This window comes from Ovis aries, chromosome 14 (genome assembly GCF_016772045.2).
Source record: "Ovis aries strain OAR_USU_Benz2616 breed Rambouillet chromosome 14, ARS-UI_Ramb_v3.0, whole genome shotgun sequence".
In the NCBI taxonomy this organism is placed as follows: domain Eukaryota; kingdom Metazoa; phylum Chordata; class Mammalia; order Artiodactyla; family Bovidae; genus Ovis; species Ovis aries.
Window position 1 is genome coordinate 50602146 of NC_056067.1, and position 68189 is coordinate 50670334.

Sequence of the window (68189 nt, forward strand, 5' to 3'; positions counted from 1 at the left end):
GGGGCGGCAAGTCGCGGATCCTGAGGACTTAAAGTTATCTTCAGACTTGGAGCCTCAGAGAAAGGTCATGACCCCCAGGACCCCATCCTATCCCAGTCTCTCCTTCTCTCCTCCCCCGTCGCGCGGCCCCTTTAAGCCTAGCGCCGGCCGGTCCTCAGTGGCAGCGCGCCGGCGAGTGTGTGTGTGTGTGTGTGTATGTGTGTGTGTGTGTGTGCGTGCGCGCGCGTGTGTATGTATGTGTGCCTGTGTGTGTCTGTGTGAGTGCGCTGGGAGGGGGCGGGCACAGTGTCTCCATGGCGACGCGGCGGTGACGTCGCCGGCCGGGGGGCGTGGGCGTCCCGGCCCCGGAGTGCGATATTAACCCGGGAGGCGGCGGCGGGGAGGGGAGAGGCTCTGAGAGGCGAGGCCGGGTGAATCGGCGAGGGCGGCCCGACGTGCTCGGGACGGGACGGGGCAGCGCGGGCGCTGGGAGCTGCGGCCCGGAGTCGGGGCGCCTAGCCCCGGGCCCCCCAGCATGAAGACCCCGGCGGACACAGGTGGGGGCGGGGGCAGCACGTGTGGGGGAGACTTGTTGCCCCGGGAAACCAGGCGGAGAAACTTTGGGGGGGCTGAAGGGTTCTGGGGGAGCCCGAGTGTTCCCCAGTTGCGGGGGACCCCCCAAGCACTCGAGACCTGTTGCTTCTTGCGGTGCGAGCGGGGGTGTGCACCGGGCCCCCAATTCCTGGTTCTGGGCGCAGTGGTTGGGTGCTGCGAGTCCTGGTTCTTTCCTTGCCTGGACCCCAAAACCTGGGCTCTCCCTGACACCCGGGATCACGGGGGTGGCTGGGTTCCTCCCAGCCTCTCTGTCACGTTGCACTCCGGGGGCCGGGACGTGTGCGGGGTGTGTGTGGGGGGGCGCTATCCACAGGGCCCGCTATTCCCGGTTCCGCGCTGCACGGTCCGGCCCTTGACCTTCACCGCGATGCGTGCCCCGCACCGGCTTAGAGGGGGATACGGGATGGCCTCTAGGAGGAGGGCGTGAGTGGGGAGCCCGGGACTCGGGGTCCGGGCTGCGCCGCCCCTCCCCCGCCCGTCTCCGCCGGCTCCTCGCTCCCCCGCCCGCGCCGAGTCGCAAAGTTCCAAAGCGCAGCCCGAACGTTCGAAAAAGGAACTTTTTGTTTCCGACCTTAGAACGCGCGGCTTTAAGGTCGCTCCGGAGAGACCTGGGATCCCTCCTCCCTCGCCGCGGGGGACCTGGGGTTGAGGAGGGTGGGGAAGGTGGGGGGGACGCGGAGGCTCCCCCCCCTCGTTCCCCCTCCCTCATCCAGCTCTTCTCTTTCAACCGGCCGTCTCTTCCCTCCGCCCCCCTCTTCCCCGCCAACTTGCTCCTCCTTAAGGGACCAAGGTTCCCCTCCCCCCCCCTTCGGTCGGCGGGCGGGGGGCAGCAGGATTAACCCCCCCTCCCACTCGGACTTTCCCCCTTCCCCTCCCCCGCCGCCCCCGGGCTCTCCAAGGCTGGACTTTGCGCCCGGGCGCGCTGGGGGAGGGGTCCCAGCCGCCCCCTGCCCGTCTACCCCGTCGGAATCCGGCCCGGGGCGGGGACGGGGGAGGGGGAAGGGGGCCGGGCGCCGCTGTTCAAACTTGTTTCCTTCCCCCGGCGGCGGCCGCGGCTACGGCTCCTGTGTGCGGGTGTGTGCCCCGACCGGCCCACCCACCCCGCCCCCCCTCGCTGGGCGGGTGGGGGCGGCTCTTAAAGGGCTCCGAGCCGGGCTCGGGCGCCTGGGGATTGGGGGCCGAGGAGGGGGCTGGGTGTGGGCAGGGGCTCGGAGTGCAGTAGGGTCAGTCACGTGCGTCCCACATACTCTCTGGCTCCTGAAGGCTCCAGGGCCGCTGGGCCTCGGGGGCAGCCGGAGCCTCCCTTCGCCGGAGGAGGGGGCCGAGGGACCGAGACAACCCCGCCTCGTCTTCGCTCCCTGCTATGGGCCTTCGCCTGGTGGGACCGGCTGGGCCGCTCCCCCATCCCAGTCTTGGGGCCGCGCCGTGTGTGGGTTCTCTGGCTGGGGGAAGGGGCGGGAGCCTCTTCTGGCCTCCCGGTGGGTCCATGGGTCCATCTGCCTCCTGGCTGGCCGCTGCGCGCCCCTCCATCCGATCCTCTATCCCGGCCCCACTCTCCTCTGCCGCGGCTGTTTCCCACTTCCTGTTTTCTTCCCGGCCCTGGCGCCACCGAGGGCTGCCTGGAGTGGGGGAGGTGGTGGGGCCCCCCAGGAGGCCGGCGTGTTCTTCCTCTACCACTGCTCCTCCCTTCCGACCCCCATAGTCCTTTTGAAAAAAGTTTGGGCAGTTAAGGTGAATTTGAGGGGTGCCCGAGAATTCTGCACCCCGCGCCCGCCCCCCCACGCCCAGGTTTCCACAGTCTGTCTGGGAGATTCCCTACCCCGCCTGTGTGGGATCCAGGTGTGTCTTCTGGGGCCCCGCCATCCCAGCCCTTCCTGTCTGCTGCCTCTTCTCCACCCTGTCTGGCAGTGTCCTCAGTTTTTCTGTCAGCTGCTCTGTCTCTGCCTCACTGTCCCCCCCGTGCCCCGGAGGTCCTGCATCCCCAGGCTTTCTTGGTGTAGGCCGGGTGGTTCCCTGTTTTAAGCACGTGGACTCATACACAACATACACTCACACATGCTCCCCTTGCCCGTGCCTGGCTCCTGGCTCCAAAGCCTGGGGAACAGAGCCCCATTGAGACACCCTGACGTCACCCCCCATCTTCCTTCTCCCCCCAAAGCTGGGAACAGGCCCTCATGTATGCCGTGTCCGATGAGGAAAGCTGGCTTTGGGGTTGGCCTGGGAAGGCGGAGGGTCCCTGCCATGAGTGGGAGCCAGGGTCCTGGCCCCGGGGTGAGGTTGTTCAGGGAGGGGGCTTAACTAAGGGGGCCTGGGTCAACCCCCAGAATGCAGCCTGAGGCCTTTCCAGAGCCCCCCACCTCCCTTCTGAGTTCCCTTTGTGTTGCATGTAGTCTCTCTCACTCCTTCTCTTCTGCAAAGTTTATTTTTAGCCTCCTGCTCCCCCGCTCCCAGGACTGTCGCTGCACACACGTTGCCTGGTTACCGGGACAAGGAGGCTGGGGCGGGTGGGCTGGGAAGGGTGGCTTTAATTTTGGGGGGAGGGTGGAAATCAGTACACCCTCCCAACCCTAGACTGATGTCTCAGGGGCTTCGGCCCCCGCCCTGAGTCCAAGAGCCAGATTGGGGCTTGTTGGGGGTGGGGGCGGGGGCGTGAAGCTTGGTGCCATGAAGGGAGACAGGAGTTTTTTGGAGAAGGTTGGCGGGTACATGAAGTAGGCGGTCTCTTGGGTTCCCAAGAGCCTCTGGGCCCTGAACAAGACTGTTGGACCTGGTTCTCTAGCAGGGTGAGGATCAAGGGGTGAACACCTGGATTCCCAAGAGAGGGATGGGGCTGTGGATGTTGGGGTCCGTGGAAGGTGCTGTCAGGGGCTGTCACTTGTGAATGGAGCAGGAACTGCTGGTACAGGACCCTGGGTCTGTGACCAGCTGAGGTCATGTGGTCATATCCCTGGAGCCCTGAGGGACTGACTGGAGGCTGGGATTTTTGAATGGGGCAGGGACCAGGTGGGGAATGCTGGCCATCCCAGTCTGCCCAAGGCCAGGGGTCAGGGTTTAGAGTCAGCTCTGATTTAGAGGGAGTGGTCCCTTTGGGACCAGGAGCTGCTGATCCCCAGCGTCCCCATCGGGAAGGCTCCCCTGTTGGATTCCAGACTTGGGTGGGGGCTTTCAGGGAGATTCCATGTTGCCTCAGGTTGGGGTGGTGCTGTCTTCAGCTGGGGTTTGAGCCAGGGCCATGGAAGAAGGCTGGCCCTTGCAGCCTGACTGGGACTTGGGGACCCACCCATCCTTAGCTGTCCACCTTGGCCTTCTCCCTCTAGTGGCACCAGGGCTCCTGTCCTGCCTCCCCCCTTCTTCTCTTCCTCCCTTTTCCCTCCTCCCACCCCTCCATTACCGGCTGCCTTGTGCTGAATTATTGATGGCCCCTGATTACCCGGGGGTTTGGGAAATGACAACAACCGCAGCCCCCCCAACTCCCCCCACTCAGGCTGCCCACCCCCTCTAGGGACATACCAGCCCACCACCAACCTCTACCCAAGGTTAATGCTGGGGGCGGGTAGGTAGGTGGGCAGGGAAAAAGCTGAAGATGAGAAGGCAGAAGGGGGAATGGGTTGCAGCGAGCGATGCCTGTTCAGTGTTGAGGCCCTCCAGCCAGGTTGGGTCCATGTGCCCGGGTCTGGGTAGGGCAGTGCAGCACAGAGGGTCCCGGGCTTGATGGGGGGGCGCTCTCTCAGACAGTCTGGGTTTCACTCTCCAGGGAAGACAGAAGCCTCTGTGTGTGCAAGCGCTGACCTCATCGTCAACCAGCCACCGCACCCCTCCTGGTCCTTTTAAGAAAAAAAAAAAAAAAAACCTTCTCCTCTTGGGGGCCTAGGGTGGGAGTAAGGGCTCCGGTAGGTCTTGGGAGGGAGACAGTGTATGTTCCTAGGAGGGGAACAGAGGAGGTTGGGGGGGGCAGGGGCGTGGTAATGACTGACCCTGAATGGGAGTCAGGGTGGGCTGGGGGTGGCTAGCCCCAGCCTGCCTGGCCACGTGTGCCCCTTCCTGCCCCTCCCCCACTGGCAGCCCTGCCCGTCGGCCTGGCCTGGTGCCTGGCCCCCTGGCACTGGCCCCGGGACCCGCCGCCGACGGTTTCCTGTTTCTCCCGGTGTCGCTGGAGCAGGCTCCAGCTTCCCCTCCCCCCAGCTCCTGTCTAGCCCCCCTCACACACACAGACACGCACTGTCTCCCTCTAACCAGGTCTTGGCTTGGCAGAGGGGAGACGGGTTTCCCCATGGTAAGGGCGGGGATAGGAGGTGGACCCTGGGATGGGCCCCAGGGCCCAGACTCGGCGCCCTGACCCGGGGCTGCTCTCCTGCCTCCTGTCCCCAGGCTTTGCCTTCCCGGACTGGGCCTACAAGCCGGAGTCGTCCCCTGGCTCCAGGCAGATCCAGCTGTGGCACTTTATCCTGGAGCTGCTGCGGAAGGAGGAATACCAGGGCGTCATCGCCTGGCAGGGGGACTACGGGGAGTTCGTCATCAAGGACCCGGACGAGGTGGCTCGGCTCTGGGGGGTCCGCAAGTGCAAGCCCCAGATGAACTATGACAAGCTGAGCCGGGCTCTGCGGTGAGGAGGACAGAGGCCCTGGGGCAGACGTGGACAGCCCCCCCAACACACCAGTTGGGAGCCCCCTGGCCCGTGGGGGTAGGCACTGGGTTTGACTTCTGGCTGTGCCACATGGTAGCTGTGTGACCTCGGGCCAAGTTCTAACCCCTCTGAGCCCACGTGTCACACCAAAGCGAGAACGTGGTCATGGATGTGGCCTGTAGTCTGGCCCCAGAACTAAGGGGAGAGCTGGTCCCCACCCTCTGGACCTTGATTCCTCCCATGTGGCCCACGTTTCTCAGTCACCCTTTGCAAGTAACACTAATACAGGTCAAGGTTTGGGTTCTAGATTCGGGTCCCCTGTGACTGACCCTCTGGTGAACGGTGTTTCTGCACCCCCAGCTATTACTACAACAAACGCATTCTGCACAAGACCAAGGGGAAACGGTTCACCTACAAGTTCAACTTCAACAAACTGGTGCTGGTTAATTACCCTTTCATCGACGTGGGCTTGGCTGGTGAGTACCAGGGCTGGCGGGTACGGCCTTGGAGAGCAGGGTCTACCCGAATGTCCAGGCGAGGCGGAGCGGGTGGGGGGGGGCTTGACATCACGTCTTCCCTCTCCCGTCAGGGGGTGCGGTGCCCCAGAGCGCCCCGCCAGTGCCGACAGGCGGCAGCCACTTCCGCTTTCCTCCGTCGACGCCCTCCGAGGTGCTGTCTCCCACCGAGGACCCCCGCTCACCGCCGGCCTGCTCTTCGTCATCGTCATCCCTCTTCTCGGCCGTGGTGGCCCGGCGCCTGGGCCGGGGCTCGGTCAGTGACTGTAGTGATGGCACGTCAGAGCTCGAAGAGCCCCTGGGAGAGGACCCCCGGGCCCGACCGCCCGGCCCCCCAGAGCTGGGTGCTTTTCGTGGGCCCCCACTGGCCCGCCTGCCCCATGACCCTGGTGTCTTCCGTGTCTACCCCCGGCCCCGGGGTGGCCCTGAGCCCCTCAGCCCTTTCCCCGTGTCGCCTCTAGCCGGGCCTGGCTCCCTGCTGCCCCCGCAGCTCTCCCCGGCTCTACCCATGACCCCGACCCACCTGGCCTACACCCCATCCCCCACGCTGAGCCCCATGTACCCCGGTGGTGGCGGGGGCCCCAGCGGCTCGGGGGGAGGCTCCCACTTCTCCTTCAGCCCCGAGGACATGAAACGGTACCTGCAGGCCCACACCCAAAGCGTCTACAACTACCACCTCAGCCCCCGCGCCTTCCTGCACTACCCCGGGCTGGTGGTGCCACAGCCCCAGCGCCCCGACAAGTGCCCGCTGCCGCCCATGGCCCCCGAGACCCCACCGGTCCCCTCCTCGGCCTCGTCCTCCTCTTCCTCCTCTCCATTCAAGTTTAAGCTCCAGCCGCCCCCCCTGGGACGCCGGCAGCGGGCTGCTGGGGAGAAGGCCCCGGCGGGCGCTGATAAGGGCGGCAGCCTGGCCCTCGGCGGTGCAGGCGGGTTGGCCGAGGGTGCCGGGGTGCTGGCCCCGCCACCGCCACCGCCACCGCAGATCAAGGTGGAACCGATCTCCGAAGGCGAGTCGGAGGAGGTGGAGGTGACTGACATCAGCGACGAGGATGAAGAAGATGGGGAGGTGTTCAAGACGCCTCGTGTGCCGCCTGCACCCCCAAAGCCCGACCCGGGCGAGGTGCCCGGGGTTGCCCAGTGCATGCCTCTCAAGCTGCGCTTTAAACGCCGCTGGAGTGAAGACTGTCGCCTCGAAGGGGGTGGGGGCCCCGCTGGGGGCCTTGAGGATGAGGGTGAGGACAAGAAGGTGCGTGGGGAGGGGCCTGGGGAGGCTGGGGGGCCCCTCACCCCAAGGCGGGTGAGTTCTGACCTCCAGCACGCCACAGCCCAGCTCTCTCTGGAGCATCGAGATTCCTGAGGGCTGTGGGCAGGGGACCCCCATTCCCCCCACCCCCATGCCTCTTTTGCTGCCTTAACCCCCCCATTACCTGGAGGTGAGGGCAGCTTTTTAGGCTCGCTCTGCCTCCTCCTCTTTCCCGTCCCCCATGTTTTGTATAAAACTTTTAATTTTTTTTTTTTTTAATGATGAGGGTGGGTGGGTGCCCAGGGTGGGGGGCCATCCCCTTTCCCTGTGGGTTTCTAAGCTCCGGGCAAAGTGGTGGGGGTGGGAGGGAGGGGGGAGTTAAGGGGGCCACCTCCATTCTGGGGAATTTATATTTGAACTGAGGCTCCGGCCTCAAAGCCCAGGAACTTTTTTATCACAATCGTTTAGGAAGTAAAGCCTGTCTCCCTCCCTGTCCTCTGCCTCTGGTACTTCTCTCCCTGTCTATCCCCGGCTGTCCTCAGCCCCAGTCCTGCCTTCCCCGCCCCTCCAGGGGCCGTGAGTGCCTGGGTTTCTCATAGCCCCACAGGGTTGCAGCAGAGGAGGGAGGGACATTTTATGATGAACCAAAAATTCCGTGTTGGGGGGGGTTGGGGGCGGAGGAGGGTGAGGGGTGCCGCCCATAGGCCACAAATCTCTACAAGTGCCTGCTATCCCTCTCCTGGTCCCCACCCCAGTGCCAGTCCAACCCCTTCACCCCCGAGCTGCTCCTAGGACTTGCCCCATAGGCAGGCGGGTGGGGAAAGGGGTGCCCTGAAACCAAACTGGAAGCCCCCTCTGTCTCCCAGCTGGAGCCCCTGGGGTGGGGGTCTGTGGTCAAGCCTTATTCTGTATTGGGGATGGAGGGTGGGTGGGGAGGGAAGTCGGGGGCTGCTGGAGAATGTATTCAAAACAATAAAAACTTTGGACCTTTGGACGCAGTGATCTGAGTGTTGCACGCAGCCACCTCAGGGCCACATCCTTGGCCCTGAGTGGATCCATGGCCAGAGGGCCTAAGCCCATCTGAATGGGTCAAGTCCAGGCCTGGAAATGAACTGACCTTGGGGGGCACTAAACCTCTGGGCCTGGTGGTGAAGGTCTTGGGCATTCTCTGGCCCTCCTCTGGGGATCCACTCTTCCTGGGAGCACTTTTCGGCTCTTCAGTGCCAGGCCATGGCCCTTGTTCTTCTGCCTGAAATGCCTCTCTTCTCTGTGAAGTACTGTTCATTCCTCCAGGCTCTGGTGAAGGCCTGGTGCTCCTTCTGCACTACCTTTGGTGTCCTCTCACATATCAACTCTTAGAGGTGCTTATGAGTTCATCTGGTAGTCCTTTGGTGACAGGCTTGCAGTGTCTTGCAATGTAGATCTTTCAAGGCACTTTAGTGATCTTCCCATCAACCCATGGGAGCACTCTACTAGTAAATTAAGAAGAGACTGGCTTAATTGCAGTTGCTGTTCACCTACTGTGTGCCAGGTACTTAGGAGCTGGAGTTCTTTATCTCCAAGGTGGGAGCTAGCGGCTCACTTAAATGACTTGCCTAAGGCCTTAAGCCCAGCTGGGACTTTAATGAAGTCTGTCTCTGAAATACATGTTCTTTCAACAACTTAGTTCTAAAGCCAGGATGGTTGATTCTAGACCAGGATCTCAAGTTCCTAAGATCTGAGAGGAGAGGTCATAAAGCCAGAAGCCCAAGTTGGAGAGCTTGAATCAGAGATGAAAGAATCAGGAGGAGGTATCCAAGCTGGAGGTGCTTTGAGACAGCACAAGCCATCCAGTGCAGGTGAGGTGCCTGAGGCCCAGAGAGGGAAAGGAATTTTCCAAAGGCCACACAGCTGCTAAGATAATTGAGGGCCCTGGTCTTGCATGGCTTCACCATGAAACCCCACCCTATGCAACTCGGGGGGAAGGAACTGGAAAATCCTACCCACTCATTTCATCCTCATTTCAAGCCAGCCCTGGGTGGGTGGTCCCTGATGATGCCCGTTGGCAGTGAAGAAAGGATCCAGGGCTGGGGTACTGTGAGGCTCCCGTGGAGGCCTGCAGGCAACTGCTCCCTCTCCTGGGTGATGTAAGTCACTCCCTTGGGGTGGGGGCCACTGGGCTATTTCTGGAAGTAGGGATGAGGCGTGTCTCCTGGCAACATGGATGCAGCTAAGTTGGTGGTGGTGTGATGGAGAGAGGGGGATGTCATCACTGAGGTAGGAGGGAGGACCCTGACTAGTGGTCTCAGCACCTGATTCTAGTGCCTTCAGAGCACCTCTAAACCGGATCTACCATGGAGTCAAAGGTGCTCAGCTCCAGAACCCCTCTCCAGATCAGATCACAGCGCAGCCAGATTTCTTTCCCCAAATTCTGGCTGAGTGGGATGTCACACGTGGCCTCTGGTCTTGAAAACTCCAGCAGCTCCTCTCATCTTTAAAGTGGCCCATCTAAATCTATTCAGTTTCTGCAAGATCATACCCTTGCTCCCTTCCACATCTTTCAGGATCTCTGATACCAAGTAAAAGCTCTTTATAGATCTCAAGACACTTCCATCAATTAATTCATATTGTCAGAGACCCTCTCCTTACCTATAATCCCCAGCACTCCCTCAGTCCCCAGAAATTCCTTTCTTAGGCTTCTCAACCATCCCTCACTTCTTCAGGTCCCTCAGAAATACCCTCAGTCACCATCAGTTTCTCACAGTCTCCCACAGATCTTTTACAGACACCTCAAGTCCTTTCTGACTTCACTCCTCTCCAGGAAGACCATTTTACCTCTTCACACCTCTGAGCATCTCTAGACACCCAGAGGTCCCTCATAGCCACTTACAAACCGCTCTAGCACCCCTCAACAAACGTTCTCATCTCGTACAGACATTCGGATAAGATTCCTTCAGACTGACTCCCTCAGACTCCCACGGACCCCCATATCCTCTGGCGGTTGCACACGTGCGGCCCACTCCGCACTTCCCACGGGTTCTGGCCGTTAAGTAACCGCCACTATTCCGCCCTGTTCTCCTGCCCTTGTAAGCCTTCTTGGTCCAGGTTAGAATTCCCCAGGATTTGGGGTTTGAGTCAGATTTTTGCTTTTGGACTCCGAGCCGCCGTCAGAGGGCAGCAGGAACTGTTTGACTGAGGGATTACTACAACTCCCAGAAGCACCCGCTCTGGACTATGCAGTGATGTAGCCGAATTCATTGCGAAGAGAGCGGAAGTGTGACTGTGCTTTGCCTTCTGGTTAATGTAGTACGAAAGGCTTCAGAGTTACTATCCGTCCTGCCCCAGGAGTCCGCTGGGAATTGCACTCAACTACAGCTTGGACGAGACTTTTTTCAAAGGGCAGGGCAATTAGAGTGATCACAGGATCTGATTAAAGTGAAGCCTAGAACTCCATTTCCCGTCATTCCACGAGGCAGGAGAAGAGGGTGACTTCATTTCAGTTACAAATACTTCCGGAACACACAGACGACACATTCACATGAACTCTTATTTCCCAGCACACACTCACACGAGCTCTGTATACACACACACACACACACTCAAACGAACTCCGTTTCCCAGCGCGCTTTGGACTGCCGTCCTTCCGGGTATTAATCGATAAGTGGTGGCAACATAATGCGAGCACAAAACGCGAGGCTACTCCTAGCAGCTGGCTTCCTTCTTTTGGGCCTTCCAGCATCCTGTAATTTAGGAAGCCTGCGGATTCAAAGAGCTTAATGGGATGTTCAAGATAAATTGTGTTTTCATTTTTTTCAACCTTCAGTTCAGCCTCCAGGTGCAACGTACATTGTTAGGAAAAGCTAGACAATATCCGAAGACTGTATTGTCTTGAAAATCCACCGGAAACTTTGTTTCCTAAATCGTTGGCGGGGAGGGTTTTCCTTCCGGATTTGTGGAAACTTGGGAGTGTTTGCACTCCATTTTCCAGTAGTCCCTGATTGACTTCGGCTCTTTCTTGGGACCTGGCATCAGGAGAGGAGGCGTTGAAACTTTCCGCAGTCTCTTTTAGGCGACTGCCTTTCCCCTTTCGCTCACGCTCTTTCCGGCAAACCTCAGCTGTCTTCTCACAAAGGGTCGGGATCCGGTCTGGACTATTCCCCAGCATGCTTCAGGATTACGGTGGACCCCGCCCCCTCAGTCAATGGTAAGGCCGCCTTGAACTCCATTTCCCAGAAGACACAAGGCTCGCTGTAGCAACTACCCTGAAGCCTCGGTGTTGACTACATTTCCCAGCAGGGATTGCGGCCTAGCGAACGAGGGTGGAGGAATGCTCTGCCTCTCCATTTCCTAGCCTATCTCCGGAACTGCAATATCCACTTGGAGCTTAGGAATCACATGGGACTCCATTTCCCGGCGTGCTTTGGAAGTAGCTTTATACCCGCAATGCGGTGAGGGCGTGGCGACGACTACATTTCCCGGCTTGCCTCACAGCCCGATAGCGGCGGGTCCACCGACTCCGACTCAATTTCCCAGAGTGCACTTGGCACCAGTCGACATACAACCAATAAATTAAGTGAGCGATTGGACTCCGTTTCCCGGAGTGCATCGGACCTATACAGCTCACTGACGGAGTTGCCTGAGACTACATTTCTGAGGCACACCTAGGGACGCGCGGTTGCCGCAATGGAGTGAGTGTGCGACTCTGACTCTGCTTCAGAAAGTGCTTCAGAGTCCGTTGTGGGCAATTGTCCAACTTATTGCCCGGGACTCTATTTTCCGAGGTGCAGCGAGACTCATCATCGCCGCAGCCATCTCTGAGGTCTTTGTGGACTCCATTTCCCAGCGTGCCACGCGGCTCTCTGTGAGGGCCTAGAGCGGCGACGGCGTCGCGTAGGGCCGGCGGACTGCATCTCCCAGCGTGCCCCGCGGCGGGCGCTGGGCCGGAGCCGGAGCCCGAGCGGCGCGGCCTGGAAGAGGCCGGAGCCCGGGGGAGGCGGCGGCGGCGGCAGCGGCGGGGGCAGCCCGGGCAGCCCGAGCCCCGCGGCCTGGGCCTGCGCTCGGCGCCATGAGCGGTGGCGCGCCTTCGGGCGGCGGCCCTGGGGGCTCGGGCCGGGCGCGGACCAGCTCGTTCGCGGAGCCAGGCGGCGGAGGCGGCGGCGGCGGCGGCGGCCCGGGGGGTTCGGCCTCTGGCCCAGGCGGCAGCGGCGGCGGGAAGACGTCAGTCGGAGCCATGGGCGGAGGCGTGGGGGCCTCGAGCTCCGGGGGTGGCCCCAGCGGCAGCGGCGGAGGAGGCAGCGGCGGCCCCGGCGCGGGCACCAGCTTCCCGCCGCCCGGAGTGAAGCTGGGCCGTGAGTACTAGCGGTGCCCGTGGCGGGTGGAGATCGGATCCCTGAAGCCACTCAGACGTCGATCAGGTTCTTCTTTATGCTCAGGGAGGAGCTCGAGGTCACTGTGCCTTCCCAAACTGGGATCTGAGATCTACCCCCTCCCGGAGAGAGGGATTCGGGGGGGTTGCCATCACTTGGAGTGTAGAATTAGAATTAGTAATCCTCCAAAAGACAGGGTCACAGGTTCTTGTTCTTCCAGTCCCGAAGTCTTGGGTCCGTGAACCTTAAAAACAGGAATCTGATGTTGCTATCCATTCGAGAACAGATCAGGGGTCATTGTCGCTTGCAAATGGGGCTCAAGGGTTATTGTTTCTCAAGAGAACACGAATAAGATCACCACCACCCAGAGAAGGGATCTGAATTTGCTCCCCTTTAGAGCATGGGGATTTGAGTATCACTTAGAAGCAGGGATTTGGGCTTGCTGTGGCCTCAAAGCCAGGGCTTTCCAAATCTGATATCCAGATTCCCTTTTAAAACACTATCTGCCCATAATATGTAGAATTGTACACCCAATGGTGGAAATTAATGATTCCTGCTTCTTGAGGACAGATTGGAAGTCAGCATACCTTTCAGACCAAGTTCATAGTCACTAATATTCAAGAAAAGATGTCTTTCTTGAAGGGTTTCCTTTCACAGAAAACGCAATGGGGGCAGGGGCGGTTACCAGTCCCTCCCCTAGAATAAGGATGTGAAGTTATACCCATTTCATTATTCTGATGTATGATGTCATTGACTCTGGATAAATAGCTATATAGGATCCTCTCCCTCACTGGCCCCTCTGAATGGATCTGATTCATCACTGACTTCTTTTCTTTGGGGAACCTTTCACCAGTTACCGCAAGAAGAGGGATCCCTGTCCTCCAAGAATGCCACCAACTTTTGCTGCCATCGCAGAATGTTTTGGGAATTTCCTTTAAAGGACTGAGGCTAGGATAAACCCTTGATGATAGAGATCAGGTTCACCATTCTCACTATTAAGTGTTCGTCCATTAGGGACCAGTTACATACACGATGGGGTCTGGGGCTCTGAACCTCACAGGTGAGGTCAGGCCAGTGCTTTTTTCTAGCCCCAGAGTATTTGGGTAAGAGCTAATTGTCTCCCAAAAGTGAGAGTTAGGGCGCTGGCACTCCCTACGGGAAGAGTCATCCTTTTCTGTCACCAGAAACCAGTGGTGAAGTTACCAGCTGCACTTAGGGAGGACTTAAGAGATCACTGTCCCCCAAGTTGTGGGAAAGGTTAGGGCTTTACTGACATAGAAGTACCTCAGGGTTCCTGCTCTCAAGTGGAAGAGGTTAGGTCAGGCTCTCCCTAGAGAGGAGGGAGCAGAAGGCAGTTAGCTCTCATCATGGATGGATTCAACATCTGGGAGTGGTGGTGCCTCCTCACATCAGGAGGGACCAGTAATTTGCTGCTCACCAGAAGTGGAAATTAGAGGTTACCAACCCTGGCACAGCAAGAGGTTTTATGTGTCAGTATTCTCCCCTGTGGAGGAGTCAGGATTTGGGGTTCCCTGAAGGGAAGAGGGGGAAAGGAGACATCTAGGAGCCACCTTTGAAGATGGGGGAGGGACAAAGACCGTCCCCCGCCCATAAGCTTCCTGTAGAGACTCCCTGCCCTCTCACAGCCCCAGGATGGGGTGGTGGCCCGAGGGAAAAGGTCAGTAGATTGTGTGTTCCCTTTGCTCCCCAGGTGACAGTGGGAAGGTAACCACAGTGGTAGCCACTCTAGGCCAAGGCCCGGAGCGCTCCCAGGAGGTGGCTTACACAGACATCAAAGTGATTGGCAGTGGCTCATTTGGGGTCGTGTACCAGGCACGGCTGGCAGACACCAGGGAATTGGTGGCCATCAAGAAGGTTCTCCAGGACAAGAGGTTCAAGGTAGCTTGCGGGGAACGGGGATCAGGAGGTTTGACTGCACATGACTGGTGGGGGAACTCCAGCAAGAGTGCTGGACTTGGGTTTGTACAGGGGGTCTGAGCATGGGCCAGAGGAGAAGAGAGTGAGCTGTGTGGGGATGTGGATTCCAGGAGAACCCAGAGCTGACTTTTATTGGGCTCTTGTTCTTCGTAAGTGCTTTGTAGGCGAGTTTAACAGCGCAAAGATTCTCTGAGGGTAGGTGCTGTTGTTACTCCTATTCTAAGCAAGCAGAAGCTGGAAACTGAGATTCAGATAAGAGAATTGCACAAGGTCAAGTCTAGAATCTGATTCCCAAGCACTTCACCTTAACCACTGAGTTACTCTGCTACCCAGAAGAGAAAGGAAGCTGGTGGGGCTAATTCTGTCTGCGAAGGTCAGGCTCTGCCCCCAGGGTCTGGCACTTGCTGGGAGAAATCCCGCCTGTGCTGCAGATGCCTGGGTGTGGGGCCCAGGCACCCCTGAGGAAGGGGTCCTTTTCCTCATTCATATATAGTGCCCTGTGAGCTGGTAGAGGCCCTTTGGATCCTGTATAGTCGGGACGTAGGAGAAACTGAGCCTGGGCTGAAGAAACCAGGTCAGAGTTTAGGTCTCGGGCAGTGAGGACTCTCAGGGGCAGGTCTTCCTCCAGGGCGCCGGTCAGAATTTGATTATAGGTAAGTCCCGAAAGTGAGAGGAGTCTGAGGATGGGGGCCTCTGAGGCCCCAGGGGGGAACAGGAGAGGCAAGAGCGCTAAGACTGGTCTTGTGGGAAGAGGCTGAGGCTGGATCTCTACTGGGAAGGTGAGGATGAGAAGCCTGGAGGCCAGGACTCGGGATCCGAGCGCCCAGATGCCTTCCGTGAAAGCATGGAGCGGCGTGGGGACTAGGGGCATCTGGATGACCCCTCCCTGTCTAGTGTTGCTCTTGCCAGGCAGGGAAGTGGGCCTCATGTGGCCACATCATGTGATTTTCAAGAGAAGCTGAAAAACTTAGATTTACATGTGAAGTCATTTGCTTTGTAAATCTGAGCAAAAAATCAAACATTTTTAAGAAGTAGGCTGCAAGAAGCACATGTAAGTGATCTGACTTTAGTTGTGTGTGAGGGGAGCTAGGGGTGAGGAATTAGGGGCTGCTCCATATGGGGCCTTGGAGCTAACGCACGGAGTGGCTGCTTGGCCCTGCCGGCAGGAATGGGAGTAGAGCTGTGGTGAGGGGTGCTCGGGAGGGGAGGCGGGGAGAGTGGCTTGTCTACTGAGGCTCTCTTCCCTTGCCCCCCAAGAACCGAGAGCTGCAGATTATGCGTAAGCTGGACCACTGCAATATCGTGAGGCTGAGATACTTTTTCTACTCCAGTGGGGAGAAGGTGAGACCTGGGTGTGGGGATTCCTCCTCCGCTTGGGCTCCACCCATCTGCCTGCCTTTCTCATGGCTGCTCGTCTCTTCCCTTGTTATTCCCCACACCTTCCTCCCCCTCTTCCTTGCCCATTTCTCATGATGCCTCACACCTCTCCTTTGCTCTCTGCAGAAAGATGAGCTTTACCTAAACCTGGTGCTGGAATACGTGCCCGAGACAGTGTACCGGGTGGCCCGCCATTTTACCAAGGCCAAGTTGAACATCCCTATCATCTATGTCAAGGTAGGCAGGCTGGCGGGCTGCGGGGGTCCCACCCACCAAGTCAGGCGCTCCAGACAGACTCTCCCGTCATTTCCAAGTTTACGTTGGTCTCTAGAGGCCTCACGTGCCTTGCCCTTGTCCCTACATCCCCAGAGATGGAGCTCCCCAAAGGCAGGGCATCCCAGGCCGAGGCCTGATGCAGTCAGGGAGGCAGGCTGACCAGGGCTGGGGAGGCTGCACGTTACCGGCTCGTGTCCACCCCAGGAGCCCACCGGCACCAAGCGATGTTGGTGCGGTCAGCTCAGAATCGAGGTGGGGACTTAGAATGCAGAGGCACAATGAGGTCAGAGGCCTGGCCCGTGGAGCCCTGGCAGAGGGGGATGGGAAGGAGGCAGGGTTGGAGGAAACTTAGTGTCCATGGCACCAGGGACTCAGGCATCTTCATGGCCTGCGGAGGCTCATTCCCCTGGTGCTGTGCCCTGTGTGTTACTGTCCCTAAGGACGGATTTGAGTGAGTGACTGGGTGAGTGGGCGGGCTTCGGGATGCTGTGGAGGACAGGACCCGAGCAGCCAGCTGCACGGCGGGAGGAGGGTGGGCTCGCATTTGCGGAGGTTGCATGGGCCGACTTTCCTCCCATTGACTTTAAGGATCCCAGGCCTAGGGGGGTGCTGTGGGACTGCACCTTCTGGGGGGGGCGGGTGGTGGTGATCTGGTCTGTGGACTGTGTCCTGGACCCAGCACTGAGCAGCTCTAGGGGTCCCACTGACTGCGACGCAGACTGCTCCAGAAGAGCTCTCAGTTTAGCAGGGTAGACAGGCGTCATCACAGAGAACTATAAAACTACCAACATTGGCTGACCCGGAAGAAGCACAGGGATTCTGCAAAGAGGAGGCCCCTAGCCCTGCCTGCTTTGGGAGTGAGAAGGATTGAGGAAGGCTTCTGGGAGGAGACTGGGCACAGGGCAAGAAGTTGGCATCTCTGGCCACAGGCACTGGGAACAGAGGAGGCGGTGCCCAGGAGGCGGGCCTGAGCAGTTACACATGCCGGGCAATGGACGAAGCCCTGGGGCCCCAGGGCCCCAGGAGCAATGGAAACACTGAGATCCCTGCTCTTGGCACTTAACGTCCTAGTCAGTAGGAAAGAGAATAGCAGAAAAATCCAGGTGGAGAGGGGCTGGCCTGAGGGTGGTTTTGACTGCTGAGTGAAGGAGGCTGAGCCCTTCCTACAGCCAGTGGGTTCCTTGGTGAGGCTCCCCAGCCTGCTTTAAAACAAGGCCTTCCTGATGTACCTGTCTTGTCCATCAGGCTTCTGCCGAAGTGTGTGTTTGAAGCAGTGGTTTCCAAAGTGTGGACCGGCACCAGCACTACGGGGCTGGTTGCAGAGCTTTATCCTGATCTACCGAATCAGAACCTCTGGGAGTGGGCCCTGCAGTCCTTGTTTTAACATGGCCTCCACGTGATTCTGGTGCTCACCAAAGCTTGAGAACCAAGGGGCAGCGGAAGTGTTTTCAAGACAGGGAGAGTGGGCCCGGAAGGGCTCTGCAGGCCGAGATGGTGGAGCAGGGGTGTGCTCTGCGGGGAGAGCTGGGCTGGAGTTCTGCTATCCCCTGCCCACCCCAGGTGTACATGTACCAGCTCTTCCGGAGCTTGGCCTACATCCACTCCCAGGGCGTGTGTCACCGCGACATCAAGCCCCAGAACCTGCTGGTGGATCCCGACACTGCTGTCCTCAAGCTCTGCGATTTTGGCAGGTGAGCCTCACCTGGGGTGGGCTGGGTGGCTGAAGGGGCGAGGAGGGATCCCGACCCTTGGCCTGTGTTGACTCCTGCCCATATCTTCCTACAGCGCAAAACAGTTGGTCCGCGGGGAGCCCAATGTCTCCTACATCTGTTCTCGCTACTACCGGGCCCCAGAGCTGATCTTCGGAGCCACCGATTACACCTCATCCATCGGTCAGACTTGGCGGGGGGGAGGGGGGGGTAGCAGTCATGGCAGTTTTTGAGGTCCTTCTGTGTGTCTGCCAGGCTCGGTGATAAAGCGTAACACTGTTCCTTTAGCTGGTCCTCACAAATTCAGGAAGGTGACGCTGTCACCTGTCTAAGCTTTAAGTCTAAAGCTTAGAGTGGTGAGGTCACCTGCCCACAGTCAGGTGGGACTGGGCAGGGCTGGGCTTTGAAAGCAGACCTGACTCCAGAGTCCATAGAGCCCTGGAACCTCCCAGGAAGTCCTTTCTCCTCAGTCAGCAGGAGGGGCTGACAGTGACCTTGGGGGAATCGGGAGGTGAAAGGCTTTGCCACCATGAAGGTGTGACCTGTTCACAGGGCCTCGATGTCCTTCCCTGTTGCTGGGGGTGAGAGTGCCAACTTCCAGGCATGAGGAGAGGGTGTGAAAGTGTTCGGAAGAGAAAGTTCATCAGCTTTGCAAGGAAACGTCATGGTCCCTAGGTGTGAACTTGTGCTGTGGGGGTCAAGGTACAGGACTGGAAGGGGTGACTAACCAGGCCACGGCTATTTCCAAGTGCAAGAGAGAGGCCAGAAGTGAGTAAGGCAGCTCATTTAATGCTTTCCCTTCCTGAGGCCCAGAGAACACAGCTGTCTGTTCTGGGCCTGTTGATGTGTCCTCTGAGGCTGCAGAGAAAAGGCTTACTGGGATCAGAGTGGAGAGAGGCGATGGAATCCTCTAGATTGGAGAGTACAGCGTAGTCAGGCAGACTTGGAGGTTCAGAGTCAGGCTTCTGTGTTCCTATACTGTGTGACCTTGTGCAAGGTCCTTTCTCACTGAGCCAAGAAAATGGGGCTCTTGGCATCTCTCAGGGTGATCATGAAGGATAGAAATGGTTGCCCGGGGATGGGCATGGTAGCTCTGACCCTCCCCTGTTCCTCTTCAGATGTGTGGTCGGCTGGCTGTGTACTGGCTGAGCTCCTCTTGGGCCAGCCCATCTTCCCTGGGGACAGTGGGGTGGACCAGCTGGTGGAGATCATCAAGGTGAGGGCAGGGCCAGGGCGGGCAGGGACTGGGCTCAGGGCCAAGGACCTTGGCTCAGACCCCTTCCTTTCCCTACAGGTGCTGGGAACACCAAGCCGGGAACAGATTCGCGAGATGAACCCCAACTACACGGAGTTCAAGTTCCCCCAGATTAAAGCTCACCCCTGGACAAAGGTGGGGCAGGATTCGGGGTTCAGGCAGCGTGGCTGAGGTCCCCACTGGAGGCCAACTGGTCTGGGGACCTGGCTATAGTCATGGCTCAGTAGGGGGTCAGTTGACTTTGATCACATGGCAAAGTTTAAAGCTGAGAACCCCCAGTAAATCCCAGAGGCATGATTTCAGATGGGGAGACGGGCTCACAGCACAGCAGGGGCCAAACAGTCATGGGACCCGAGCGGGTTGCTTATCTGATACAAGCTCACCTCCCCTCAAGAGGCTGCGTGTCAGTTTCCTCATCTGGAAAGCGGGGTTGTGGGGGCAAGCAGGAGCACTCCCGTGCCCAGGGCCTCAGCCATCTCCTCTGCACCCCCAGGTGTTCAAATCGCGGACGCCGCCCGAGGCCATCGCGCTCTGTTCCAGCCTGCTGGAGTACACCCCCTCCTCGAGGCTCTCGCCGCTGGAAGCCTGCGCGCACAGCTTCTTCGATGAACTGCGATGTCCTGGAACCCAGCTCCCCAACAACCGCCCGCTCCCCCCCCTCTTCAATTTCAGTCCTGGTGGTGAGAGCCCAGCCTGGGATCTGGGGTGCTGGAGGGGCAGCCGGAGACAGTGAAGAGCTTGGTGTGGAAGACCGGAGAGCTGAGGGTGGGCTGCAAGGCAGTCCTGGGGCTCAGGAAATAAACCCCTGAGGCAGGGACACCCCAACCCACCTCATCTGCACTCTGCAATCTCCCGTGTTAGGCTCCTTCCAGTTTTAAAGTGTTCGGTGGCTACATCTATCCTTATCTGGTGCCCCTTTCTAACCAGGACTGGGTCGCCAGGTGCCCTGTCCCTTGACTAGACATGTCCATTCCTGTCTCTAGAACTCACCATCCAACCATCTCTCAATGCCATCCTCATCCCTCCTCACTTGAGGTCCCCGGCGGGCACTGCCTCCCTCACCCCATCCTCACAAGGTAAGTTGGAGACCATCTCTTGTGCAGTAAAGCTGCATTTCTCAGTGTATGGGGGAGGGGGCAGTTGTTTGCACAGCACCCCCAGTTTACTGCAGAAATTGTTGACAGGATGTTTCCCATGTGAATGGCCATCTTTGTAAGGCATTATCGCCTGTATTTTGTGTTCAGATGCAGACTGGAAAACGAAAGAGATACATTTGGCCTGCACAAACAGTTAGATTTGTTCCTCCCATTGAAAAGTGAGATCTATTTTATGTGCAGATCCAGATTTCCTGTTTCTCTCGGGGAAGAAATCAGACTGGCAGCAGTGGGCCTGCCTCTGCTCAGGGCGGTCCTGCCAGCTGGAGCTGAGGTCCAGCTGCCCCCTGTGCTAGGGGGGCTGTGCTCCCTTGTGAGTCACTTAGTGACCAACCTGGCCCTTTGGCGTCTGAGTTTGAAACCCTCGACCTAAAGAGACAGCTTTCGGTTTCTAATGTAGCATCTCACACCAGCTTCCTGCCTTGGGGTGGCGGGGTGGGGGTGGGGGTCCAACAGGCCCAGGTTAACCATCTGCTCCTTCCCCCGCTCAGCTTTAAGTGAGGCTCAGACCAGCTCGGACTGGCAGTCGACCGATACCACAGCCACCCTCACTAACTCTTCCTGAGGGCGCCACCGACTACCCTTCCATCTGGGAGCCCTGTGTGGGGCTGGGAAGGGGGGCCATAGCCCACCAAGCTCCTGCCCTGACTGGGCCCCTAGACCAGAGGGCAGAGGTAAACAAGTCCCCACCCCACCCCCCCAGTCCCTCCCTCACCAGCCTCACCCCTGCGGTGGGCTTTTTAAGAGGATTTTAACTGGTTGTGGGGAGGGAAGAGAAGGAAAGACAAGGGATGGGGGGCATGAGGACCTTCCACCCCCTCAGCCTCCCACCCTCCCCCCAGGTCTCCACCTCCTCCAACCCCCTCCCCTACTGTGTCCCTTGTAAATAGAACCAGACCAGCCCCTCTCCTCCTCTTCCCCCCCTCACCCCCCGGGTGTAAATAGATTGTTATAATTTTTTTCTTAAAGAAAATGTCGATTCGCACCGTCCAACCTGGCCCCTTCCCCTTCTACAGCTGTGTCCCTGCTCCTGTCCTCTGTCCCTAAGGCCTCCTCCCTCCTCTCCCGACCCTGGAGGGCAGGGGCAGTGGGGGAGCTCCTGATGTCTTAGTTTTCACAGTAAGGTTTGCCTGTGTACAGACCTCCGTTCAATAAATTATTGGCATGAAAACCTGCTTCCTGTCTAGACACCTGTTTTCACAGAGGTGAGGGAGGGCCTGCGGCAGGGTGGGCTGGGACAGTGGGCTGCGTCTCAGGCAGGGGAGCAGGGTGGAGTGAACCCAGGCGGGCCCAGGCCTCCTGTGCCTCAGCTCCGTGCACGTGGTGAGCGGCCTCTGGGTTACCCACTGCAGCACACATCATCTGCTTCCACTTAGGGAGGGAAGTACCGTCATTCCCAGGTGACTGGTGAAAGAGCTGGCCATCAGATAAGTCAGGGCCACAGAACATAAGTAGCAGAGTCAAAGTTTGAATAAAGGGCTCCCTATATCATAGCCTGAGCCACCTGCCGCTTAAGGGGGACACAGAATGATGAGGGGGGTCACTTGGGCCAAAACAACCTTGATACAGACTCTTGGTGGGCATGGATGGGGCAGAGGAGCCGTTTCCAAACCCTAGCAGACAGCCCCAAGCCTTCATTGCTGTCTTAAACAGGACCCTACTGTGCCCACCTCTAGGGATGGTGGAAAGTGACAACTCTGGGAAGGTTGTTGCAGAGGGCCGGATTTTTCTCCTTGCTTTGTAAACATGCTGGGGCCAGATGGTGGGGCTGTGGCAGAGCGAAATGGCATCTCCTCCACATGGTGCCAATGGCAGTGAAGGCAAGAGGCCCTACAAGTAAAAGGGGGCCTGGAGAGGAGCAACTGAACTATCCAGTACTGGACTCCATTTGTGAAATGGGAGAGTTCTGAACATACCCCTGAGGGTGTTCAGGGACTGTTCCTATGGTATCTGGGCTCTGCTATCTCATGAGGTGAGCCCTAGGGCATCTGTATACTGACGGCCCAGAGCAAACCCTGCCCCTCCCTGCTCAGCACCATCAGCTGTCACCTTGTTCGTAGGATGAACACCGAGAGCAGGTGGACTGGATGAGGGAAGGCAGGCTCTGGATGAGGGGCTGACCTTGGGTTCCTGGGGAACCCTGCCTGCTGCTCACACTAGTGGGCCATGAGGTTCCCAAGGGTGTCCCTACACCCACCTCCCTGGCCTCTGTCCAGGTCTGGCCCCATCCTCTCCTTCCCAGCCCATCTTCAGCTTCCTCCTTGCCCCACCCTGATGGATGCCAAAGAGCCCCCCTAACCCCACAGAGAACCCTTACTCCATCCCATCCCCTGCACTTCCCTAACTTCTGAGGCTGGCTTTCAAGGCCTTCCCAGGTCTAGACTTCCCCCAACCCCCTACCTCATCACCCCTTCCTTTGGGCAGCCTCCCTTCCAGACACCTCAGCCACAGCCTGTCCTGCCGTACATGTCCGAGCACCTTGGTTTAGAGGCCCGAGAGGAGCCTGCCCCATGGGCCTGCCACAAGTGATCTGCTTTCATCTGGAGAGCAAAGGACTGTCAGCCCGACATAACCTCAGAAAACAGGGATTCCTTCCTGCTCCTGAGACCTTTTTCTCTTTCCTGGCCCCTTAAGCCCAGTTCCTTTCCCTGCAGTCACACTGACTCCTCTGAGCCGCTGCCTCCTGTGCTGGTTTTAGGTCACACTCAGCACCACTGGTTACAGATGCGGGCTGAAAGCACCACCTGGACTCAAATGCCGGCTGACGCCTCTGCCCAGCTGAGACCTTGGATGAATCTGTCCCTGTTTTCTTGGGATAATACTGAGATGGCCTCACAGGCCTGCTGGGATCACATACACGCACAGTGCTAACTGCAGCGCCTGCCACGGCTGCAGCCGAATGTCTGCTGTCACTGTTGTAACTGGACAACCTCTGAGTGCACCGAGAACACAACGCCTTGGGGTGGTGTCTGCCTGTAGTATTGCCTTCCTCTTCTACAAGGAGATGTTTGCCTTTTCAAGGACTACCTTCTCTAGAAGCCTCTGACCCCTGACCTACCACGGAGTTTGTTTCCTGCTGCGGGCTCCTACTGCCCCTACACCTCCCCACTGCCGCCCTGAGGACCCTGGGGCTGACGTGTGCCTGCCCCGCCTCAGGCACCAGACACCTGACTCATCTTTGGGCCCAGCACACACAGGGTGGCCTTAGGATACCCAGGCTCAATAAATCAACAAGACACTCAGGGAACAAGGCCATCTGTACTTGGGTTCCTCCAACCCCTCTGCGTGGCTCTTGGGGCGTAGCCCCTGTCTTGACTCATGCCTGGGTCTCCAGTATCACCCATCTGCAGCTGAATACCCATCTTTCAGCTGGAAGTGAGATGAAAGAAGCCCAGAGAAGTCAGGTGCCTTCTTCCATCAGGCAGAGCCAAATGCAGGGAGCCCAGAATCCAGGGAAGGCACGGGTAGGGGCAGGCGGTGGAGAACAAGCAGAGGACCTGAAGAGGTATGTGACACTGCCCAGGAGAGACCTGGCACATGGTCGGGGCTCAGGAAAGGTTACCTGACGTTGCTAGGCACCAGGGTGATGCGGAGCAAAGAGTCTTGGAGAACCCCACTTTGCAACACAGTGGGGTGACTTGGGACACGTTGTATGGTGTCTCAGAGCTTCAGTGTCCCCCCAGGCAGAGAAAGGTGACACCTGGTGGGGCTGTTCTGAGGAGTCAGTAGGGAAGAGGCCAGGGTGGATGCTGGCACTCCGTGGGCACCAAAGTGGCTTGTCAGGGGGTGGTCCCCTTCTCCCCAGAGGTGCCTGCACTTGTTTTGCAACCAAATTTTTTTTATTGTTGCTCTTTAACTGTGTCACATGAAGGCTGTGTCCAACTGCAACAGCCCGCTAGCTTCAGAGGCCCCCAGGGCCGCCTGGCACAGCTGCAGTGTGTCTGCAAGGGCCAGCGGCTGGGACGTCTCAATGATGGCAATGGTCTCCCCAAGCTCGGTGCACATGATCGTCTGCTGAGGCTCGGAGGGTGGGGGCGGGGCAGGAGGGGGCGACCGAGGAGGCTGCAGCGTCAGGGTCCGTGCCTGGGCGTGGACCCGCTGATGCAGTCGCAGGCCCGCCATGGCCCGGAACCAGCGGCCACAGGTCCCGCAATAGTAGGGGCTCTTGTTGTAGAGTCCAGTGATGGGAAGGCGAGGTGCGCGGGCAAACGCCACTGGCCGCAGGTGCAGTCTCCGGTGCTGCTGCAGGTTAGAGCTCTGTGTGAAGCGCTTGCCACAGTCCAGGCACTGGTAGGGACGCACACCTGTATGGGTCAGCTGGTGGCGGCTGAGGTTGGCCAGAGAAGCGAAAGTCTTGCCACAGGCGTGGCACTGGAAGGGCCTCTCGCCCGTGTGCGTCCGGAGATGGTTGCGCACGTGGACCAGCTTCTTGAAGCCCTTGCCACAGACGCCACAACGGTGCCGTCGCTCAGGGGGCCCATGGACGGCGCGCCGGTGCCGGGAGAGCCGGGAGGCCGAGGCAAAGGACTTGGGGCACTGCGGGCAGGGCAGCTGGGCAGGCGGGGTGGGAGGGGTTGGGGGGGGAGGTGTGGGCTCAGCTGGAGCCAGGGAGGCCGCCGCAGATGCTACCGTGGGTGGTGCTGCTGATGGGGGTGCCCCACTCTTGCCTGCATGAGTGCGCCGGTGGTAGAGAAACTTGGTCATGTTGCTGAATGTTTTGCCACAGCGGCAGCGATGCAGTGGGTTGGCAGTATGGGCCCGCCGATGGGCCACCAAAGTGAGCTCCGTGCCGAAGCCACGGCCGCAGTCCACGCAGAGGTAGCGGGCTTCGCCACGGTGCAGCCGCAGGTGCTGCTCTAGGGAAGCTGCTTTCTTGAAGACCTTGGAGCAGGTCGTACACTCGTGGGTGCCACCCACATGCGCCCGCCCATGAGCCAGAAGCCGGTTTGCAGAGCTGAAGCTGCGCTGGCACTGGCTGCAGTAGAAGGGGTGAGCTGCTGAGGACGGGCCGTGGGATGCCCGCCGGTGTCGCCGGCGCGTCCCTGCTGAGGTACAGTGTGGGGGACCATCCCCACTGCCCTGGGCCTGGCCAGCTGCAGACTTGTCACCTCCCTTTGTATCGTCACCAACCTCGGCTGCTGCCTCTTCCTCTTCCTCTGTATCTTCATTGTCATCTTCATCATCTTCCTCCTCCTCCTCTAGCCCATTGTGCTCTTCTTTCTCTAGGGAGTCAAAGTGGGTGCCTTGATGCTCCAAGAACTCCTCGGGGGTGGTACAGAGGGTAGAACACTCGGGGCACTCGTAGGGCTCCATCTTGACTTCGGGTGGAGCCGGGGGTGGAGGTGGTGGTGTGACGGGAGGCAGAGGCGGCGGCACCGGAGGTTTAGCTGCTACAGTAGAAAGGTGCTGGGCCTTGCGGTGAGCCACCCACAGCTCAGGTGAGGGAAACAGCTCCTGGCAGTCTCCACACTGGTACTGGATCTGGCTTGCAGACTCCCGCAGGTGGGCGTCTTGGTGAGCAAGGAGCTCCCTGGGGGAGAGGATGAGCTGGCTGCACTCACCGCACTGGAAAGGCCCTTCCTCAGTGCCTGGCACCAGCTCCGGCTCCAGGCCAGTGTCCTGGGTGGTCAGTGTCTCCTCCTCTGTGACAGTGGGGACATGCTGCTCCTGGTGTGAGAGGACTTCTTCTAGCGTGTTGTAGAGGTTGCCACATTCAGAGCACATGAACTGGAAGAAGAGGGAGGAGGCAACGGCCTCCCCAGGTGTCATCTCAGTCAGCTCCGTTGACATCTCCATCTTCTCTCCTAATATCGGTGCTGACATCTCCATTACCCTTGGCGACATTGGTGTCGGCATCTCAGCTACCTCAGCCACTTCAGCCACCACCTCTGCCATTGTGTGGAAGGTGGTGCCTGGAGAAAGGAGGGGGGCCTAATGAGACACCAGGAACTCAAGGGGAGGGGGAATGTCTCAGGAGTTCCCTTGCCCACGTCATCACTCACCAGTCTCTACCAATCAGCAAGTCTGGATCCAGTGTTTATACCTCAGTCTTCAGTGAGCCCATGACTCGGTAGCTGAACTGCACCCCATGGCGCCCAGGTATCTGCAAGAGGGAGACAGCCCTCCTCAGTCCGGCCTCTGATGCCACCCTCCTTACCCAGAGGGCTAGTCACACCCTTTCCAAGAACATAATGTATCTTTGGGGGCCTCCTGGCTTTTGCCTGTGCATTTCCTCTCTGTGCAGCATCTTTCCTCCATCTATGTGTACACACAGAGATGCAGCAAAGTTTAGGAGCACAGGCTCTGGAACCTTGGCTTGAATCTGAGCTCCACCACTTACTTTGTCTCTCTGAGACTGTCTTCTCACCTGTGAAATGGGCTAAAAGTAGTAATGACCACAAAGTCCCTGGTACTTGATCAAGGTTAGATAGAATCATTACTTGTAATTCTCCAGAAATGCTTTTCTATCCTAAGTCTTTGATGCTGCTATTCTTTCTGGCAAGAAAGTTTTCTCTTCTTGTCTAACAAACTCCCACCCAGCATTTCCTTTTGTGAAGTCTTCTAAAATAACATATCTATATCCACAGGGTGCTGGCCACTCCCTCCTCCTTGGGGTTTTGTTTTTTTTGGCTGCATCTCTCAGCATGTGGGATCTGCCCTGACCAGGGGTTGAACCTGTGCCCCTTGCACTTATAACCACTGGACCACCAGGGAAGTCCCTGCTTGGGGTTCTTATAGTATTCTGTGCCACCTCCATCATAGCAAATATCATGAACTTGAGATAAACTCATCAGACTGAGAAGGCTGGCAAGGTAGATGTGATTCATTGTAGGGGCTGCTGTCATCAACAAAACCACTGATCAAGTGCAGGGATTTTAACTTTCGAACTTCCCTCTATGTGCCCCCTATCTCCCTCTATTGGTGTGGGCTCATCCCAACCCAGGCCCCTTCACAAAATGGGGGTTCAGAGTCCTTCAGACTGCCCCCATGCACGCCTCAGTAGTAATTTTCCAAATATAATCCCCACCATCTCCATTTCTTCTTCAACTCAACTGTTAGTGTCAGAGTTCAGCTTACAGCTCTGCACACAAAAGTTTCTGCACCTTTCAGCATGTGGGATCTGCCCCTGACCAGGGGTCGAACCAGTGCCCCCTGCACTAGAAGCACGGAGTTATAACCTGTATGGCCAGGGAAGTCCCTCCTTGGGGGTTTTTATGGTCTCCTGTGCCACCTCCATCATCACAGATATCATAAACTTGGGACAGAGTTAAAACTGTTAAGCTCCCAGAGGTCTCATCACAATAGGCACTGAGTATATTTGCTGAATGAATAATGCTCCTTTCAGGAAGTGAGGCCCTGAGAGTTTAAGGGTCTCTATGCACATTCCACTTTTCCCACCAGACCAGCCCTCCTAATAAACTGTGAATTTCCACAATAACGAGGCCCAGCACTGGGCCTTGCTATCAGCTGGTGTCCAATAAAAAAATTCTCCTTGCATAAATGATTCATTAAAAGCCCAAGAGATAACTTTTTGACTCCTTCCCTAATTTTTGAGTTGCCCGGGGCCCTGGCACACAAAAGACATTCAACAACGGATCTTCCAGGAAACCAGGGGCCTGAGAGTTCAACTTTTCATTGTTTACAGCTCTGCTGCCAAAAGAGAATTCCCCTTTAGCGAGGCCCAGCGCCTGGTGCAAGGCTTTCACACAGGAGGCACCCAGTAAATGTGTAGAACATGGCCTAAAAGACCTGAAGTGTGGACTTTCCTAGTCAATATTTCCCATTTCCCAATCCTGGATTGTGAACTACTGAGGAGAAAGATGGGTTTATTTAGGAGATCAACAAAAGTCCTTCAGGAGAGAGCCCACCAGGGGCTTGGAAGTTCAACTTTTCTAAGACACAACCCTTTTCTCTGACCAAACTTATCAACGCCGCAGCCTGAGAGAGCCCTGCAGTGGGGGGCCTGCACGCCACAGGCGCTCAGTCAATGCTACAGGGCACCGAGGAAGGAGCGCTCTTTCCACTCCGCGCCGCTCCCGCCCTAGCGCAGGCCCCAAAGCTCCTCGACCCTCGGTGTTCCCTTCGTTCTCCCTCCGCCCTCTCCGTATGCCCAGCGTTCTCTTCCCCGGCCCGCCCCGGGGCGCCCTCACCCGTCTCTCTCACCTCCTGCAGCCCCCGCCGCTCTTGACACAGACCCTCAGTTCTAGGCGTGCGGGACCCCTCACTATTCACACCTCCCATTGGGCGGCTCCCTTACCCCTGACAGCCAATCAGAGCCGAAAGCGGAGGGCACGCGCCCTTGCGCCTGCGCGCGGTCGCTCGGGCGGGGCTCGGCGAGTTTCTCCACGCACGCAACTGCGCCCTCTGGGCGGGGCTCCGGGCTCGGAGAAGCGCCTGCGCAGTTCTCCTGGGTAGCTCTACCGCCAAGTCTGAAAGTTGAATGGAAAGAAGTGGGCATCACTGGAAAGCAAGGGACCATGGAGTGGACTGGGTGGCAACAGACCTTAACAGAAGTGTAATTTTATAGCTGAAGAGACCGAGCATCTGAGAGCACAACTTTGGAGTCAGACACACTTGGAGTATTTCCCTTCTGTGGGCCTCACTTTTACTCCTGAATAAAATGGGCTTGAATCACATCTACCTCAAAGGCTGTTGAGGGGGTTGGATGAAATCAATCAGGTAGAAGCACTCAACACAGGGCCTGATACAACGCGGATGCTCACTATAATCCATCTAACCTGGACATAGTCCTCCCCTGTTTGTAAAATTGCTTTTCCTTCCCTCCCACTCTTCAGTCAATTTAATGATATTCACTTATTGGACCCCCACTGTGTGTCTGGCCCAGGACTGGGTTTCAAGAGGTGACAATTGCCATAAAAGAGGGGATTCCCTGGTGACTCAGAGGGTAAAGAGTCTGCCTGCAATGTGGGAGACCTGAGTTAGATCCCTGGGGTGGGAAGATCCCCTGGAGAAGAACATGGCAACCCCCTCCCCCCCCAAAAAAAATGAAAAAAAGAAAGAAAATGGCAACCCACTCCAGTGTTCTTGCCTGGAAAATCCCACTGACGGAGAAGCCTGGCGGGTTACAGTCCATAGGGTGGCAGAGAGCCATAAGAGAGAGGGGAAGGAACTCTTCCGAAGTTACTGCTATAGCCAGTGTGAGGCAGGACCCAGGAGTCCCAAGGGGATGGGAACCGGTCCCAGAATCTGTCCCGAGACACTTGAGGGCCCTCACCTTGAGTCACCCAAGTGGGGAGCGAGCAGGATGGCCACAATGTCCAGGGCTCTGCCGCAGGGTTGGGGTGGTGGTGGTAGTGCTTAGACATGCAGCCTTGACACCAACTCTCTTGATAGAGACCTGCTTTTGCCAGAGTGAAATTGGTAGGTGCAGATTAGAGAGGGGTATTGAGAGTTTCCTGTGACCTTGGAGGTCAGAGATTTTAAAGGATTTTGGGGGCAGGGCGTTAGAGTTCTGGACGGGATTCTGACTGTAACGGGCAAGTCATGACGGACACCATCCGGAAGTGCACAATCAAGATGTAGGGGCCTATTGCAATCAAGAAGGAGGTACTGGCTCCTAAAATGAGACGGAGAGTCCTAGCCTTGATTGAGAGGAATTTATAGATGGGGAATGTCTCTTCGATGAGGTGGGATTCCAGTCAGGACCACGAGATGGCACAGATGGGGTATAGGTTGCCAGTAGAATTAAGGGGTAGTCTAATGGAGGGAAGTCCAAGTCCTGATCATAAGGGGTCTTGGCACTACCCAGAGCCAGGACGGTTGTGATTATGGTCCTTTGCCACCGACGGGTGAAAGCAGTGGTAACGTGGGCTTCTAGGTTGTGATTAGGAGGGGGTTGTAGTCCATGACATGAGTAGTTTCAGCAGGTCGTGATGTGGGCCAACAAGGACACTATAGCTAGATTCGACCCTGCAAAAGGGTACCACCAGCTCCAGCCCAGATGCGGCGCCACTTTCGCTCTGCGCAGGCGCAGCACAGGCCTGCCAAACACTACGGTTGGGGGCGGGCCCAGGGGAGGGGCCTGGAAGCTCACTCTGCGCTTGCGCGTAAGGGGCGTGGCGGTCGCACCTGCGCGAGTTGGGCGAAGGAGGAGGGGCGAGGTGACGCAGGCGTAATAATAGAGAAGGTGCCAGAAAGATCCTAAACAAGTGGCTGCGGCCGTCGCCTGGGAGTCGTGGGACGCCGGGATTCGGTAAGTCCATAGAGAGGGCCTACAAGCGACCAGTGGCGGGTAGACGGGACCACCTGGGTGCTGGGGAGAGGGAGGTACCGCCCTTCCAGGGCAAGGGGGTCGGATTCGGACAGCGCCACCTGTGTGGGGCGAAGGGCGGCTTTGGTCGGTCTCACTGTAGGGGACAGAGGGTCACTTTCGGGCGGTACCACTTATGTTGACCTGTATGGCCGATCGGACAGTACCTCTGGACGGAGCCAAGGAACATGTCCAGACAGTATTGCTCACAAAGGGCTATTGGCGGGGTGCCCCGAGTTGGGCCCCCAGGCTTGTTCGGACCGAGTCACTCGCTCGGTTGGGAGGCTTGTTCGGAACATACCACCTAGGCAGGGGCCCTCGGGTCTGGCCAGTCCGAGTGGTAGGAGGATGAGCGGGGTCTGGCGTCTGGACCTGTTACTAGGGGACCTCGGGCGATACCATTCTCCTGTGGCAGAGGGGGGAGGCTCCAAGGTCTGGGACTGAGGGTGGCCCTGCCTGGCAGGACGCGGCTGGGGACACGCACTGGCGGGGGTTGAGGTCTGGGTCCCCGCGTCGCTGACCGCTGCCTCCTGCTCGCTGTGTGGGTTCTAGGCCCTGGTTCTGAGCTTGTTCTGCCCCGCTCCCCCGGGTATGGCGCTGACCGGGTCGACCCCGGCCCCGAGCTGGGAGGAGGATGAGTGTCTGGACTACTACGGGATGCTATCGCTTCACCGTATGTTCGAGGTGGTGGGCGGGCAGCTGACCGAGTGCGAGCTGGAGCTGCTAGCCTTCCTGCTGGACGAGGTCCCGGGTGCCCCCGGCGGCCTGGCCCGCGCCCGCAGTGGCCTGGAGCTGCTGCTGGAGCTGGAGCGCCGCGGGCAGTGCGACGAGAGCAACCTGAGGCTGCTGGGGCAACTCCTGCGCCTACTGTCCCGCCACGACTTGCTGCCGCACCTGGCGCGCAAGCGGCGTCGGCCAGGTATGGTGGAATGGGCGGGCGACCGACTTCCACTGGGGAGAGGGCCTTGCTTTCGCTGGGCCTCCTCGGTGCCTGATATGAAGAGAGCCATATCAGACAGTATGTGTCTCATCGCACTCTTTCCTCCTCCCAGGGTATCAATGAGAAACACAAGAGGGAGGAGGCATGGCTTTGGGAGGGGTGAGCTTGTGAAATTTGGCCACGTCAGTAGTGATGTTTGTGGCCACTGTTTACGGAGGGCTTACTTCATGCCGGGCATAGCAGTAAGTCCTCCTTCATGTGCACTATCACCTTATGACCGCCGCCCCCCCCCCCCCTCCCCGCCACCAGTAATCCTAAGTGGAAGTCCTGTCACTGTCCCCACTGTACAGGGAAAGCACAGTAGGTTCAGAGAAGTTACGCAGCTTGCCCACATACAACAGTAGGATCCTGTGTGTCCCTGGGAAATAGGGAACAGGAGGTACAGCTTGATGAGACTGACAAAGTGTTTGTTCCCTGAGGTTTTCATTTAGTGGGGGTATCAGACTATAGAGGGCTTCCCTAGTGGTTCAGTGGTAAAGAATCCGCCTGCCAATGCAGGAGACACTGGTTTGATCCCTGGGTCAGGAATATCCCCTGAAGAAGGAAATGGCAACCCACTCCAGTATTCTTGCCTGGGGAATCCCATGGAGAGAGAAGCCTGCAGGGCCACAATCCATGGGGTCACACGAGAGTTGGAGGTGAGCAGCGATTAAACGATATCAGACTATGAGACAGATGAATGACTTGTTATCACTGTTGTTATAGTATGTGAAGATGACTTTATTTGAATGATTCGCTTTTAGATGTGGCTATGGAAAGACTGAAACAGAATAGTGGAGCTGAGAGAGTATGAAGTGTGGAGTGTTTCAGAGTGAAAGGCTGCCCCCTGAAGTTTTTATAACCAGTTAAGTCCTTTCCTTCTCAGAAAACATTTGAACTGAGGCTGCTGTACTGCCCGAGTGTCTAGATCTCAAGAGGGAAACATTCTAGGGAAAGACAGACTGTTTAATCCTGAGGTAGGACTGAGTTTGGCACTGTCCAAGGCCAGTGTGGCAGGAGCAGAGATGGAAGTAAGGGCAGAGAGTAGTTGAGAAGCTGTGTCACACAGGAGCTTGCAGATAACACAACTAGAATTCAAATCCTGCTAGTTTGTCTCCAGAGTTAATGCCCTTAACCCTTGTAAGGGAAGGACTCCTAGAACAGTCCCGAGCAGGTGAGGAGCCCCTTGTGTGCTGAGGCTGTGAGCTGTTGAGCCCTTGGCTGGGTTACTGGAGGTGCTGTGGCTAGTTTGGGGAGGGCGTTTGTGAGCTTCCCTGTCCAGGGTAAGCCCATGGGGTTTGGATAACCAGGAGAAGGGTAACCTTAAGGCCTAACTGACAGCATTTTGGGAAAAATGTGTCTGGAGGTCAGGCTCTGGAAGAGAAGATTTGGGGAGCTTGCAGGGGCCTGCCTACTCCTTAGGGCCTCAGGGAGACCCAGGGGTGGTTGGGGGTGGGGAGCACGTAGGCAGCATTGCCTGAATCTTGACCATAACTCAGCTTACAGAATAGCTCTGACAGTTGGTGCTGCTGTAGACGTGGATTGGGTGGCCCCAGGAGGTGATGAGTGTCTATCCTGGGAGGCTGGAGCAGTTACTGGGTTGGAGGTGTTTGAGGAGGAGTGGCTGTCTGGGCTTTGACCTCTGGGGAACTCAGGTACCCTGTGGGGCAGGCTTTCATCTTTGGGGGGAGGGGTGAGGATTGGAGGCTGGGCCTGGGAGAAGCTGGAGGTTTCAAATACTTTTTTCAATCCCCTGCCCCATCCCCAGTGTCTCCAGAGCGGTATAGCTATGGTTTGTCCAACTCTTCAAGGAGGATGGAGGGCAGCTGCCGTCGCCGTCGCCAGTCAAGCAGTTCTTCGAATGCTGAGCAGGGTCAGTGGGAGACAGGTGAGTGTCCCTTCTGAAGCCTCATGAACCTGCCTCATCCTGACCCATCAAGAAAGGAGCCTGACGGGTGATTTTGTCTGTTTCTCTTTTAAGTGTATATATTTACTTTATTTTTGGCTGTGCTTGGTCGTCATTGCTGCGCTCGGGCCTTCTCTAGTTGTGGCAAGTGCGGACTGCTCTACTTGGGGTGTGCAGGCTTCTCATTGTGATGGCTTCTCTTGTTGCAGAGCATGGACTCTAGGACGCATGGGCTTCAGTAGTTGCGGCAGATGGTCTCAGTAGTTGCAGCTCGTGGGCTCTAGAGCACAGTCTCAGTTGTGGTGCATGGGCTTAGTTGCCTCAAGGCATGTGGGATCGTCCCAGATCCGGGATCAAAGCAGTGTCCCCTGCATTGTCAGGCGGATTCCTAGCCACTGGACCACCAGGGAAGTCCCAATTCTGTCTCATTTTTGTTTTGTGTTTGTGTGTGGGGTTGTGTGTTTATTGCTGCAAAAGCCTGGGTCCAGAAGTAACCTGTGCAGTTGTTTCTTGTGGTTTTATGTCATTTAAATGGCATCACATTGTAGGTGTTATCTGTCACATGGCTGTCTTTATTGGATGTGTTTCTGAGATTTATTCACATTGGGTTTCTAATTGGTCTTGTTATATTGCCACGGCAGTGAATTTATCTATTCTCCTCCCCTCTGCCAAGTTTTTAATCATTCAAATGTAATTTCAAATATACAGAGAAGTTTAAAGATTAGTACGGTAAACTTGTTCATATCTTTCACCTTGATTCAGTAATTTTAATGTTTTGCCAGTTTTGTTTTGTGTGTGGGTGTATAACTCTGGGTTTTTTTTTATTGAACTCTTTGAAAGTAAATTATAGGCATCAGGACACTTTACCCCTAAATTAGCAGGCATCTCGTGAGAATCAGGAGATTGTCTGATACCACTTCAAGACCACTATCATACCTGAGAAAGGGCATGAGCACTAATCCTCTGGTATCCTAATGACCCTGTTTCACATCTTCTCAATCCTGTCTGGACTTTAAGGATCCACTCATAGATGTGTTGTTGGGCACTCCGTTGTTAGTCTCCTTAATCTCTACTATAGAACCTCCCCACCCCCTGCCACCAGGTACCTTTTTCTTTATTTTCTCAAGACATTGATCAGGCCACTTGTTTTTTAGTGTCCTGATTATTTCTGGATGTGTCTGATGATTTCCTGACGGTATCTTTTAACTTATCCCTCTGTCCTCTGTATTTTGGGAATGGTGTTTAGCGAGTCAGTTAGATTCAGGTTATGTGGATTTGGCCAGGATGTTCCTTGGTTGATGCCATCAGCTTCACATTGGAGCACATGAGGAGGCCTGGTTTTCCTTTTGTGAGCGAGCAAGTTTGTTTACCTGGTTATCTAGTGTATTTGCCCTTAGTACAGAGGTATTTTTCCCTTCGTGGTTAGTAGCTAATCTGTGGGATGACATTTTCACTCATCCTGTTCCCCAGCAGCATCCCCAGTGGGTTTATCAGCCATTGGAAATCTTTGCCTGAACCAGTTGTTATACTGGTGTTCTCACAGTGATTTTCAGATTCTCTCCTGTGTCTGTTACCTGGCATTTTCTCAAAAGGAGTTTTACTTTTCTCTTTGCTTCTATCCATCCCTCCCTCTCTTTTTTAAGTGAGGAGTGTCACCGTGGACTCAGGTATTCTTATGTGTTTAATGTGTTAGAATCAGTTATTCTTCCTGATGTTCAAAGTGGCTAGCTCCTGTGTCTTTTTGATGTGTCTGCCTCGTTCTTTGAATGCTTCTTGGTTTGTAGGTAGGACTGCAGGATGTCCTGGGTTCCCTGTATTTTCCTTCCCCAGCCCTGGAATCAGCTGTTTCCAGAAGCCTGGTTTCTCTTAGAGGCAGTGGTATTTAGAGACCAAGATTCAGGGGCTGAGTAGGCGCATTGTATCTAGGCTGTTACAGTGAACCAAACTAGAAACTATGCCTTTAAATAAAAATTCATGTGAGTATTTTCAGTTCAAAATTAACATTACAAGAACCTTTTTTTTTGGTTTGTGTTCCTGACTGCACTGAGCTGGCTTGTGGGGACTTTAGTTCCCTGACTAGGAATTGAACCTGCATCATTGGGAGTGAAATCAGAGTCCTGACCACTGGACTGCCAGGGAAGTCCTTACAAGGACATTTTTATCTTACGCTGAAAATCTTGGTTCTTGGTAACATTAAGACATGGACTTAAATTTGCTTTATTTTACAATAATAATAAAACATTTTCAAATTTGGAAAGTGCTAACCATGTCTATTGAATGAAACATAAGATTTTTGTGTGTGATTTTTAATTGTTTTCAGAGTATATCCTACTAAGAGTGTATGGTCACAATATTCTTCCTAGTTACTTAAAATCCTTTTCTCCTGCTGTGTATTACTTATTCCATGTATGTTTAGATTCATTTGTTTCTGTTTAATTTTATGCTCTATTTTGCTGCCTTAAATTTTTTGAGTATGTCATAAAACAGTTACATGATTCCAAAGTCAAATGTAAAGTATGCAGAAAAGATGTTCTTAGAAGTATCATTTCTTTTGTTGTCTCTTTCCCTCCCGGACTTCCCTAGTGGTTTAGAGGGTAAAGCATCTGCCTGCAATGCAGGAGACCGGGGTTTGATCCCTGGATCAGGAAGATCCCCTGGAGAAGGAAATGGCAACCCATTCCAGTATTCTTGCCTAGAAAATCCCATGGACAGAGGAGCCTGATAGGCTACAGTCCATGGGGCGGCAAAGAGTCTGACGGAACTGAGCGACTTCACTTCACTTCCCTCCCAGTAGATAATCAATTTCATTTCCCTTATAGCTTTATGGTGTTCCATCTTGCAGAAATAGCAAAAAATGTATACATTCTTGTTTCCTCTCCTTTTTTATATAGAATGTAGCAAACTGTAGCTACTTGCTTTCTTTCACTCAGCAATCTATTTGGAAACTCCTGTGTGCACTTTTTGTCAGACATTTACCTTGTTTTCAGGTTTACATGGTTAGAAACCATAAACAAAGCTCCAGGCTCCCATAACTGTTGTCCTGCCTGTTTGCTGGTGTGAGTAGTCAGGGTTTCTCTAGGGTCACATCTGAGGGCAGAACTGCCGGGTGGGGTGTGCTCACCTGTCCTACCTGATGCTCATTTGTCTGTACTCTCTATCTTCTGGCCCAGGAAGCAGAGGGGCTCACCTAGGGTCTCCCAGCCCAGAATCCAGACTTGAGCGCTTCCTTGGGCTCCCATCTTGGTGTTCCACCTGTCATCTGGTCCTTAGCCTACCTCATCTTTGTCTCCTCAGGTTCTCCCCCAACTAAGCGGCAGCGACGGAGTCGGGGCCGTCCCAGTGGTGGTGCCAGACGGCGGCGGAGGGCGGGTACCACCACCCCCCAGCAGCAGCAGGAGCCAGCCCGGCCCACCTCAGAGGGCAAAGTGACCTGTGGTAGGTGTCTGTGTGTGCCTCAGGGAGCGCATGTACAGTGTAGAGCTGGAGGCGGGTGAAGCAGCCCCCTGTCTGACACCCAGGGGGCAGGCAGCGGCTTGGGCACCTGTTCAGCACAGCAGAATTCTTGCCCTTTCTGTAGCCATCTTGGTGGTCTACCTCCCACCCATAGTCCAAAGATTATGTTGTGTGCAGCCTTCTCCAGGAGGCCTTTCCTGATAATCCCTTACCTTCATTTTCATTTTTTATTGGAAGAGCCAGGCAGAGCCTGAGAGGTTGGGCCTGGCAGGCCTCAGGGCAGATGGGAGTTAGATTTTTTACTAGAGGTCAAGTCTTTCCAAGGGATTTTTTCTTTTAGTGTGGCAGTGAGGTGAACTCTGGTTCCATCTAGAAAATCAGTCAGTAAATGAGTTAGAATGTGCAGTGTTAGAACAGTGCTGCACAGGTAGCCCATGCTTTCTCAGGTGCATGGGAAATAGAGGCAACAGAGTGGAAGCAGGGACCTGAGTGGAGGGGCTTCAAGACTAACATGGATTGGGCTGAGGTCTGGCCCAGGGGAGTGGCATTGGAGAGGTGAGAAGGAGGTGAACCTACGGAAATAAACCATAGGGCTGACTGGACCTGCAGACTTGTTGGGTTGAGTGGGGTAGGGGACTCTGCTGTGCAGACTCATGAAGACCTTCCTGTGAGAAGTTCTCACTAGTCGCGAGGAGAGGACTCACTCTCTCACACTCCCACACGCTGCTCTGGTATCCCTTCCTCTGAGTGGGACAAGGCTCAGTCACAGAGGGTATCAGCTAGTGAGAGGCTCAGGCTGGACTGGATTGGGGTGGGATCACAGGCAGGAAGATTGAGGGGGAGTGGCGGCAGCTCTGCATTCCCCAGGAGACCTCAGCCTCCGGTGGGGGCGGGGGGCCTTCCTCCTCACCTGCAGAGCCTCCACCCCTCTGGAGCGCATACTCTGCCTCCTCCCGGTGCCCATTTCGGCCCCCCAGGCCCTGGGCACCAAAGCCACCCCATGGCCAAGGCTGCAGATACCTGTCCTGGGTGCCGTCAGGAGGAGCAGACCATCAGAACCAGCCGTGACCCCAGACGGCCCCCACGTGAGGGGGTGGCTGCTTGGTTGTGACTCTTCCCTAGTCAGGTGGTAATTAGGGCCACCCCCTGGCTGGGGGGCCCGAGAGCCTCTGCCTCCCTGGAGCAGGCCAATCTGAGGCCAGGGAGGGGTCCTGCTGGTGGAGGCTTCAGCGTCTTGACTGAGGGTGGGGTGGTGGTTAACCTGGGTGTGACCGGTTCCTGATGTGGGAGATGAGTGAGCAGGTCTGACTGCTGACTCACCAGGCAGGGTGGGGCCGGCGTGAGGCTCTCCCCTGTAGGGCCCGGGTTTTCTCCCCTGAAAATGGAGATGGCTTAGTCTCGGGGTTGGAAGGAGGCCCCTCCAGACCTGAGGAAGGGGGCCCCGTCCTCACCTGTGCCACCCGTGGGGTTGGACCCCCCCCAGTCAACTGCGCTCCGTTGAGGGATTGAACCAAAATGAACTCCTGAGGGCCCCAGAGTGTGAGGAATGGGCCCTGGGGGATCCTGGACTCAGTCACGGGACCTCTGAGTTTCCTCATCCCTCGTCCACTGTGCTCTGTGCTGAGTGTGCTGCTCCCGGACCTTGAGTCCTCAAGACGGCCCCTGAGGTAGATATCGTCCGCCCTGTGTGGAGCAGGCAGGCTGGGCGAAAGCCCAGGTTTGTTCATTTGGTTGTCACACGCGTTTATAGAGCGCTGACTGTGTGCTCACATCCCATAGACAGGAGGCCCTGCCCTCACACGGCTTGTATTCTGGTGGGAGGAAAAAGCTAAGAGAAGGAAGAGAGAGACTGACGATGTCAGCTGCGGAGAGAAACCAGCAGGACAGGGCATATAGAATGATGGGAAATGCAGTTCTAGATGGATTTTCAGGGTAGGGTGGTCTGGGAATGCCTCTCAGAAGACAGGGAGAGAGGCAGGTGGGTGTGGATGGCTGAGGAAGGGTGTTTCCGGCTGAGGGGATAGCAGGAGCGGAGACCCGAGCGGGGACGTGTCAGTGGTGGAGCGGAAGCTGGCGAGCCTGGAGCAGGGGATGTGCGGGGGCAGTCAGAAGGCCAGGGGCCTGTCCTGCAGAGCCCTTGAGCCTCAGGCCAGGCCTTTGCGTCTTTTAAATGACGGGAAGCAGTTGGAGGGCTTGAATGAGAAGCTGAGCTTTGCTTCCGTTTCCCCCCGCCCCCAATCTGTTTGCTCCTCCCCCTATCTGTTTCTGGATAAGAAACAGAAGCAGACAGACTTGCATTAAGAACCTCCACCCTCGGCCGCCCAGCACCCAACCTCTGCCACTGTCGGGCCATGGTTTCATTAGCCACGTTGTTGTGAAGTCAGTTCCAGGTGTCCTGTTGTTTCATGGGTAGATTTTTCACTGTGTATCTCGAGAAGATAAGAATTGAGTTCCCTGGTGGTGCAGTGGTTAGGACTCAGACTTCGCGCTTTCGCTGCAGTGGCCCAGGTTCAATCCCTGGTCAGGAAACTAAGATCCTGCAACCTGCGCAGCTCAGCATCTTCCCCCTGCCTTCCCCTCGCCAAAAAAAAACTCACAAAGAAAAACCCAGTAATTTCTTACTCTCAAATGTCTTCTTGGTGCCTAAATGTCTAATTACTCTAAATATTGGTGCTCTTGAGTCTTTCCTAATATATCGGATCCACCCTCCCTGCGCCCACGCCCCCAGCCCCATCTTGTTTCTCCCCCACCCACCTTGCATTGTATTTGTTGAAGATAGTTGTGTGGTTGTGTTTCCCAGAGACAAGATTTTGCCAGTTACATTCTGCGATAGGATTGACTGACCGTGTTCCTCTGTTGTCTGTTTTTCCTAAAAATTGATAGTTGGGTCTGGAGAGGCCTGATCAGATTTGGGTTTGATGTTTTTTTAAAAAAAATTTTGGCTGTGCTGTGCGGCTTGCAGGATCTTAGTTACCTGACCAGGGATCAAACCCCCACCCTCAGCAGGGAATGCGTGGAGTCCTAACCACTGGACTGCCAAGGAAGTCTCTTTTTTTCCCAAGCTCACTTCCTAAGTGCTGGTGTGCTCTTCTTTCCGGAAGCAGGCGGAGGTTGTTACTGCCTCAGTGGCCGTGTGTCCCCGCTGTCCCTCCCTGTCCATTAGTTCAGGAAAGTTGAAGGACTTCTGCCTGTGCCTTGGGGAAGAACCTGGAGCCAAGGCAGGCCGGGCTGTTGTCCAGAGGAGGTGCTGGCATTGGGGGCAGAGTCTGTCCCTTAGTGCTGGCTGGCGGCTGCTGTCTGCTGGGTACCCATCCTGTTGGTCCCCAGACTTTCCTGTTACTAACTCCCGGAGGGGAGACCTGAGTGAGAGTTGTCCCTGGCCTCCAGCCATATGCAACACATGGTCCGGCATGCATGGTGGCTTACCTGCTCTCCTGTGGCCTGTGTCCCTCAAACCTTCCCTGATTCCCCACTGGAAAGCCCCTCCCATTCCCCTCTGGGGCCCATTTTGCCCCCAAAGAGAGACTGATGAGGTGTGGGGTAGGGAAGCCAAGGGGGCGCTGGTGCCCACTTGAGTGCAAGAGGCAGAAGCAGCTCTCCTCTCCAAGAAAACCTGGCCCTGCCCTCCACCCTGGCGGCAGGCAGCATTTCCTACCTGTGGAGAGGGACTGCAGGCAAAAGCTCGGTGTTCCTGGCCCGAGGAAAGTATTCAGCTACCTCTGGCTTTCCCCCAGTGCTCCCTGGCTCTGTTCCTGACCCCCTTGCTGCTTGCTGTCCTGAGGCCACTTCCTTCCTGCTGCTTGCAGGGGACTCATTACCTGCCAGGCACTGACCTCAGTCTGCCCTTTACCTGCATCCAGCCTTGTCATCCTCACAGTGGCCCCATGAGAACAGGTGCTGGGGTGAGGTGGTTTTATGGAGGAGGCCACTGAGGTGCAGAGACGTGCGGTCAGCTTGGAAGACCCGAGACTTTCCGCCTCCCCGGCCTGCCAGGGCGCAATCAGCCCGGCCCCTCCTGGTGTCCCCTTGTACCCTTTTCCAGTGTGATCCGCTCATGCTGCCCCCCAGCCTCATGAACCCCCCAAGTTCATGCTCTGCCTCTGGGCTTTCACAAACACTGATCTCTCTTCTGGGAAAGCCGCTGTTCTCTTTTCACTGCTTGCTTGCCTCGACCTCTTGTCCTCCTTCACGTTGCACTTCCAATAGCATTTCCTGGAGAGGTTGTCTCTGATCATTTTGATCTAAATTACAACTCGCACTCTATAATTTTCTCTCCTGACCCTTGGAATGTCTTTTAATTATAGACTTCTGTGTATGGTTGTGTGAGAGGCAGCACACAGTTTAGGGATAGTTGAGAGCTTGGGCTCTAGAGGCAAGCATCTAGGTTGGAATTCCAGCTCTGCCATTTCCTGCCTGTGTGGCCCAGGGCAGGTGACTCTCTGCCTTAGTTTCCTCATCTACAAAAAGGGGACAGCAGCACAGCCTCATAAGGTTGCAGGCATCATCAAAAGGGTCACCAGGTGTAAAGGAGTATTTGGTGCAGTAAGTACTGAATGTCACGTGTGCTGTGGCCTTCCCAGGTGGCGCAGTGGTAAAGAATCTACCAGGCAGTGCAGGAGATGCAAGAGATGCGGGTTCAGTCCCTGGGTTGGGAAGATCCCTTGGAGTAGAAATGGCAATCTGCTGCAGTATTCTTGTCTGGAAAATTTCATGGACTGAGGAGGCTGGCGGGCTACAGTCCATGGGGTCGTGAAGAGTCAGACATGACTGACCACAGGAGAGCACACAGGGTGTGACCCGCACAGAGTGCTCCTTGGTTGCGGCTCACAGGTCTTCCAGTCCTACTTGTGTCTCCCCAGCGCTCCTGGCACTTAGTAAATACCTGTCAAACAGAAGAATGAAAGGGATGTGCGGGTCCCCCCGGTCCAGTCCTCCTTCCTCCCTGACCGTGCCCGGTGGGCTCTGTGTGAATAGACAGGCTCTCCCACAGGTCTAGTAGCTGGCTGTGCTTAGGGGAAATGCCAGCTAGGGGGCGGCTGCAGGCCCCAGGCTGCAAGTGAGCCAGGCCTTGGTGGGTGATGGGCATTCTGGGCAGTAGAGATGGCCAGCTCATTCTGTGAGTAAGGCTTGTGCTGGGAGCACTGCCCTTGTGACTGGAGGGCAGCGTATGGAGGATGGAGCTGGGATTGCAGGAGGAGACGAGGGAGGACACTGGCTCGGGCCCAGGTGAGCGGGCGCAGGGCCTAGGCAGGGGCCATGGGGGTAGAGGGGAGTGTCGAAATCACAGTTCCTGTTTTTGGGGTGCCTTCTGTGCCTAGGCTCTGGGTCGAATGCTTCATGCGCTGCCTAATTTGATCCTCATGACCCCGTCGTGCAGCAGGGACCTCTTGTTTGTTTATGTTTTTCAGATGGGGAAGCTGAGGCTCAGAGAGGTGAGGTCACATGCCCAAGGCCCCACAGCTAGAGAGTGGCAGAGCCGGGACTCGCCTCAAGGTCTGTCATTCTCCGCCACCTGGCTCTGTGCCTCTGCTGCTGAGCACCCCCGTGTGGCCTTGGACAGGTGCTGCTCCCCCCCGGTCCCCTGCTTCCCAGCTCATGCCTGTTGAGGGCCTGGTCAGACACTCAGAGGTGTCAAGGATGTGGGCCCAGAAGTCTTGTCTGATCCTAGGATGGAGGGAGCCAGGCCTGCATGTCGTGGGAAGTCCTGGGGGTCGAGGCTGAGCAGGTTTTCCTAGGCCTCGAGCAGAGAGGGTCAGCTTCCCCTTGAGGCAGAAAGAGGAAGCGTTTGGGGTTTGGGGTGGGAGGAGGAAGTGGGTGGTGCTGAGAAGTTGCCTGGGGAAGCGGGGACCTGCCTGCTGCTTTCTGCTCTGCAGCTGACACAGTCTCTGAAAGGTGAAAGGAGTCAGGGACCTGACACTCCCCTCCCAGAGCTTCATCGGCCTCGTCAGTCAAAAATGGTGAACGTGCCCCTGCATCTGAGCTGCTGGTGCCTGCCCTTCTGTAGCACCCGCTGGCGGACGGTCGTCTGAATAACCCTCTCCAGGAGGGACTGTCCCCTGGTTTAGGCAAGACCCTGGGCTCAAGAGAGGTGGTGACTTGTTTCAGGTCACATAGCTAGTGCCTGAAGGGTCTTGGGGTGGGATCAGCTCCACTGACCTGAAGCTGCTGTCTGGGGCATGGGAGGGTCACTGCCCTCTGATCCTCGCACTGTCACGCTACCATTCCCTGTCTGTGGGACCTTGGGCAGGTCACTTCTCTGTGCTTTCATTTGTTGTTCAGTCGCTAAGTCATGTCTGACTCTTTGCGACCCCATGAACTGCAGCAGGCCAGGCTTCCCTGTTCTTCACCATTTCCTGCAGTTTGCTCAAACTCATGTCCATGAAGTAAGTGATGGCATCCAACCATCTCATCCTCTGTTGTCCCCTTTTCCTCATCTGCCTTCATTTCCTTATCTGTAAATTGGGGGGATACTAGGGCCTGCCTCACAGGGTCGTTTGAGGATTAAATGAATTCATATGACTCTGCTGCTTGTCATTTCCAGCTTACACTTGATCCTCAGGGCAGCCTGTGTTGTGAGTGGGTATCAGTAGTCAGCAGTCAGATTCACAGGTGGGAGTTCAGTGATTCCACTGAACTGAGGGGAAGGGATATGCCTGAGGTCACGTTTACAGAGATGGCCTTGGAAGTCCCACGTCCCACCCCCTGCCCAGAGCTGCCACGTCATTTGGGTGGATGTGGGCAGGGTTATAAGTGACAGACATACCTCAGACTGGCTTAAGCAGAAAGGAAATTGATCAGAGCTGAAAATCCAGGTGCTCCATGTACACATGATGAACTCAGGAGTCTTTTCCTGTCTGTCTCTGGCCTTGTATAGGTTTCCTTCTCCCCGCCCCTGGCAGAATGGCCCCCAGCAGGCCTGGGCTCAGAGCCCACCTTCTGGGCAGCCTTTGTGGAACGAGAGTGCCTGCTTCTGTAGAGCCAGCCCAATTTGGCCTTGAGTCTCCTGGGCCTGGTGCCTGCCTTGGTGGGTGGGGGCCTGAGGATATGGTTGGGAGAAGAGGGGGACGGCTGGTTACTTAAAAGCCAATCCATTTACTCATGCGTTGGTTCTTTCACAAATGTGTATTGAGTACCTACCATGTGCCACGAGGCTACCTATACAAGTGAACAAGAAACAAAAATCCCTTCAGGGAGCTCACAGTGGGGGCAGATAGGTGATTAGCTTGACAGTGAATGAAAGCTCGGGGTGGGTTAGAAGATGCTAAGTGCCGGGGGAGGAAATGGAGCAGAAATGGAATGGGGTCTGGGAAGTGCAGAGGCCCAGGGGCGGTGGTAGGTTGGATGGTCGGAATAGGATCATTGGGAAGGCGGCACTTGAACCTGAAGGAGATGAGAGAATAAGTCCTGCAGACACTGAGGAGAGAACGGACAGTGGGGAGAGACCATCCCTAGCTGGAAGACGGGAGGGCCAGAGCCAGGCGGAACCTGCTGGGTGTTGGGGGGAGGAGCACGGAGGTGGCGTGGCTGGAGTGGGGCACGTGAGGGGAAGCACAGGGCCAGCAGGTCAGGAGGGAGCAGGTCAGACCGCAAGAGCAAGCCCAAGCGAGCGAGGGTGTCACCCACACTTGGGTGTGGTTACCAGGAGGAGGAAGGATGTAGGGCCGGGGCAGTGCAACTCACGCTGAGGCGCAGCGGGGAGGGGAGGGCGGGTGGCGGCCCCTCCCTGACCAGTCCCTCGTTCTCCGCAGACATCCGGCTCAGGGTGCGAGCAGAGTACTGTGAACACGGGCCAGCCTTGGAGCAGGGCGTGGCCTCGCGGCGGCCCCAGGCACTGGCTCGGCAGTTGGACGTGTTTGGGCAGGCCACCGCGGTGCTGCGCTCCCGGGACCTGGGCTCCGTGGTGTGCGACATCAAGTTCTCCGAGCTCTCCTACCTGGACGCCTTCTGGGGCGACTACCTGAGCGGTGCCCTGCTGCAGGCCCTGCGGGGCGTGTTCCTGACTGAGGCGCTACGCGAGGCGGTGGGCCGGGAGGCCGTCCGCCTGCTGGTCAGCGTGGACGAGGCCGACTACGAAGCTGGCCGGCGCCGCCTGCTGCTGATGGAGGAGGAGGGGGGACAGCGCTCGCCCGAGGCCTCCTGATCCTGAATGTGGCAGGACTGACCCCACCTCCTCGCCTCTGGGCCACCTTCTCCCTGGGAGGATGTCGACCATCTCTGCCCCTAGAGGACTGTCACTCCAGCAGTGCCGCAGACTCTGACAGACACCAGGCCCCTCGCTAGACCCTCCCATAGGATGTGGGCTCTGAGGCCTAAACCACTTCCAGCTGAGTTTCCTTCCTGGTCTCCCCCCACCCCCTACCCCACCCTTAGGTGTGTTCCTTCAGCTTCAGCAGGCCAGGGGCTCAGGCATGCAGATCTGAAAGGAAGGGAGGCATAGCCCCTCTCACCAACGGCCCCTTGCACATTGTCTCCCACGCCTGGGCTGTGTGTGTGCACTCACATTACCCTCTCTGAAACCACCCCTGGGCGCCTGCCCTGGCCTGCTCCACTTACTTCTTTGGCCTTCAGGCTTCTCTCTCAGGATCTCTGATTATACGGTCCCTCAGCCCTGAGCTTCAGCCACACCAGTGGGCACTGGAGCTGGGGTGCACCAGGGGCCTGCTCACCTTGCCCACACATCTCTACAGCCAGCTGGGGCTCCACCCACGAACCTGGCCTCCACTCTCTCCTGCTCCTTGAAGTTGGACACAGACTTGCACACAGATCTGTGCCCAGGGTGTCACGTGTGTGTTGCAGCCACATCAGACCAAATGTGTTGTTTCCTAGGAGGCCAGGCCAAGGATCCAGCTTCCTTCTCAGAAAAGGGGGAGGCAAAGGCTTGGGGCTGTTGGCCAAGGCCTTGTACCAATGGCACCAATAAAACTGCCCTGGATGGGGCACAAGGTGGGCAGCAGGGCTGTACTCTTTCTTCATGGGCTGGAGGAAGGAGCTGGTGAGAACCAGGGCCGGCATCAGTCCCAGAGTTCCTGGCCTGGTGTCGGGCTGGAGGGTGGGCAGGATGCTGGACCATCATGTGCTGGCTGCTGCCCCAGTCTTGCCCTCCTCTTGGGTTCAGTTTCCTCATCTATCGAAGGAGGAGATACTGCCTTGGAATCACAAAGGCTCTCCCAGGCTTACTCACACATGCTTTGTTCTGGTATGTTCTGGGGAGTGCTGGCATTTTTAACCCTCAGTGAGGAGGGCCAGCTTCTTATCTTCCAAGGCCAACAGAGTTCCAAGGGTTTGGAAACCAAAGGGCTCAGCAGCCGGTGTTCTCTGCCTAGAAAGCATCTCCAAGTGGCTCTCCACTCCTCACACCTTCTAGGCAGTTATCTTAAAACCTGGATCTCTGTTCCTCCTCCTGAGGGCAAGTATTTCTTCCTGGTATCCTATGGCTACAGCTGAGGTTGTAGCTTCTTACTCTTTACCCACTCCTTGTTTAAGACTGTAGGAACTCAAGTTTCTTACACAATATCCAGGGTTTTCCTTCCTAGGGGAGAAGGGGCCCAGGGATGGGGTGGGCAGGGGTTCCCAACTGCTGGCTTTTCCTGGGGGAAAGGATGCGCTACGCATACCTGAGAGTCCCTTGGACTGCAGGGAGATCAAATCCTAAAGGAAATCAGTCCTGAATATTCATTGGAAGGACTGATGCTGAAACTGAAGCTCCAATACTTTGGCCACCTGATGCGAAGAACTGACTCATTAGAAAAGACCCTGATGCTGGGAAAGGTTGAAGGCAGGAGGAGAAGGGGATGGCAGAGGATGAGGTGGTTGGACAGCATCACCAACTGGATGGACATGAGTTTGAGCAAGCTCTGGGAGTTAGTGAAGGACAGGGAAGCCTGGCATGCTGCAGTCCATGGGTAGGAAAGAGTTGGACACGACTGAAGAGACTGAACTGAAATGAAAACCTGCACCTGGGAACCTGTCCTGGACCCCTGACCTGAGTTGATAGGCAGGGATACAGTGGCAAGTCCAGGAGTTGAATCCTGCCCAGGAGTCAAGACCTGGTCCATCCCAGACTGTCTCCATTTATCTTCTCTGGGCACCTAAATAAGATCTATTTAATACTTTGCCACTGTGTAAAGTAGGGATTTTACCATTTGTGACAGGAAATGGGTTCAGAGAGTGAAAGTGATTTGCCTGAGGAGTAGAGAAGTACTGAGATAGAAAACAGCTCTCCTCGCTGTTGCAGGCAGGTTGGGAAGGCAAGTTGGGGTTTCCCTGAGCTTTCTCCTACCCTCAGCTAGAGGGCTCTTGGCTGGGGTGGGAATAGGCTTTGTTTTCACGAGCTTTAAAGATTTGGAGCCCCTGTTCTTGCCTCCCCTGCATTTCACCTCTCCCTCAGGCCCCGAGGAGTCTCCCCTCCCACCCCTAATTTAGGAATTGGGGGCCCCGCCCCTTTACTGGACAAGATTCAGGCCCTGGCCCTGCCCCAACCTCCACGCCTACTCCCATTTCAGTTCCTAGTTAACGCTCAGCCCCACCTTATTCCTTAGGCCATCCCTACAGGCCCCGCCCCATTATTTAGGTCCCGCCTGCTCCACTTTTTTCAGGGGGGGCGTTGGGCGGGAAGTGCGTATTTTGTGGCACGTGCACTCCGGAAGTAAGTGATCCTGACCTCGAGGCCACGCGAGCCTGAGGCCTCTGGAGCCTGCGCAGGCGCAGTGCATGCCGGGAGTCCATGGTGGCGGGAACCTCGAGGCAGTGTCTCGCACTTCCAGAACGTCCCCGAGCGCTGGCCTGGGCTTGCTGGAACCCGCTTCTAGTGTTTCCCAGAGTCCTGAGGCTGAGAAGTGGGTCATACTTAGGTTCTGAGAACAACCCGGGGAGTTCAGAGAGCTTCGGAACTCTAGGATTCTTTGGAGCGGGACGTAGACGAGCTGCAGCCAAGGGAAATAGGGGCCTGTGGGAGCTCAGAGGAAGGCGGGCCATGATTTCACAGAGGAGATGAACCGGGACCTGGCTCTTGAAGGACGAGTAGGAGTTCAATAGACTGACAGAGAAGGGCCATTTCAGGCAGAGCGCATTCCTCGAGGAGGCCTTAGGGAACGTTCCTGAATGGGATGTGACGAGACAGAGTCAAAGGTAAGTGGTTATGCAGTCAGCTCCGCCCTGTTTCTGTCAGCAGTCATCAGCTACCACAGTGCCGGCCGACACCCAGGGGCCCCCGACGGTTACCCCGGCGGTGTGAGGTGGTTAGGGAGTCAGGCTTGGTGTGCCTGGAGCTGGGCCTCACATGTTCCCCGAGGCCTAAGGGGGCCCGGCCCTGGGGCTGGCTGACCCTTGCTGGGGACCCTGAGAGGACTGTAGCTTCAGGGTGCTGGCTCTGGACCGCTCCTCTTCTGGTGGGGAGCCAGACAGGACACCGTGGGTCACAGCCCAGAGTGGCCAATGACTCAGATGACCCCCAGGAAGGCTTCATGGATTAGGAAGCTCCCTGTTCATTTGATTAAAAGTTACCAGGACTTCCCTAGTGGTCCAGTAGTTAAGATTTCAGGTTCCCAATGCAGGGGGCCCAAATTCCATCCCTTGATAGGGAACTAGATCCCACATACCACAACTAAAGATCACATGCTACAACTAAAATCAAGTGCAGTCAAATAAATAAAATATTTTTAAAAAATTACTGCCACCAGCACCAAGATACTTTTTAACTGTGAAATATAACATTCAGAAAAGTGCATAAAACATAAATGTACAGTTAATAAGCTGTTGTAAAACACCTGCCCCATGAGAAGACATCCATTAGCACCCCAGTAGTCCCCACCCCCTTTCTGTCGGGTGCTCCCTCCTGATCACATCCCTCCTGTTTCCCTAGCTAGGAATACTATCCTGGCTCTTACAGTAATAATTCCCTGCTTTTCTTTAAGTTTTTAGCTTTGTGTCACTTGATGAAATAGTTAATTTTCTCTTTTTTAACTTGATATAAATAGAATTGAACAATATGTGTCCTGTTGCCTTTGGTTTCTTTTGTTCAATGTTGTATTTGTGAGATTCTTCCATGTTTTGTTTATTTGTAGTTGACCCGTCTTTATTGCTGTGTAGTATTCATTGTGAGCTTCCCAGGTGGCTCAGTGTTAAAGAATCTGCCTACCAATTCAGGAGATGAGGGTTTGATTCCTGGGTCAGAAAGATCCCCTGGAGGGGCATGGCAACCCACTCCAGTATTCTTGCCTGGGAAATCCTGTGGACAGAGGAGCCTGGCGGGCTATGGTCCATGGGGTCAAAAAGAGTTGGACACAACTTAGCAACTAAATAGCTGCTGTAGTATTCACTGGATGATTATCCCACAGGTAGTTCATGCATTGTACTGTGGATGAACATTGGGTTTTTAGCAGTTTGGAGCTGTAATAAATAATGCTGCTGTGAACGTCTACACTTTTTTTTTGGAGGGGGGGTGAACAAATGCTTACATTTCTGTTGGGATATACTTAGAAGAATTGGAGAATTCCTGGGTGTGGACAAGGGTTTGGTTGACACTGCCTAATTAGTTTCTTATGACTGCTGTAACAAATCATCACAAGCCTAGTGGACTAACTCAACATAACTGTGTTTTCTCACAGTTTCGGAGGCAAGAGGTCTAACAGTCAAGGAGTTGGCAGGCCCATATTCCCTCTGGAGTCTCTAGGTGAGAATTTGTTCCATGCTTCCTCCAGCTTCTGGTGGTTTCCAGCATCCCTTGGTTTGTGGCTGCGTTATTGCAATTTCTGCCTCTGTAGTTACACTGCCTCCTGTTGTGTCAGTGTTAAATCTCCCTTTGCCTCTCTTTTATAAGGATACACGTGATTGCATTTAGGGCTCATGAGAATAATCCAGAATACCAGAATAGTCTTATCTCAAAATCTGTAACACATCAACGAAGTCCTCTTTGCCACATGAAGTAACATTCACAGACTCCAGGGATTAAGCCATGGACATTTTTTTTTCTTTTTTAAATTTATTTTTATTTTGTGGCCCTGCTGAGAGACATGCAGGATCTTAGTTCCTTGACCAGGGTTCGAACCTGTTTCCCCTGCAGTGAAAGGGCAGACTCCTGGGATTTTCCTGGTGGCCCAGTGGTTAAGAACCCACCTGCCAACACAGGGAACATGGGTTCAATCTTTGGTCTGGGAAAATTCTACATGTCTCAGGGCAACTAAGCCTGCGTGCCATAACTGCTTATACCACACTCTTTGCCCAAGAACTGCGACTGCTGAAGCCCGGAAGCCTAGAGCCCGTGCTCCACAACAAGAGAAGCCACCGCACCAAAACTAGAGAGTAGCCCCCACTCGCTGCAGCTAGAGAAAGCCCATGCACAGCAACGAAGACCCAGCACAGCCAAAAAAAAGAAAAAAGGCAGATTCCTAACCACTGAACCACAAGGGAATTCCCTTGAGGGATGTTTTTTGGCCTGCTACACTAAAAAACTTCTGTCTAATGTGTTTATAGCAATTTACTATCCCACCAGCACAGTTAGAATTCTCTTTGCTTCACATCCTTGCCAATACCTGGTACTATCAGATACTTAAACAAAATTTTTAATTTATTAATTGGAGAATAATTGCTTTACAATATTGTATCTGGAGAAGGAAATGGCACCCCACTCCAGTACTCTTGTCTGGAAAATCCTATGGATGGGGGAACCTGGTAGGCTGCAGTCCATGGGGTCGAGAAGAGTCGGACACGACTGAGTGACTTCACTTTCACTTTTCACTTTCATGCATTGGAGAAGGAAATGGCAACCCACTCCAGTGTTCTTGCCTGGAGAATCCCAGAGACGGAGGAGCCTGGTGGGCTGCCATCTATGGGGTCGCACAGAGTTGAACACAACTGAAGTGACTTAGCTGCAGCAGCAGCAGCAGCAGAATTGTATTGTATATACAATATATCAGCATGAATCAGTCATAGATATACATATGTCCCTTCCCTCTTGAACCTCCCTGCCACCTGTCAGACACTTTTAATTTTGCTAATCTGATAGACATGTGGCAGTATATCATTGTGGTTATCTTTCTCCTCCCTGATAATTAATTTCTGCTTATTCTTGAATGAGGAGTAGTAGATATTTGGGTGCATAGAATGGGCTATTATAGACAGGTGGAAGAGCGTGTATGAAGGTCTCAGTAGTCATTTGCTTAAATTGAGTAAGAGGTTGTTTTTTTTTTTAAGCATTAAGTTATTAAAAGCAAAAAAGTATGCAGAGAGATAAATGGAACAAAATCAAAGATAAATAAGATGGTTCAGTATGAGGCTCTGGCTGGGCTGGTCAGAGAGAGGAACCAGGAAGGGGTCTGGCCAGCTGGCAGAAAACAGAGGGATCAAGGGAATGGAGCTTTGTCTATGAATTGATGCTACACGTGTGATGACAGCAGAGGCCTGCCAGACCTGGAAGGCAGGTGCTGGGATCAGAGCCCAGGGTACTGGATTTTGAACATGGAAGATAATACCGTGGTTCAAACCAGGGATTTTTGAATTATTTTTAATTGAAGTGTAGTTGATTTACAGTTTCGTGTTAATTTCTGCTGTATAGCAAATGATTCAGTTATACATACATATACATTATTTTTTTATATTCTTTTCCATTATAGTGTAACATAGGATATTGAATAGAGTTCCCTGTGCTATACAGTAGGACCTTGTTGCTTATCTGTTCTATACATAATAGTTTTTGTCTGCTAATCTCAAACTCCCAGTCCTCCCCATATGTCTTTGAGTCTGTTTCTGTAAAACCAGGGGCTTTTAATTTGGAATCCAGAGAGTCCTGTGTTACTATCGTGGCTCTGTCCCTTTATTAAATGTCACCCATGACTTTTTTCCTTCCCTTATCCCCCAAGTCATTCAACAGTCATTTACCAACTTGTACTTCTGTTGTAGGGCAATGCCATAGAATGTTCAAACTGGCGTACAATTGTGCTCATTTCACGTGCTAGTAAGGTTATACTCAAAATCCTTCAAGCTAGGCTTCAGCTGTGCGTGAACTGAGAACTTCCAGATGTATGAGCTGGGTTTAGAAAAGGCAGAGGAAACAGATATCAAATTGTCAGCATTCGTTGGATCAAAGAGAAAGCAAGGGAATTCTAGAAAAACATCTATCTTCATTGACTCTGCTAAAGCCTTTGTGTGGATCATAACAAACTCTGAAAAATTCTTTAAGAGATGGGAATACCAAACCACATTACCTGCCTCTTGGGAAACTTGTATGCAGGTCAAGAAGCAACAGTTAGAACCTTACATGGAAAAACTGGTTCAAAACTGGGAAAGGAGAAAGACAAGGCTGTATATCATTACCCTGCTTATTTAACTTCTATGCAGAGTACATCATGTGAAATGCCAGGCTAGATGAATCACAGGCTGGAATCAAGACTGCCAGGAGAAATATCAACAACCTCAGATATGCAGATGATATGACTCTAATGGCAGAAAGCGAAGAACTAAGAGTCTCTTGATGAAGGTGAAAGAGGACAGTGAAAAAACTGGATTAAAACAAAGCCTTCAAAAAACTAAGATCATGGCATCGAGTCCCATAACTTCATGGCAAATAGAAAGGGGAAAAGTGGAGACGGACAGATTTTATTTTCTTGGGCTCCAAAATCACTGTGGATGGTGACTGCAGCCATGAAATTAAAAGATGCTTACCCTTGGAAGGAAAGCTATGACAAACCTAGACAGCATATTAAAAATCACTTTGCCGACAAAGGTACATATATTCAAAACTATGGTTTTTCCAGTAATCATGTGTGGCTGTGAGAGTTGGATCATAAAGAGGCTGAGTGCAGAAGAATCAGTGCTTTCGAACTCTGGTGTTGGATAAGACTCTTGATAGTCCCTTGGACTACAAGGAGATCAAACTAGTCAATCCTAAAGGAAATCAACCATGAATATTCATTGGAAGGACTGAACGTTGAAGCTGGAGCACCAATACTTTCGCTACCTTATATCAAGAGCCGATTCACTGTAAAAGACCTTGATACTAGGAAAGATTGAGGGCAAAAGGAGAAGGAGGTGGCAGAGGATATGCATGAATGTGAGCAAGCTCTGGGAGATAGTGAAGGACAGGAAAGCCTAGCATGTTGCTGTTCGTGGGGTCGCAGAGTTGGACATGGCTGAGCAAAGGAACAACAACTTCTGTTGTAGCTACTACAGGATGGGTCAGATCCTGTCCCTTTCTTGACATGCTCTGGCTTTGTGGGGGATGTGACATTTGTGGGGCATTTCCTTTTCTTTTTAATGATTTTAAAATATTTATTTATTTATTTGGCTGCATCAAGTCTTAGCTGGGTCATGCAGGATCTTTCGTGGAGGGGACTGTGATTGTGGGGGGCAGACGTCCATGGTCTCCAAGCCCAGGTTATGGAGCACAGGGACTCAGTAGTTGCATTGTGCAGGCTTAGTTGCCTCATGACATGTGGGGTCTTAGTTCCCTGACCAGGGATCGAGCCCATGTCCCCTGCATTGCAAAAGGAATTCTTAACCACTGGGCCACCAGGGATGTCCTGAGAGCATCTGAAAGGGACATTCAAGGGGCCATGGGAACTCAGATGAGGCAGACGCCAACTCTAATCTGACTTCACAGAACCCAGGCTTCCTTGAGCCTTATGTCCTCGGGTTCTTCCACCCTCTGTTCCACTTCCTCATTGGCATCTGTGGACTCCTTCATTCCTTCTCCTTCCTGAAGACTCTAGCACATCATCACAGACCTCCTTTCTACCCCAGCTGCTGCCGTTCTGCTGGGATCCTTAACCTCTGTGTGATGACCCATCCTTCTAATTATCTGGTCTCTTGGTCTCTCCTACTTCATCCTCAGTGACGTTCCCATGGCAGCCACGCCCATGACCACACCTTGGCCTTAGTCATTACCCGGAAGTGCAGGGCACATAGTGAGCGTTTACCATGCACTTATACCACATGCCAGGCCCTGTGCCAAATGGTTTACATGTTTACTCCTCACAAAAACCTGTAGTGTTGGTATTTTAAAGATGAGGATACACACTCAGAAAGGTGAAGTCACTTCCCTGGGTGACACATTTAGTAAAAGGCTGAGCCAAGATTGTATTAGTAACACAGAACTCTCTGGGTCCCAAATTAAAAATCCCTGGGCCTTAACCACAACCCTGTTCTGTCTTCCATGTTCAAAATCCAGTACTCTGGGCTCTGATCCCAGCACCTGCCTTCCAGATCTGGCAGGCTTCCACTGCCATCACATCTGTAGCACCAACTCAGAGAGAGAGCTCCACTGCCTTGATCCCTCTGTTTCCTGCCAGTTGGCCAGATACCTCCTGGCTCCTCTCCCTTCTCTGCTCAGCCAGGACCTTACATTGGACCATCTGATCTCTCTGGCTAGCTCTCTAGCTGCCAGGGTCCTAGCGGGAAACAGAGGGCTCCTACAGCTGGGATTTTGAAGATAATTTAACGAAGGGACTTTTGCAGAGAGTGTGGGTCAGGTTGAGAGAACCAGCAAGGGAGGTGAAGGCAGTAGGATGTTGGGGCCCTTCTGTGGTCTGCAGGGCTGAGGGAAGGAAAGGGTGTTACTGGAGCATGGTGAGACCATGGAGCATACCTGAGCGGTATAGAGGGTATGGCACTGATCCAGAGCTGGGAGCAGGAGATGAAATATCCAGAACAATGCTTCTCTACCACCCCCCCCCCCCCGCCCCACTCTAATGTCCTGCTGGTGCTGTCCCTGAAGGACTCAGTTAGAAGTTAGGGGGCGAGGGAGCCTGGATAATGCTGTCCATATGGGCTGAGAAGGGTGGAGGTGGGCCTGGAGGGGCAAAGGGGAAATGGCCAGCACGCTCTTGATTCCCGTGCGCCCTAGCCTCTGCCTCATCTATCAGCACACCCCTACCCTTGCTTCAAGATTGGCTCAGAGGAGAATGGTGGCACGTCCAGTGGTTAAGAACCTGCCTTCTGATGCAGGGAACACGGGTTCAGTCCCTTGTCTGAGAAGATTCCACATGCTGTGCAACAGTAAGCCTGTGTGCTGCAACCACTGAGCCTGCGCTCTGGAGCCCATGCACCGCAACTAGAGAGTAGCGCCCACTCTCCATAACTAGAGAAAGCCCGGGTGCAGCAACAAAGACTCTGTGCAGCCAAAAAAAAAAAAAAAAAACAAATGATGACAAATGATACAAACAGGTGCCACTCTGACTTCTTAGTCAGCCCTCTCTCTCAGTCACCACTCTCCCATGAGCATCCCCCAGTGCTCCCCTTTCAGTCTCAACACATAAAAGTAAGGCCGATCAGTCGTGCATTGCCTTCAGCTTCCTATATACACCTACAGGAATTCACACCCAGATTTACTTCACTGCTCCATGCTCTGTGGAAGCGCAGCCTCTCCACCCATGCATCACCTGTCATCATGACTCCCAGAATATCACTCCATCGTTCTTCCCTTCTCAGCTTCAACAGTCCTTCCTTCCCTCTCCTCCTTCTTAGCTATAAATATGTGCAAATTTTTACCATAAAAAAAAGAACTAAAAACCTTTCCCTCCCTTTACTTTGTGCTCCCTCTAGTGCCTGTCCTTTGTGTTTCTCTTCATCCCTCCCAAAATTATTATTCTTTTTAAAAATATTTATTTGGCTGCACCGTCTTAGTTGCAGTGTGAGGGAATCTTAGTTTCAGCATGTGAACTCTTAGTTGCGGCAGGTGGGATCTAGTTCCCTGACCAGGGATTGAACCTGGGCCCCCTGCAATGGGCACCTTAACCACTGGTCCACCAGGGAAGTCCCCCGCTAAATTTCTTGAAAGAACAAATGTGAGTTAGGGTTCTTTGGCTACAAACAATAGAGACTGACTTGCTAATTTAAACAAACAAGGAATTTATTAGAAGGAAATGAAGGTGACACACACAGTGGAGGAAAGATGGAGAAAACAGGCTTTGGAAAAGACTGGAGCCAGGGCAGGGGCAGGAATCAAGAAAGCAGGAAAGAATGGCTGTATGATTCAGCTCCAGCCAGCTTCAGGCATCCTGTCACGTCAGCTCACCATTCAAATTCCGGGGAGTGCTTCTGATTGGTACAGTTTGAGTCATGTGGCCCTCTCTTTGGCCTGTGGAGGGCTGGGCACCTTGACGGACACAGCCTCATGAAATCCTATCCCGTAGGCCATGGGTGGTTGCTCAGACAAAAATCAGGGAGCTGTTGTAGCCGATGGGGAAATGGACACTGGGCAGGCAGAACTGACGGATGTCCACTGCTTGCCAGCCCCAGCTTTCACCTCCCATTTGAGTCTCCACTCACGGAAACCATTTGCACCAAGCGTGTTAATGACCTCTTGCCAAACCCAAGGACATTTTTCAGTTTTTATCTGCAGTTTTTAATTCCATTGACCAATGCTTCTCTTTTGAAAAATTTTCCTCCCTTGGCTTCAGCATAAGAAATCAACCCGAAACTTAGCTTCTCAAAATAACAAACATTTGAGGACTTCCCTGGTGGTCCAGTGGTTAAGAATCTGCCTTCAATGCAGGGGATGTGGGTTTGATCCCTGGTTGGGGATCCACATGTTAAGTGGTAGCTACTGAGCTCACATGCTCTAAAGCCAGTGCTCTGTAACAAGATGAGCCTGTGCACCACAACTGGAGAAGCCCCGGGGCACTGCAGGGAAGGCCCAGCACAGCCCCACCCTCCAAAAAAACCCTAACATTTATTATCTCATAGTTTGAGCAGGTCAGAAATCCATGAACAACCTAGCTGAGGGATTGTCGTCTCTTCTGAAGGCTTGGGTTGTGTGAATGTGGATGGATAGCGTGACCTAGGAGAGAAGGGGAAAAATAAAGACATGCACACATGCCAGGAAGCTGTGCATGCTAAGTCGCTTCAGTCATGTCTGACTCTTTGCAACCCCTTGGACTGTAGCTTGCCAGGCTCTTCTGTCTGCGGGATTCTCCAGGCAAGAGTACTGAAGTGGGTTGCCATGCTCTTCTCCAAGGGATCTTCCTGACCCAGAGATCAAACCTGCATTTCTTTTGTCTTCTGCATTGGCAGGTGTGTTCTTTATCATTAGCTCCACCTAGGACGCCCACAAGGAAGCTGTGGTCCTCTTTTTTTTTTTTTGGCTTGCAGGCTTTTAGTTCCCCGACCAGGGATTGAACCCCGGGCCGTCAGCAGTGAGAACAGGGAGTTCCTCACCAAGGAATTCCCAGTGTGATCTTTTTTAATAGCCTAATCTTGGAAGTGACACCCCCTCACTTCTGCCATATTCTATTTATTAGAAGTGAATCACGGGGCTTCCCTGGTGGTCCAGTGGTTAAGACTCTGCACTCCAAATGCAAGGGGTCCAGGTCTAATTCCTGGTCAGGGAACTAGGTCCCACATAACACAAGTAAGAGTTCATATGCTGCAGCTAAAGATCCTACATGCCGCAACAAAGATCGAAGATCCTGCGTGCCACAACTAAGACCCAGAACAGCCAAGCAGACAAATGAAAATAAATATTAAATGAAAAGAAGTGAGTTGTCAGGTCCAGCGCACACTCACAGGGAAGGGATCACAGAAGTGCACAAACACCAGGAGATGGGGGTCACTGGGGGCCTCTTAGGGGCTGCCTACCGTAGTTTCCCTGGTGCCTCAGGTGGTAGAGAATCCACCTGTAATGCAGGAGATGCAGGTTCAATCCCTGGGTCGGGAAGATCTCTGGGGAAGGGAATGGCTACCCACTCAGTATTCTTGCCTGGAGAATTCCATCCACAGAGAAGTCAGGCAGGCTACAGTCCAGGGGTGGGGGATACAAAGAGACGGACACAACTTTCACTTTTCACTGTAGCTTCCATGATGTAGTGATTCTCCTTCCTTCCCGACAGCTTTTCTAGTCCAGGTAGGGGTTCCTCTTACTCTGCCCACCTTTGAAATATGGCTCGTCCCCTGGGCTCCTTCCTTGGTCCATAGCTCTCAGTCTACATGTTCTTCCTGAGAGGCATCATCCATCCTCGTGAGTTCAGCTATCACCTGTCTGCTGCCGATGCCCAAATCTTCAGTGCCGACCTGTCTCTGTGATACTGCACATAAATATATCTTGATGTTGGCTGCAAAGCCAACGCCGACTCATATCCCATGAGCACCTCGGACATAAGAAGTTCCATAAAGAACCTCATTGGATAAGTTCTGTGCCACCTTTCATTTTCTCCCCAGTCAGCAAATGGGACCTCCACACACTCAGGCATCCAGCTGAAGAGTGAGGCCCTGACACCATCTCCCCCTTGCCTTCATATCAAACACGAAGCCTGGCTGATTTGGTTCACCTCGGGGTTTTTCCAGCCCATGCCCTCTTCTGTGTCCTTGGTACCATTGTCGTAATACCAGCTTTTAGCACCTCTGGCCTGGGCTATTGCAACAACTTCCTGATTTTTCAGGCTTCTTCCTCCTTACGCTTGCCCCCTCTCAAAAACGCAAAGCTGCCCTTGAAACAAACTCCATGGCCTCTGAGATCAAAAGATGCTTAATGCCCGGGCCCCCTCCAGCCCTTCCAAAAGCATCTTTCCCTCACAGCTTGTGCTTTAGTGATAGCCCTGACTGCCTGCACACAGCCTGCTCTGCTTCATGCGTCTTGTTGTCGCTGTTGTTGTTCATACTGTGTCTCTCAGTTTCATGCCACCTCCAATGCAGGAGAACGAGTTCCCCTTGAAAACTGAAGAGGATTTGAGCTCTTTAAAGTATATATATTTGTTTTCTTTATTTGTCTGAGCTGGGTCTTAGTTGCAATGTGTGAACTCTTACTTGCATTCCATGGGATCTGGTTCCCTGACCAGGGATCAAACCTGGGTCCCCTGCTTTGGGAACACAGAGTCTTAGCCACTGGACCACCAGGGAATTCCTAAGAATTTGAGTTCTTGAGGGCAGGAATTTTATTCTCTCCCGCTTTGCATCCCTAGCAGGTTTCACGGAAGTCACACATATAGGTCCCTCTGTGTACTGAATGGAAGCATGTATAAACTGGAAATGCACAGTAGCATAGGATATGGGAGCTGGCTCTTCAGGTCTAATAGGTTAGCCAGTGGGGAGAAGAGTGGGAAGGACATCCTTTTTTAAAAAAAATAATATTTATTTATTTGCACCAGGTCATTTTTAACAGATTTTTAAAAATTACTTCACTAATTAGTTGTTTTCGGCCGTGCTGGGTCTTCATTGCTGCCTACAGTTTTTCTCTGGTTGCGGTGAGCGGGGGCTGCTCTCTGCTGCTCTCTAGTTGTGGTGCTTGGGCTTCTCACTGCAGGGGCTTTTCTTGAGGAGCGCAGGCTCAGTAGTTGTGGTGCATGGGCTCAGTACTTGCGGCACTTGGGCTTAGTTGCTCCGAAGCATGTGGGAACTTAGTTCCACTGGGGATGGAACCCATGTCCCTTGCACTGCAAGGCAGATTCTTAACTACTGGACTACCAGGGAGTTTCTGGGAAGGGTATTCTAATTATAGGGAACTGCATGTACCAAGGCCAAGAGGTGAGAGGAGGCAGATTCAAGGAAGTGGTGGTGGTCTGGTGTGGTTGATAGGATATGTGGTAGGAACTGGAGGGGACCGGAGCCAGATATTGCAAAGGTCATGGAAAGCTGGCTAAGGGGGTCTGGCTTTTGTTCTGTTTGCAACAGGGACCCCTGGAAGAGTCTGACTCAGGAGGCGGTCTCATCGGTGTCATGTTGTAGAAAGATCACCCCAGGGGTCAGACTGGACACTGGGAGACCAGTTAGGAAGCTGTGCACCGGCCTGAGCAGGAGGTGTGGAGGCCTGAACCAGGACGGGAGGGGCAGGGGGAGCAGAGGAGATGGACTTGAGAAACAGCAGGTTGAAGTCTATGAAACTGCTCATTTGTAAGGAAAAGCTGATGGATGATAGGTAATTTTCGTATGGTTCATCTTTTTTTTTCTTTTTAAATTTATTTTTAATTGGAGGATAATTGCTTTACAATGTTGTCGGTTTCTTCTGTACAACAAGGTAAATCAGCCATAAGTATACGTATGTCCCCTCCCTCTTGAGCCTCTCTCAACACCCATCTTTTTTTAAAAGTTATTTTTTTTCAGTTGGTTTTTACATTGTATTTATTTATTTTATATTGGAGTCTAGTTGATTAACAATGTTGTGTTAGTTTCAGGTATACAGGGAAGTGATTCAGCTATACATGTCCAAATTTTCAAATTCTTTCCCCATTTAGGTTATTGGAGAATATGGAGCAGTGTTCCCTGTGCTGTACAGATACCCTGTCGGGTATCTGTTTTAAATGTAGCAGTGTGTACATGTCAGTCCCAAACTCCCAGTCTATCCCTCCCCTGCCCCCTCAGTTTATCTTAATATTAAGGAGGTAAATGAACCGAATTGGATTTTGAGCCCTATTTGGATGTGAGCATGAGGAAGAGGCTGTCAGGCTTGGGAGACATTTTTCTTGTTGGTTGCCAGATCAAATGGAGGTGCTAATACGGGGAGAGGGAATCCAGGTGTGTGTGTGCGTGCATGTGTGTGGGGGGGCGTGATGGGGAAGAGGCATTTCAGCTTGGACTTGTTGATTTTGAGGTGCCTTTGGGACCCCCAGGAGGTGGCTGGATATCTGGTCTGAAGCTTAAGAGAGAGCAACAAGCTGGGGACAAATTTGGGGTTACCAGCAGAGAGAAGACAGTTTCTGGGAGAAGAGCCCAGACTGCAGGAAAACCAAAGGAGTAAACTTTCTTAGATGTGAAGTGAAGTTGCTCAGTCGTGTCCGACTCTTTGTGGCCCCATGGACTGTAGCCTACCAGGCTTCTCTGTCCATGGGATTTTCCAGGCAAGAATACTGGAGTGGGTTGCCATTTCCTTCTCCAGGGGATCTTCCCCACCCAGGGATCGAACCCGGGTCTCCTGCATTGCAGGCAGATGCTTTACCCTAGATGTGAAGAGAAGGATTTTTAAAAGATAGTTGTGTGCTGCAGAGAAGGAAAGTCCCCTAGGATTGAAAAGCGCCTGTTGGATTTAGCAAGGAGGAGGCCATTTGCGAGTAGGGACACTGATGGGCTTGGCCTGGCCTGCCTGGGCTCTGGAGCGGCAGACTAGGGCCTGGCCTGGGCACTGTCCCTTCATCCTCAGTAAATATGACTCTAGCCACCAGGGGGCAGTGGCCACACAGAATCCAGGTCAGAGGGATCCACTGGGACCTGCAAGCTTGCAGAGATGTGAGCTGTGGGCACAGACGGCTGGGAGTGTTGCAGGCCCACTGCGAGGGCTGTTACCTGGTGGGGAAGGATGTTCCCACATGAAGGGAGCAGGGAAGAAGTTCCAGAAGGGCAGGGGAAGGAACCATTTTTTTGTGGGGTGGCCTCGGGCAGATTACTAATTCCCAGTTCTGTCTTGCATGCAGTGGGTCTCTGGGGGTGCAAGAGGGGTTCATTCAACCTGGCACACCAGGGGTCACAGGATTTGCATTTTGGACTCTGATTTTCTCTACCCTCATTACTTGATAGTCCTACTTTGCATTCTGTGTTTGAGACACACTGAACTTTTCTCAGTTCTCACCTGCTTTCATGTGAAAGTCCTGCTTCCATGGAAATGTCTTATCCCCATCCCCATCCTTAAGGTCTTATCTCAGGCGTCACCTCTTCCTGGAAGCCCCCCTTCACTGCCCCTTCTTTGACTTCTTGGTTCCTCCAGAGCACAGTCTTCACTATCTTCAGCCTTAATATTCTGGTGCATAAGTTTTTGTTTATTTATGTATTTTTGGTCAGCTTTATTGCAGTACAGTTTTTTTTTTTTTTGGCCACACTGCATGGCATGTGGAACTTCTCTGACCGGGGGTTGAACCCATGTCCCCTGCAATGGAAGCACAGAATTTTAACCACTGGACTGCCTGGGAAGCCTTATTGCAGTATAAATACAATAAAGTATTAGTCGCTCAGTTGTGTCCAACTCTTTGCAGCCCCATCAACTGGACTAGAGCCTATCAGGTTCCTCTACCCATGGAATTCTCCAGGCAAGAATACTGGAGTGGCTGCCATTCCCTTTTCCAGGGAATCTTCCCTACCCAGGTATCAAACCCTGGCCTCCTGCATGTCAGGCAGATTCTTTACCATCTGAGCCACCAGGGAAGCCCCAAGAATATGGGGTGGATGACAATAACATTTGCCAGTTTTAAGTTTACAGTGTGCTGGGTCTTCACACACAGGGCAGAGCCATGCAACTACCACCACAGTCAGGATGCCAAACCTTCTCAGGACCCCCAGAGTTCCCTTCTGTCCCTTTGCTGCAGTCTCTCCTCCCAGTCCAAGCCCCTTTCCACCACGGAGCTGCTTTCCTGTCACTAGTTTCGCTCTGTCTAGACTTTCGTGTAAATGGAACCCTACCGCCCGTAGTCTTCCTGTCACAAGCCTTGTTCACGGTGCTTTTCGGGTTCATCTGTGCTACTGTGTGTCTCAGTAGCCACGTATTTTATTGTCTGTTTCTGCCCCAGTCCCAGGTCTCTACGAGCGCCATGTCCGTGCCTTCACGCTGCCCCTCCACTTGCCTTGGCCATTTCAAGCCAGTGGGCTGTCTCTCCTTGCCCCTTTCTAAGCTTCTTCTCCCTGGTTCCTGGTTCCTCATACCTGCCTGCTGGTTTGGACGCCTCTGTATCGCTGAGCCTGGGGCTCCTTGAGTCCGCCAGCCCCTCCTCCCGGGACCTGCCGGCTACAGCTGCCTCCACACTGTCTTCTGCTTCCTGCCATCCCCTTTGTGCCCCACTCAGACATCTTCCCATGGGAAGACCTTGGGGGAATCTCTAAATTTTGTACAGGCCAGAAAAACCTCTCTCTGGTTTCCTTCCCTCTCCTCCTTCTCTCCACCTCCCATTTCCTTTCTTCTCTCCCCAGTCTGTGTCCCTCTTCTTGATGCCCTCAGCCTGCTCACTTTTCTCTGGTCTCCCGTTCGTCCCACTCACCTCCTTTCTCCTCTGGCCTCCCCTCCGTCCTCATCCATCATTACCTGCTGTCCTTGTGTTCCCCCTTCCTCGTCCACTGTCTCCCATCTCCTTCTGTCCTCAGGGCCTCCTTCCTTCCTTCCCTAGGTCCAATTCCACTTTCACTTCTCTTTTCCCTCCCTTTTATTTTTGGCTATGTTGTGCACCATAGGGGATCTTAGTTCCCCAACCAGGAATTGAACCCATGCCCCTGCAGTGGAAGCGTTGAGTCCTAACCACTAGACCACTAGGGAAGCCCCCCAATGTCTGTTTCTTCTTGTACTACTTCCCTCCTCCTTCTCCCAGCTTTCTTCCCTTCCCCTGTGCTCCCATTTTCCATATCTTACCCCCTTTATCTTCAGGGGTATAAGGGAGATCCAAGACTTGTGACCCAGACACAAAGATACGCACATACGCGTGCACACACACACACAGGTGGCCGCATATGCGTGAATAGACACGTTGCATTAGTGAGCATGTGCCTCTGTCCAGAGGTGCATTCAGATATGCAGACACCATGACAAGTTACAACAGCTTACAACGTGGTGCATTTAGTATACACCAGGGACTGTTATTTTCACACGTGTTTTTGTAATATGAATGAGCAGGCCAAGGAGGGGTGAGAACTAAGCATCCAAGCTGACTCACACAGGAGGGGCCACGTGCATGCACACCTGTGCCCAGACACGGCCCTCACTCAGACCCACATGCACACGCTCCTCAGGGGAACCCGGAACTTCTGGAAGTGGGGCTCTTTCAAAGCAGAGAGAGCATGCACACACATTTTCCCAGCGTCATGTGCCATGTCCTGCACACATCTTTGTGTGTGCCTCGTGGCTGCCTCAACCCACCCGGGGTTATGACTCAGGACGGGGTGGAGTCCTCGAGATCATTTAGGACCACCTGCACTCAAGGCTCTCCTCCTGGCTGAGGCATGGCAGCTTCTGCTTAGGGTGGATATTCTGGATAATTAGGGGTTATGACTCAACTCACCATTCAGCACCCTGTCCAGTGAGCATCTGAAAGGGTCTCCCACGTAACAAATCAGTGTTTTGGGATCCTTAACACTGGTCCTTGTGTCTTTAGTGTATATTCATTAGTCGCTTGTCCAGGGGATCTTCTCAACCCAGGGATAGAACCCAGATCTCCCACATTGCAGGCAGATTCTTGACCGTCTGAGCCACCAAGGATGCCCATATCCATCACACACAGAATTATCGCAGACTTGGTCATTCGTGGGAGGGATGAGCCCCCACCATGTGCATTCTTTTAGGATGCTGGGGGCAAGGCAGAGCACAGCCCATCCTCGTCCTTGGCCCCAGCCCTGGCCCGTAACCTCCCTTCTAGCAGTCACACTGTCTGCTGTGCACACACCTGGGTCAGTTGGGTACGTTCATTGCGGAGTCCGTGTTCCTTCCTGCTCCTTCCAGGGTGGGTCGTTCCTGTGTTGTCACTGTTGTTGTTGTTGAGTTGCTCAGTTGTGTCTGACTCTTTTGCAACCCCATGGACTGTAGCCCTCCAGGTTCCTCCTCTGTCCATGGGATTTCCCAGGGAACAATACTGGAGAAGGTTGCCGTTTCCTCCTCCAGGGGATCTTCCCAACCCAGGGATGGAACCCGCATCTCCTGCATTGATCGGCAGGTGGATTCTTTAACACTGAGCCACCTGGGAAGCCCATGTAGCCATTACACGCACCCTTTTTGGGTGTTTCCTTCTTACCAGTGGGACCCATGTACCTTGGTGTGCAAATAGAGTGGGGGTTTCTCATAGGACCTTGCGATATACTTATGCTGTGGCGCTCCAGGCCCTGCTTGTGGGCGTCTGCCGTGTTCGCACCAGGGAGCCCACTGAGTCCCTGCGCCTGCTTTACCGGCCGGGGCCATCCGGCACTCCTGCGCCCGTCTGTGCTGTGCATACGCTGTGTGGGCTCTAACCAGCTGCTTGGTAGGTGGTTCCTCGTCCTTGATGCTCATGCCTTGTAGGTCTTCTGTGCCTACTCTGTGTGCAGGTGCGGCCCGCAGTTTCTGTATTTGTGTCCTGAGCAGGTAGTGTGGGGCCTGGGGGCATGTGCTGTGTAGTGGGTATTAAGTCTCTTGGCTGCGAGAGTCCCTGTGCCTACTTGCATTTCTTGCATTTATTTGTGTTGTATACACAGGGTGGGTCCCAGGAGACGGCTGCGCACGGGGCAGGGGGTTGGGGGGCAATAGGTAGTTCCGTGTCTGTTAAGCGCGCTGCGCAGTCCCGTGTACTTACTTTGTACGCCCGCGGGGTAGGTGTTTCCTGTATTTATTTCTGTTACGCACTTGCAGTGTAGGTCCCGAGAGCCCTCTCGGTGCACGTGGGCAGTTGGTGATTCTCATGTTTCTCTCACGCACCCGACGCGAGGGTCCTGAATGCCCATTCGGTCTGCGCGGGGCAGCCGGACGGGTAACAAAGCGTCGGGCGGCAGCTGAGCCCAGACCGCGCAGCGCGCGCCCGCGCCCTCCTCCCCGAAACGCCTCGCGGCCTGGGTGCCACTCGCAGCCCCGTCCTCTTCTCTGCGCCGCAGCGCCCCCACCGGCCGGGGCCGGCAGACGCGCGTCCTCCTCAGACCGTGCGCGGGCCGGCGCAGGGCCCAGGGTGCCCTCCTCCTCAACCTCCCCAGCGTTACTGTGTCCCGCACAGCGGAGGTGTTCCGTGACCAGGCCCTGCCCTCCTTGCTCCCCTCCCCTCCCTGCAGCTCTCCCCCCACCCGCTCTCTCCCCTTGCTGCTCCCCTAGACCCTCTTGTCACGCTCCTGGCCTCTGTTCTCACCCCAGCCTGCATCTTCCCACTTTCTCTCGGTTCTGTCTCTTTGTCCCCACTCCCCACCTTTTCCAGTTCCCATTCTCTATTTCGGACTCTCCATTGATCTCTTGGTGTCTCTGTCCACCAGGGAGCTTGTTCCAGTATCTGTCTGCTCCCGTCCACCATCTCTCTGTCTCTTTAGATGTCTCCTTTCCCATCTCTTGCAGTCTCTGTGTGTCTCTGCCTGCACTTCTGGCTTCTCTGCATCACCACTCTGACTCTCGATCTGTCTTTGCTCTCCGTCTCTCACTGCCTGTGTTCCTTCTTGCTCCTCTTTCTATCTCGATCCCGGTGTCTCCTTTTGCTGTCTCTTAGGCCCCCTCTCAGAATCCTCGTTTCTGTTTACCTGTGTTTCTGCCTGCACCTCACGAATCCCCTGCCCCGTCTCTCTGCCTGCCTCTCTCTGTCTCTGACCCGTCTCTGTGTCTTTCCGTCTCTGCCAGTGTCTTTTTGGTATTGCCTCTCTCTGGCTCTTCATATCTCTGACTCTGGATGTCTCTCTTATCTCTGGGTCCATCTCTCCATGCCCGTCTCTCTCTGTGTGTCTTCCTATCTGCATCTCTCCAGCTCTGTCTTGCCCCTCCTCTTTCTCTGAGTGTGGCTCTCTCTTCTCTCTCTGATTCTTGGGTGTCTCTCTTATCTGTGTCTCTGTCTCTGTATGACTGTTCATAACTGCTGTCTGTCTGTCTGCTTCTTTGTGGCTGTTATTCTGGCTCTTCGCCGTGCTTTGTCTCTGCCTGGATCTCTTCTCCTTATCTCTTTGTCTCTGAGTGTCTCTGTCCTTAGTGCCTCTCTCTGCTTTCCTGTTCCCATCTGCTCTCCCCACTCCTCTCTCCACCCCCCCCCCATGCCTGTGTCTCCATGCTTCTCTGTGTCTCTGGCACCTCTCTGCCTCTGTTCGTCTCTCCCTGCCTCCATATCCCCTGTACTTCCATCCTGTCCCTTTCCTTCCTTCGTTCTGTGTCTCTGGTATCTCTCTGAGCCTCTGGCTCTTAGGGCCTCTCCCTGCCTTTGAGTCCCGCTCTGCTTCCCACCCGTCTCTGTCTCTGTGTATATGTTTCTGTGTGTCTCTGTGTCTCTCTGACTCTATGACTGTCTCTGGGCATCTCTTTGTCTCTATGAGTCTTTCCCTGCTTGAGTCCTCTGTGCTCCCTGCCTTATTCCCTCTCCCTTCTCCCCGCCTTCTCTGTCTCTGGATGTCTCTGTGTCTCAGGGTGTCTCTGTGAATCTCTGAGCCTCAGGGTGTCTTCCTGCTCTTGCATCTACCTCTCCTTCCCGGCCCCCCCATTTCCCCTCTGTCTCTTTCTCTGTGTCTCTGTGTATCTCTGTGTGTCTCTATAGGTCTCTGTGGGCTTCTTGTCTCTGTGTCCCCCTCGACTCCCCACCCCACCCTCCTCTCTCTGTTACTGCATCTCTGTTTCAGCCTGTCTCTGCGTGTCTCTGTCTCTGCGTGTCTCTGTGTCTCTGAGTCTCGGGCCTCTCCCTGCCTCCGTGTCCCCTGCGCTCCCCGCCCTCTCCCTCTCCCTCTCTCCCCCCTCGCTCTCTCGCTCGCGCTCTCTCTCTGAGCATCCTTGGGCCCGGGGTTGCCATGGGGACAAGGTGGGAGCCGGGGATGGCGCGCGCCTGGGCTCGCGCCGGCAGCTCAGGCGAGGAGCAGCGGCCAGAGCAGCGCCAGCAGCAGGCAGCGAGCGGGCGCGGGAGCGGGAGCGGGAGCGGGGGTAGCGTTGGCGGCGGCGGCTCCTCCTCGGCCATCCCCTCGGAGCCGTGCAGCTGACGCGCATGGCGAAGACAGCGGCGCCTACCGATGGGAGCAGCGGTAAGGCAAGGCGGCGCGGCGCAGCCGGGCGGGCGGGCGGCGGGTAGCCTCCTCCTCTCCCCAGCTCGCCTGCGCGCCGCCCGCCCGCCCTCCCTTCCTCCCTCTCCCCTCGCAGCCCCTGCCTGCCCGCCCGCGCCGCGCTCGCCCTTCCATTTAAAAATCTTTAAAACTTTGCATATTAATATCTGCGCTTTGCATAATCTGACCCGCGCTTTATTGATTGCAAGAAGCTTAATGCAGCCGGCTCGGCCTATTGCAGAGAGCTCTCCGGGCGGGAGCCGGGCGGGCGCCGCTCGCTCCGCACCGCGCTCCGGCTGCCCGCCGCCGCTGCGGCCCCGGCCCTCTCGCCTCCCTCCCGGCGCCCGGCGTCGGGGCTTTGCCCCCTGGCTGGGTATCTTTATTATTTGGGGGCGAGGTGTGTGTGTGTGGTGGGGGTCGGCTTACTGTCTGTGGCAGCGAGGGAACCAAAGGAGAGATGTGCGTGGTGGGGGGGTGGGGAGGGATGGGAAGAAATGGGGACGAACAGGAGGTGAAGAGGGAGAGAAAAAAGGGGAGAAGGGGCAAGAAGGAAGGGGAAAGGAGAAGCGTGGAAGAGGCGGCCGTAGAGAGAGGAGACAGCAGTCGGCTGAGGACGGAGCTGAAAGGACGGAGGAGCCGAGCGGAGACAGAGAAGAGAAAGGAGGGAGGCAGAGGAGCGCAGACTAGAGAAAGAGCGACCTGCCCGGAGCCGGTGGAGGGGACCGGGCTGTGGGCGCTTTCATCGCTGCTGCCCCCAGGCCAAAAAATAAAGAAAAAGGGGAGAAAAAATAACACCAATAAAAAGAAAATAAAACACACCGCGGCTGGGGCCATCATATACAAAAAGGAGAGAGCGCAGAGAGGAGACAAGGCGGCATGGGCGCCCGCCGGCTTCGGCGCTTTGGAGAGGCTCCCCGGGCTGGGCGGGATCCCCATTTTGGACCCTGCATCTGGGGAAGGGGCGACTGTGGAGAAAATGAAGCGAGAGGGGGT

General features: G+C 54.6%; 4 protein-coding genes across 4 annotated transcripts; 3 read left to right on the top strand and 1 right to left on the bottom strand.

The window, feature by feature from the left end:
* Positions 1–383: 383 nt before the first annotated feature.
* Positions 384–7970, top strand: ERF (ETS2 repressor factor). Its single transcript, XM_027978375.2, has 4 exons — positions 384–536; positions 4963–5197; positions 5579–5694; positions 5808–7970. Exons 1-4 carry the CDS (start codon positions 515–517, stop codon positions 7088–7090), a joined length of 1656 nt encoding a protein of 551 aa, XP_027834176.1. The 5' UTR covers positions 384–514; the 3' UTR covers positions 7091–7970.
* A 3922-nt stretch (positions 7971–11892) lies between these two features.
* GSK3A (glycogen synthase kinase 3 alpha) lies at positions 11893–21205 on the top strand. Its single transcript, XM_012095060.4, has 11 exons — positions 11893–12303; positions 14033–14220; positions 15517–15600; positions 15763–15873; positions 17473–17603; positions 17698–17804; positions 18740–18837; positions 18916–19011; positions 19370–19556; positions 19860–19952; positions 20522–21205. The coding sequence occupies exons 1-11, from the start codon at positions 12021–12023 to the stop codon at positions 20593–20595; spliced, it is 1452 nt and encodes a 483-aa protein (XP_011950450.3). The 5' UTR covers positions 11893–12020; the 3' UTR covers positions 20596–21205.
* A 2064-nt stretch (positions 21206–23269) lies between these two features.
* ZNF526 (zinc finger protein 526) lies at positions 23270–28256 on the bottom strand. Its single transcript, XM_027978367.3, has 3 exons — positions 28194–28256; positions 26033–26133; positions 23270–25942 (listed from the first exon to the last, which is right to left on the bottom strand). Exon 3 carries the CDS (start codon positions 25923–25925, stop codon positions 23892–23894), a length of 2034 nt encoding a protein of 677 aa, XP_027834168.1. The 5' UTR covers positions 25926–25942; positions 26033–26133; positions 28194–28256; the 3' UTR covers positions 23270–23891.
* A 1914-nt stretch (positions 28257–30170) lies between these two features.
* Positions 30171–45588, top strand: DEDD2 (death effector domain containing 2). Its single transcript, XM_004015286.5, has 5 exons — positions 30171–30243; positions 30853–31219; positions 33048–33167; positions 36480–36620; positions 44387–45588. The coding sequence occupies exons 2-5, from the start codon at positions 30892–30894 to the stop codon at positions 44776–44778; spliced, it is 981 nt and encodes a 326-aa protein (XP_004015335.3). The 5' UTR covers positions 30171–30243; positions 30853–30891; the 3' UTR covers positions 44779–45588.
* Positions 45589–68189: the final 22601 nt, after the last annotated feature.

Excerpts from the sequence above, each read along its gene's own strand:
- DEDD2 (XM_004015286.5), top strand. The coding sequence starts at position 30,892 with ATGGCGCTGACCGGGTCGACCCCGGCCCCGAGCTGGGAGGAGGATGAG. Across the intron at positions 33,168-36,479 it reads GCAGGGTCAGTGGGAGACAG|GTTCTCCCCCAACTAAGCGG; the intron begins GTGAGTGTCCCT and ends TTGTCTCCTCAG. Across the intron at positions 36,621-44,386 it reads AGAGGGCAAAGTGACCTGTG|ACATCCGGCTCAGGGTGCGA; the intron begins GTAGGTGTCTGT and ends CGTTCTCCGCAG.
- ERF (XM_027978375.2), top strand. The coding sequence starts at position 515 with ATGAAGACCCCGGCGGACACAG. Across the intron at positions 537-4,962 it reads GAAGACCCCGGCGGACACAG|GCTTTGCCTTCCCGGACTGG; the intron begins GTGGGGGCGGGG and ends TCCTGTCCCCAG. Across the intron at positions 5,695-5,807 it reads CATCGACGTGGGCTTGGCTG|GGGGTGCGGTGCCCCAGAGC; the intron begins GTGAGTACCAGG and ends CTCTCCCGTCAG.
- ZNF526 (XM_027978367.3), bottom strand. The coding sequence starts at position 25,925 with ATGGCAGAGGTGGTGGCTGAAGTGGCTGAGGTAGCTGAGATGCCGACA.
- GSK3A (XM_012095060.4), top strand. The coding sequence starts at position 12,021 with ATGAGCGGTGGCGCGCCTTCGGGCGGCGGCCCTGGGGGCTCGGGCCGG. Across the intron at positions 15,874-17,472 it reads TCCCTATCATCTATGTCAAG|GTGTACATGTACCAGCTCTT; the intron begins GTAGGCAGGCTG and ends TGCCCACCCCAG. Across the intron at positions 19,012-19,369 it reads AAGCTCACCCCTGGACAAAG|GTGTTCAAATCGCGGACGCC; the intron begins GTGGGGCAGGAT and ends CTGCACCCCCAG.